Source organism: Papaver somniferum, chromosome 2 (genome assembly GCF_003573695.1).
Source record: "Papaver somniferum cultivar HN1 chromosome 2, ASM357369v1, whole genome shotgun sequence".
NCBI lineage: Eukaryota > Viridiplantae > Streptophyta > Magnoliopsida > Ranunculales > Papaveraceae > Papaver > Papaver somniferum.
This window is the reverse complement of record NC_039359.1, coordinates 17,477,161-17,549,249: the sequence shown is the minus strand read 5'-3', so window position 1 is coordinate 17,549,249 and position 72,089 is coordinate 17,477,161. Positions and strand designations below refer to the sequence as shown.

General features: G+C 34.8%; 3 protein-coding genes and 1 pseudogene across 8 annotated transcripts; 3 read left to right on the top strand and 1 right to left on the bottom strand.

The window, feature by feature from the left end:
- Positions 1 to 11,255: 11,255 nt before the first annotated feature.
- On the top strand, positions 11,256 to 14,518 carry LOC113347042 (protein TRIGALACTOSYLDIACYLGLYCEROL 4, chloroplastic-like). Of its 3 annotated transcripts, none has more exons than XM_026590620.1 (5): positions 11,256 to 11,708; positions 12,447 to 12,696; positions 12,916 to 13,270; positions 13,529 to 13,869; positions 13,993 to 14,518. In XM_026590620.1, the coding sequence occupies exons 1-5, from the start codon at positions 11,434 to 11,436 to the stop codon at positions 14,191 to 14,193; spliced, it is 1,422 nt and encodes a 473-aa protein (XP_026446405.1). In that variant the 5' UTR covers positions 11,256 to 11,433; the 3' UTR covers positions 14,194 to 14,518. The 3 variants fall into 3 exon arrangements, with proteins under 3 accessions (XP_026446405.1, XP_026446406.1, XP_026446407.1); XM_026590621.1 differs by having other exon boundaries at positions 11,258 to 11,708; positions 12,925 to 13,270; XM_026590622.1 differs by having other exon boundaries at positions 11,586 to 11,708; positions 12,439 to 12,696.
- Positions 14,519 to 47,026: 32,508 nt separating this feature from the next.
- Positions 47,027 to 49,992, top strand: LOC113347041 (two-pore potassium channel 5-like). Its single transcript, XM_026590619.1, has 2 exons — positions 47,027 to 48,544; positions 49,529 to 49,992. Exons 1-2 carry the CDS (start codon positions 47,496 to 47,498, stop codon positions 49,680 to 49,682), a joined length of 1,203 nt encoding a protein of 400 aa, XP_026446404.1. The 5' UTR covers positions 47,027 to 47,495; the 3' UTR covers positions 49,683 to 49,992.
- Positions 49,993 to 50,672: 680 nt separating this feature from the next.
- Positions 50,673 to 52,924, top strand: LOC113347039 (annotated as a pseudogene).
- A 67-nt stretch (positions 52,925 to 52,991) lies between these two features.
- Positions 52,992 to 55,673, bottom strand: LOC113347040 (tRNA pseudouridine synthase A 1-like). Of its 4 annotated transcripts, none has more exons than XM_026590615.1 (6): positions 55,524 to 55,673; positions 55,314 to 55,428; positions 54,201 to 54,340; positions 53,762 to 54,124; positions 53,573 to 53,635; positions 52,992 to 53,442 (listed from the first exon to the last, which is right to left on the bottom strand). In XM_026590615.1, exons 1-6 carry the CDS (start codon positions 55,569 to 55,571, stop codon positions 53,206 to 53,208), a joined length of 966 nt encoding a protein of 321 aa, XP_026446400.1. In that variant the 5' UTR covers positions 55,572 to 55,673; the 3' UTR covers positions 52,992 to 53,205. The 4 variants fall into 4 exon arrangements, with proteins under 4 accessions (XP_026446400.1, XP_026446401.1, XP_026446402.1 ...); XM_026590616.1 differs by having other exon boundaries at positions 55,314 to 55,425; positions 55,524 to 55,666; XM_026590617.1 differs by having other exon boundaries at positions 54,201 to 54,332; positions 55,524 to 55,654.
- Positions 55,674 to 72,089: the final 16,416 nt, after the last annotated feature.

The window sequence follows — 72,089 nt, the reverse complement described above, 5'->3', positions numbered from 1 at the left end:
TCTAAAATACTCCATCTGTTCCACTTTAAATGATGTTTTTAGACTTTTTCACGCAGCTTAAGAAACATCAAAGAAAGTAAATTTTTCCCAAATCTACCCATATTAATATCTTCCTAAAAATTTAGACCTCTAGTTTTTTGTTTCTAGATTCTAGTGTAAATTACGAATCTCGTTGTAATTCTACTTGGGATAAACCAAATATGACAAGATAGAGTATATATATTATCCATGGAATATATTTAAGTCTTAAATTGGATCAATTATCTCTAACTAATTACAAAGAAAATGAATTTTATGTTGTGATTCCAAAACAGGAGCAAATCAATGAGAATTTGTGGATAATAGTTAAGCCCTCTAGTATGGAACACACAAAAACCCGTAAAACATCATCTAAAATGGAATGGAGGGAGTAAGAAATAACAAAGTGTAAAAACTAAACACCATCACCATGTATCCAAAAACAAATTTTTTGAACGCATTCATTGGCAGGTTTATAAATATATCCCCAAGGTTAAATAAATAGACCATGTGTGCAGTTCATCCAATTTATGCCATTGTTGTTTTCACTGTGAAGACTGTTTCAGGCACTTCATAACCAACATCACCCGTAAACATAACGCCACTTCATGGCAAAGGGTTAGCATTTCAACAATATCATAAGCATCATATTCAAATTACAATCAATTTCGCAGTGTAACAAGTGCAAATTTCAGTCAGAAAAACAAATCACTAAAAACTACTCTTGGCGAAGTGGGGTTAACTCTGGGGCAGAAAGCATTTTCATTTCTTGGTTATGAGGGTGTCAATTAATACCATCACCTAACAATAAACGTAATATCCCTAGTGTGTAGGTAAGTTTTGTCTATTTGATGTACCTCATCCATTACTTGATACCATCCAAATAACCATCCAAAACAAGCTAATGAATGAAAATAGAGCTCATGAAAATATACCGCAGACTAAGCCGAATTTAATATACCGAATATAACAAATTTAAATGCACGAGCTAATGAATGCAATTAAATATATAAATTTAATTGTGAACCACAGGGGAAGTTAATTATTTTTTATTTTATACGCACATTTTTTTTGATGGAAAGAGATAATATGTTAACTAGTAAATATAATACATGAGATTTACGACATCATTTTTATCGAAAACATTAGAGTTTATGCTAGTTGATTGAATTTTTAGCTGCATATTATACGGCATATGTTGAAGGTTTTTAATCCTTGCCTCCTTCGCAATATAGTCCGCTGCTGAATTATTCTCCCTCTTAATATATTTCACTTTCGCTTGAGGGAGATCACTCAGAATTTTCCTAATTTCTTGCAAGGTATTTTCCACCGGCCATGAACCGTCTGTGCTTACCTTATTTATGTTTTCCGCCAAAGATTTACAGTCCGTGACTATGAAGACGCTGGATAATATGTTTTCCTTTAACCACATAACCGCCTTTAATAAAGATTTTGCTTTTGTATGGAGCGCTGGAGTCGCCCACTCCGAGCCCGCCGATAGGTGCATGAAGGTTTTCTCGTCAACTGAATATAGTATTAAAGTATATCCCATTGACAAGTCCTCTTCCTTAAAGGAGGCATCAATAAAGATTATCCAATCCGAATTTAGATTGGACCAAGAGCAGTTGGTGGAAATTTTCTGTTGAGCATTTACTTTACTTTGAGCGGTAATTACCGGGGAAGAATGAAGGAAATTATTGATTTGCCCTATCAGATTGATCGGGTCTGGGTTTATTTTCTCAAAAATTACCGAGCATCTATATTTCCAGAGGAACAAAAGAATGGTAGAAATTTTTACTTGAAATTGGCTCAGGTTAGCCTCCGAAATCCACCATTTAACTAGGAAATAATTGAACTGGGAGAAAAATTTGAGAGAATATTATTAAGGGATAGTCCGAACCAAACTGCTATGGCAAACGGGCACTCACAGAAAATATGGGATTTTGTTTCCTGCGCTTGATTATTGCATAACTGGCAAATCGGGTCTATGTCCTTGTTATGTGCACCTAGTCTAGCGGATGTTGGTAGAACTTTTTGAGACAGTTTCCATACGAAAATCCTTATTCTAGGAATTGCATGTATCTTCCAAATCTCCATGGGAAATCTTGGTTGATGATAGTGTCTTGATCCTGATTGGCTAGAAAGTTATAAATATTTTTGGCTGAGAATTTACCCGAGGTATGATGGCGCCATATGATGATATCTTATTCTTGATTCCTTGGATTTAGAGCTAATAATTTAATCCTATCATCTAGGAAAAAGAATTGATTTAGCTTTTCCTGATCCCACTTATTTTCTTCTGTTATCAACTCTTGAACTCTTGTTGGAGCCTTCTCTTGCACGTCCAAGACTTTTTGGATTAAATTTGAGTTCGGAACCCATTTGTCTTCCCAAATTTTCACCGAAGCTCCATTTTTGACTTGCCAAATGTAGTTACTTTTTATTAGCTCTAATCCTTTTTGTATACCGGTCCAAATCCAAGACAAATTCGAAGTTATGTAGTTTTCTATAGGGTGCGAATTTGGAAAGTATTTTGCTTTTAACAATCTGACCCATAATTGATCATGTTCGGTAACCAGTCTACTAGCTAGTTTAGTGAGGATAGCTAAGTTGAAATGATGAGGGTTTTTAATTCCTATACCACCTTGGAAGATGGGTTTGCAAATACCCTTCCAGGCTTTTATAAATCCTCCTTTTCTTTTTTGTCCATCTTTTTTCCACCAGAAATTTCTCTGAATTCTGTCGAGTTGATCAAGAGTTTCTTTTGGCAGAGGAAGAACTTGCATTTGATAGGTTGGATAAGATTGAAGGATAGATTTTATCAATACAGTCCAACCCGCTTGAGATAAGAGTTTAGATTTCTAACCTTGAAGAGTAGAATAATATCGTTGTAGGAGAGGTTCAAAATTGGCTTTTCTATTCTTATCGAAGAACAGTGGGGTTCCCAAGTATCTATAATTTTTGGTCATCATCGGAACTTTTAGGGTTTTAGCTAAAATCTTCCCATGTTTCAGACGAATTTTTGGGATGAAGTAGACACTTTATTTTCGAAGGTTAACCATTTGGCCGGTGATGTTCCCAAATAGTTGTAAGATTTCTAATAGACTTTTGGCTTCCCCAGATCAGCTTTTGTGAATAAGAAACAGTCGTCAGCGAGAAAAAGATGTGATATATTGGGAGCCTTATTGTTGATTTGAAATCCAGAGATTCTCTTGTCCTCAATGGCTTTTCCATGCATATCAGGAAAAGGTACGGAGATAAAGGATCCCCTTGTCTTAAACCTCTCAAAGTATTGAAAGTAGGACCTGGGGAACCATTTAGAAGAATGGAAAAGGAGATTGTGGATATACATTGCAGAATGAGTTTTCTCCAGTCTTCCGAGAACCCAAATGCTAGGAGGACTTTTTCAATAAAATTCCATTCAAACCCTATCAAAAGCTTTAGATAGATCTAATTTCAATGCCATAAACCCCTTTTTCTTCTTGGAAGTTTTCATCGTGTGGATGAGTTCATGAGCAATTATGATGTTATCAGTGATTTGTCAGCCAGGGAGAAAGGCCGATTGATTGGGGGAGATTAATTTGCCTAGAATGGGTTTTAGCCTATTTGCTAAAATTTTGGATATGATTTTATAAATAGTATTACTCATGCTAATAGGTCTGAAATCTCCCGGCATTTGAGGGGTAGAAATTTTTGGGATGAGGGTTATGAAAGAATGATTAAAATCTTTGTCAAGGATGCCCGAACGAAATAATTCTTGAACAGAGCAAATGATATCTTTACCCAGGATATTCCAGTTGGCTTTAAAGAAACCCGTCTGGAAGCCATCTGGCCCTGGGGATCCCCATTGATTCATGTTAGATACGGTGTGCCAGATTTCTTCTTTAGAGGGGATAAGAGTCATAGAATTATTCTCTTCAAAGGAGATGCAAGGATTTATGATAGTAGATAGATCAAAGTTGAAATTGCTATTATGGGACGAGCCTATTTGTTAAAAATGATTGACCAGAAGCGAGTTGATTTGATCTCTATCTGAAAGCCAAAGACCTGAAGGTTCTCTAAGGGAATTTATCTCATTAAACCTTTTTCTATCTGAGGCAGTGGCATGGAAATATTCAGTGCTCTGGTCATATTCCTTATCCCTAGAAAGTTGGTGAAAGTAATCGTTTTTTATTTTGTACCATTTTCCTACCTCTGCTTGGAGGCTTTTGAGAATATCTATTTTGGACGATATGTTTCCAGATTTATGAATGTTATCTATTTTGATATTTTTATGAATATTATCGAAGATGTCTGAATTCCACTGGCTAAATCCGAGGAAAGGGATTTTAGGTTTGCACAAAGGTTTTTGGAAGAAGAATTGGAGGAATGAAGGTTCCAAGATGCCTCCACAATATTTGATAGTGTGGGGTGAGAGATCCAAGACCTAAGGCATCTAAAGGGTTTATTTAATCTTTTTGTTTCCGGGTTGGAGTCGAAAAGTAAAGGAGTATGGTCAGATCCAACTCTTGTTAGGTGACTTACCTTAGTGTTATGGAAGATTTGAATCCATTGATATGAAATTAAAGCTCTGTCAATTCTCTTGCATATATTAGCCTCTCCACTTATGTTATTTGACCATGTGAATGGAGCGCCTTCGTATTCCGCATCTTGTAGTCTCAGAGAGTCTATTATCTGTGTTACGAATGTTTTGTTGCTTGAGTTTGTACTATTGCCACCTTGTTTTTCTCCTGTATCTGGATTTTTGACTTGCTTCGATAATTCCAAAATATGTGATCATTGGGCTATCTTTTCATCTGCTTCAACTGCACCAAATACACATGTAGTTTCTATATCTTTTTCACCAATTGTTGTTTCAAAATGGCAAACGTTTAAATGTGCCGATAGCAATTTCATCTCTACATTATTGTGCTAGGCTATTGCTATCCTCTTAGCAATAGCTACCGACGGGACTATGAACCAATCATGAAAATTAGATTTTTTGTTGAAAAGATTCATTCTTTCGAATGGGGCTTTTGTCTCGGATAAGAAAATAATATCTAGTTTGTAAAACTGACAAAGATGATTAAGATGATCTCTAGTAATAGGTGTCCCAATTCCTTGGACGTTCCAGGAAAGCAGTTTCATCATGAAAGAAGGGCAAAGATTGGCCAGGAAAAAAACCTTTATATGAATGAAAAGGGAAAAACTCTAAAGACCAAAAAAGAAAGCTTGATTTTTCACTTTGAGAGCCGAAAAAGATAGACAGATGACTCAATTTGTACGCACATAAAGAATCACAAAATATCCTACCCTAGATTGAGAATAATTTCCTACCCTAGCTTGAGAGTGTTTTACCTGGGCTTCCACTGGACTTGGGCTACTGCTAGTAACTAAGTACACAAATTTTTTTGATCTACCCCTGGCTTAAACCAGGTAAGTGATAGACGCATTTATGTGTCTATTTTGTTCTCAATGTTTTGTATTGTTAGACTCGATTAAATACTTATTTGTGTTATTTTATGTTTTTGTAGATGTTTTTGGAAAAATAAGCTCTTGCGGCGAAATTGGCTCGAAAAGTGGTGTTTTACACCCTAGGATACAATACTAAAGGCACCCCAAGGGACATGTGTTATTCGGACTCCAACAACGGATAAGGAGGCGACCACTGGATAAGGGGTGACCTTCTTCACAAATTCATAAAAATATTTTGGCGGGAAAATATTTGCTCTTCACTGGCAGATTTTCTCGATTGCATTTGGACGTGATTTTGTGCGATTCAATCGCTGAAACTTTGTGGAAAGATGTGATATATCATAATAAAGATGGTATGGGTGTTTGGTTCGACCATAATTGGCTTGAATTGGATAGGAAATCCACGAGCTGGAAAAAGGGGAATACGTGCAGGGAAGAGTTGTTCACGGGATTCAGCGTGTTTGTACGTGTTTGGATGGAGTTGGGATGCTGTAGAAACTTGTTTGGAGTGTGTTCCACATCAACAGAAGCGCGGAAGAGGAATTAAAGGAAAGAAAATCTCGTATTTCTTTGAAAAAGGAAAGAAAATATCCCGAGTAAAAGAAGATTATTTGGGATTAATGGAGGAGATTCAACGCGTGTTTTTGGTTTAAATAGGTTCCCTGGGAGTCCTAGAGGGGGTGCTGCTGATCAAACTCTGTTTCTGTTGCTGCTGCTGATGAAGAACACCAAGAACACGAAGAACAGACTGGCGTAGACAGTCGTTAATCAACAGTTTCTAGACGCACACTAGAGGGTTGCAGTGCAGTCTCAACATCAGCAGCACCTGTCTCTTATCGTTCTTTTTGTGACGCCTTCTGTGGGTCATACATTCACTGTTTTACTCATTTTTATCATTTTAATCAACTTTTGAGCAACAAACATGTATTTTGAGCAAGTGATTAATATGAGAAGCTAAATCCCAACACTGGGACGACGGATGGAGCCCTATTTCACGCATGTGGTAATTTTAATAATTCTTTTTATGACTTTTGCACTTGTTTTTAATTGATTTATGGTTCGAATTAATTAGTTATCATTTTATTTGATGGGTCATGCTTGCTTAAATGTTTGATGTTCCATGCTTACGATTTATAACTAATATTTTGAGAATCTATATTGGCAAAAAATAAGAGTCCATATTTTTAATATTTGAGCTATAATTGCATGGAATTATTATTTGAATCACATGAATGAAATTTGGTGAAATTCTTAGTCCCAGTACCTCTCACCATTGTTAATATTATTTTTTTGTATATAATTTTATTAAACCTTTAAATTTAATCTTCACAAATCTTTGAGTTCGAATCCTATTTACCACAACAACGACTCTCAAAAACTTTAATCAGTAAGTCCAGATGTACATTCGCCCCTGATCATGTCAAGGGTGAAGATCGGTAAATTTTTGGTTCACTCTGTACGAAGCTAAACTAATAACATCTTTAGTGTTTGTCAAGGGTGAAGATCGGTGAATTTTTGCTTCATTATGTGTTAAGCTAAATTAAGAACATTTTCCGGTACTTCATGTTTATTGTGACATAATATTTATTCCCCAGTGAGTTAAAGACTAATATGATGTTGTCCCTAATGTTTAATTTTATGTTTACATGAATATTTTTTTGTTGTCCCAAGCATGACCTTACACAACACCTATTTTTATACATGATAGAACCCATATATAAAATAAATGTGTGATGAGACCATAGAGGAATGTTACAAATATTTGCATTACTCCGTAGGCAACTCTTATAAACCTGTTTTGGTTGGAAGAAATCTAGAAATGTGAAAATGAAAATTGAAAATTACATGAAATTTCCATTTAATGACATTTGCCATTGAGAACAAGCGCCTAGAGAAAGAAAGAAACTTGAGAGCAGAAATTTGAGCAAGTGAACTTGCGTTCATTATTCAATACTTACCGAGACTGAAACTGGCTCGGCAGGTTTTGTTACGATAACTTATAGGGTATCAGATAATTTCCGATGGAATCTCAAAAATCCTAGCCAATTCTGTTTCGTTAAGGTTATCGGATATTTTCCGAAAGCTTTTGTTATGTGACAGAAATCATAATAACCTGTTTTTCAGTTCAAAACTAAAACTTTTCGGTTCAAACACAAAGAAAACACAAACAAATGTTCCAAATTTACATATTTTATGTTTTTGAAAAATAAAAAGAAATGCAAAAAAAAAAAAGATGTAGGATCCTTGGATTGACATGCGTGTATTGTAACCCGTATGCATCCAGAAGCATGTATTACTCTTTCCTTACTCCTTATGATTCAAAATTCAAAGTATGTCCACATTTCAAATAAACTGAGATGAGTTAGTTGGCAGTGCAAGAAACATGAAAGGAAAGGAAATGATTTAAATGAAAAATACTAACTGGTATTAGCATTGTCATTGAGATCTGACAACCATTCACTTGAGCAAAGTACTTGAATAGCATATGGAGCTAATGAACTTCTATGCGTTGTAAAAACCTTACCACCAGCACTAAAATATGGATTCTGATGCTACACTTGTCACGGGAACAAACAACACATCTCTTGCAATCTTTGCAAGAGTTTGGGTACTTAGGAGCATGATTTTTCCACCAACTCAATATATCAAACAAAAATTCCTCTTTGGGTATGCCTTTATTAAGTAGTGGTTTTTCTAAATAATTCACCAACTTTGACTTTTGAACCCCAATCTCATTGCTTTCCATCATAAACTCATCATACTCATGGTCACTTCTAGTTGTTCTAGTATTCTCAACACCAGTCGAACCTATTCCACTAGCTGAATTCCCATAATAATCTGGAGTTATAGAGTTACTTTCACATTCATAAGAAGAGAAAAGTGCATTTAGTGCCATTTGAAATTTGTTATAATGAGTAAAATAATTATGCACACCATATAATTTCATATAAACAAACTCAATCCATATAGCCTTATACCTAGGATCTAAATCCACTACAATGCTCATCAACAGATTAGACTCTTTCATATAGTTATCAAACTTTGACCTCATCTTCAATTTGGTATACACATGAGGACCAGATTCCCATTGCTTAATTCTCTTATTAATCTCATAGACCCCATTCTAATACATATTTGTTGTTGAATACTTAATCACTGCAAATTTAGTTGAAATACAGTTCAAACACCATTAATTAATACTCCATTACTTAATAATCTCTCTAAAATAATATAATATCCTAATCCTAATTAGGCTTAGAAAAGTTAACTTTTAACTCGTTAAATTAATAATCTCGCTTGATTAACAAATTTTGTTGGTCCCAAAGGCATTAATTTTTATAGTTTCAATTGTAACATCAAACACTTCCAAACACTCAGAAATATGTATTCCCTGTTGTCACTCTCCTGAACTTGGTTATATAATGAAATCATAATCTCAATCAGCTAAACTGACAAATCCTTGTCTCAATTCAATTGCATCTTAAAAGTGGAGTTGCATCTGGTCTCCACATATAGACTGACCAGTCATATTTCACGCAATCTTTAATACTTTTTATAAATGCAACAACTACTTTCATCCCACATAATACAACTAAATGTAATATATGACACCTCATTTGAAACAAATCCCCTTCAAGAACTAGACAATCCTTGCTGTCAAGCCAAGTCTTCAGATTTTCCATCATAACATTATCAGATCTAGCATTGTTGGCAACTAAAGCAAAAATCATATTATCTATATTCCAACATTGCTTTCACAAAATTTGCAAGAACTTCTCCAGTATGTGGTGATGGCACTAAACTTTATGCTAGTGTTCTCTTTATTTGTTTTCATTCATCATCTATGCAATAATATGTTACACAACAATAAACATCTTTTGTATGTTTACGAGTCCATATATCAGTTGTTAAACTATATTTATATGTCATTGAATCAAATTGTTCTTGTAATTGAAGTTTGAACTTAGCATACAGTTTCATAATGTCATCCCTAGTTATATTCCTACTGTAACACTTGGCAGAGACCTGATAAACTCTCTAAAATATGGATGCTCAACCGTATTGATTAGATAACCATGCTTAACAATCATCTTAGCAAAAAGTAATCAAGTAAAATCAGGATCATATTTCCAATTAGCTAACTTAGTTTGTGTTTTACCTGTTTTAATAACAGTTTGTTTCTTTGTCTAGGCTGATTCTCAGGCTTCTTTTGCAGGTGTTTAGACGTGCTCTCAAGTGTCTGGTTCCTTTTGCACGTGTTGCCTCAATTCTCTTGCTACAATGGTTGCATTCACCTATAATTTCAACTACCTTCCTCCCATATGCTCAAATCCTTATAACAACGATTCTTTTATATTCATCACATATATATGACCTTGTTGTACGTAGTTTCTTCTTTGCTTCAGCTACAAGTGGATCTTCCTCTTGCTCTCTTTCTTCTACGGGACGACTCACAGATATTGAGTTAATTTATGAACCTTGAATACTTGCTTCTAGTTCTTGTAAGTATGAGGCCACTGAACTTGATGGATTGTTGAAATTGAGGTATCAACATGATTGGATGCTCTTTGACTTTGTGACGTTATTAATTTCACAAATCAACTCTGAAATTCCTAATTTATGAAACCCCAAAATGAAAATTGAGTTTCAAAATCAAAATTGAACCCAAAATTGGATTCTAAAAGAAACCCTAGCTTCCAAAATTGAATTCGAAAACCCTAAATTGAACAGAATTACGAAAACTCTAATTTTCTAATATCCGATTCACTGATATAGTGATACAGAGTATAGACTATTAGAGAAAAGATGAGGAGACGAATTAAATCAGACGGAAAATATATGATTTGAGTCTGGAGGAAGAACAAGAAGAAGAAGATTCATAGGTGAATTTTTTTCTTTCTTTGTTTCTGTCAAAGAGAAGAAAATATGAAAAAGAATGACTAACGAGAGAAACACTATAGGTATGAAGGATATTCACCCTTATATACTACCGGTTCCGTTACAATAATCCAAAATATTTCGATAACTTTCCGATTCGAACCTTCGATAACCGTTATGTCGGAAAAATTCCTATCGGATTCCGGATTATCGGAAACGGCTATCGGATTTCGAAATCAAATTGAAAATCTTATTCTCTTGTAAGAACTCATCAGATAGGTTTCATATACCTTCAACAACTGCTATCTTTGTAACAATTTTATCCTCCCATTATTTTATCACTTGCATTGTAGATTTTACGATTATCCTTCCATCTTAATTTCCTGTATTTACCGTTGTCTTTTCAAGTTAGATGTTAAAGTTATTGACCCTTAAAGACATTCTTCACATTCTTATTCTTTACACAGGTTCCATAAATCTTGTATAAGTTGAATCACACATCCTAATATTTTCTTAATGTTGCAAATAGCAACGAAAATGATGGGTTAGAATGTCACTGTGAAAACGAAAATGATACGACAGTCACAACAACCTTAATCTATAGATCACCCAAAATACTTATAATTTACACGAAATCGAGAATATAAAAACCTAATATTCTCTCCGTGTCAAAAAAAATCGATACTTTCATTTATTTATTTTTTCATTTTTGTTATTTTTTTGTTTATGTGAAATAAATACTACTTCCTCCGTCTCACTATTAATTGATCTACTTTATAACTAAATAGTGGGACCGAGAGAGTATCATTTTTTCAATTTAGCCTCAAAAGGTGATCATATCTCTTTTGCGAAAGAGGAAACGTTGGGAGTATCAAAAATACGGATAAACCACCGCGAGCAAGAAGGACAAGTAGAGTGGCTCGTATCCATTCGGCAACATATATTCTTCATTATCAAGAAAAAATAAGATATTCCTTGTTCATTTCGCTGTTCATGTCAAGTGAGTGAAACTCAATTCTTCAAAAATAATTTCCCTTTAGGGTTTTAGGCGTCAAATCCAAAGACGCCAAAAACCCTAAGAAAATGAAGAAACTCAGATGGGCAATGGATGGAGCATTCTGGGATCTTGATATATCAACACCAATAACAGTCGATGGATTAGCTAGACCAATTCCTGGAGATACAACTATTCCATTAGGTTTATCAAGAGGAACTAAATTATCAAGACCTAAACAAATTGATTTTATGCAACGTTTCATGGCAATGCCTTTTGTTCCATCTTATTCTGGTGATTTGGATAAAGGGGGAAATGGGTTTACACTTCAACGCGTTCTTAATCTTCCTTTAGGAGAAAATTGGTAAACAACGAATCCCCATTTGCTGTTGAATATGTTGATGTTTCATTCATATTTAAAATTATCATCTAAAATTATCAGTGTGGTTAAGTATAATTGTGATTCTTTTGTTTATGAAGTTAGAATGTTATTGGTTAGTCAGAATTGGATAAGCAAAAGTGACTCTACAAGGAATACATTTAGGTTAGAAGCTTGTTAGTGATAACTGGTTTTGAAATACCTTTGATAGAGTAACTTTGCACTCGGGATATAGCATTTTTGTTTGTTAGGTTAGAGTGTTATTCACTGATTTGTTAGCTAGAACTCAGTAAGGAATCTCGTTCACTAAGTAAAGATATTGGCGCCGAACGTCTAGTTTGGAAATTGATTAGCAGTCATTCAGTTTGAAAGGTGAATTTTATGTCTTGAAATGTCCTTCTGTTGGCAAGAATGGTGCTATATGTGCCAAATTATGGGAGACCAAGAGGCATTTAAGGAATGAGATCTTAAATACATGTGAGTGTTGGGCTTCATGGTTGCACACCCTACAGTCAAGATCGAGGCTATCCAACAACCTGTCCACAAATCGTATTCCTTTAGAAATATATCAAGTCATTAGCGTTTGAAGTTTAATCAGTGCTCGAGATTTTTTGTTTCTTATCAAAACCCACCTTATTTTTGACCAGCTCAAAAATAAGGTGAAAAAATCTCCATCACACTAAAGTTGATTTTAAATGATAATCTTTGTTTAAAGCTATGCAGGTTTGCCACTATGTTAGGTCAGTTCAATGTACAAAAATTAGTAGCGTCTATGAAGGAGATTTCAAAACAGCAACCACAGGACTCCTCTTGGCGTAAGAACTTAGGGAAACATTTTTGTGACAAATCGTTATATGCTCTTGGGCTGTGCTCGGAGATCTCAATCGGACCAGATGATACGTTGCTTTTGAGTTCAGAATTAAGTGGTGGTGATAAGAAGTCTCGACGAAATAAGGCAGTTTTTCACCACAAGGTAAGTGTGTTCAGTTCTCCATGTCTAATATTTGCTGTTAAGCTCTATGCAATGTAGTATGTATGCATCTATGAGTATTATATGACATTCATTGGGCATCACTAAACTTATAGAGCCTGGTTGTTATTGGTTCATTCAATTTCTATCCATGTGTATGTTGTTCCCATCTCTTCCTTCAGACATCTTGTGGGTAGAGCTTAATTCTTTATGCTCTTTCTGTTTCTGCAGCATAATTTAACTGCAGAGGCAGTATGGCCTGGTCTTTTTGTTGATAAGCACGGTACCTACTGGGATGTGCCGTTTCTGATGGAAGTTGATTTTGCGTCTGTTGCTTCAAATTCTGGCACTAGTTGTCACTTATGTGTACACCATAATAGTGGATCTCCCAAGCAATTTGAAGGTAATCAAATTGATCAAATACCACAAGTTCTACTCCCTGGGTTATCTGTTAAGACTGCCTTGTCATTCAAGAAGAATGTTGATGTATGGAGAAGCAAAGCTGGCAAGCTGAAGATGGTGCAACCTTTTGATGTATTTCTCTCTGATCCTCATATCTCAGCATCAGGATGTATCGGTAAGCTGTAAAGATAACTTGGCCCATGAACTTTGAGTTTTGAATGATGTCAATTCTGGTGTCAAGCAGCTCTATAGACATCTTAGAGTGGTTCTTATTAGAATCTCCAGTGATACGGATGCTCTTACATAGTTAAATTTGGCTATTCATTTAGTTGAATTTATTTAACAAATGAACTTGTCACTAGTAACTTGAAGTTATGATAAATCTCTATCCAAATCTAACTTTTGTGAAAATTACTGATTATGCAACTGGTAGGTACGGTGATTACTGCATCTCATGGAGGTAACCCAGTGGGATCACAAGGAGAAGATGAGCCTCATAGCGTTGGTGGCATAAGTTTTCGTGGTGGTCCTGATAACAAATCAGCCATTTTAGCAGATCTATTTGCAACCATTTCTTGTACTGCTCAGCATGGGAACTTTCAAAGGCTTTGCTTGGACCTTACGCGACTACATGCTCGTCTGGATTTCCCCTCGGGTTCCAAATTTCTGACTGGGTCTGTGAATCTGGCACGCGATCTTTACAACTCAAAACCATTAGATATGCAAGCAGTGCAGGCAATTTGCCCTGATATCACAGTTTCTCTCCAGCAACAGGTATAAGCTTCCTTGAACCCTAGTTTCCTAATAGAAACTTGTAGAGAAAATGGATGTACTTATTAAAAGTTTCCTTGAACCCCCAGTTTTCTTACTTCTTTTTGGTTTTAATGTATTGTGCAGATATTTGGGGAGTTCAGCTTCCGGATGGATTCAAAAGTTGCATTGGACATAAAAAGTAGAGAGAGCTATGGTGCTCGTATAGATGATACTATATTTGCGTTTGAATATGCATTAAAAGTTCTTGGATCAGCGAAAGCTGTTGCGTGGTATTCCACAAAACAAAGAGAAGCCATGGTGGAACTTCGTTTCTTCGAGACCTAACCAGAAAAACCATTGCCCTCCCTTGTTATCTACATCCCAACCACCTCCAAGGAAACTTTGAGCATCTCTATTGTTCTTTTTTCTTTTCTTTTCTGTATAAACTTTTAGAAACCAATGGCCAACGGAAGGCATGAACTAAACTGTTCACTCTCCCTAATGATCTAGTTTCTGTACTGTAGTCTGTGATTTTTCACTTTTGATCGAAGGAAGCAATACAAGTGTATATAACAAGTAGAGAACAAAAAGAAAAAGAAGGCCTGGTTATGTCAAAAGAAAAAAGAAGGCTTGGAGTCAAAGAACGGTTTTTTGGGACCAGCCTTTTTTTGAGGACCATTGTTTTATTTTGGGTAAGGCATTAGAAGTAATTCTAGGTCGCCCCTTATCTAAATATTTATATTAATAACAAAATTATCCTCCTGAGTTTTTTTTATAATGATTAGTTAGTGTGATTAATCATTGATTAAGGTTAAATTAATAAATTGTTTTTTTTAAAAGAAGTAGAATTATTGAGTGACTAAAGTGATAGTAGAAGAAGAAGATGGAGAAAAAAATTATTTTGAGATGGGTGAATATGGAGAAAAAACATCCTTTGGGTACCGAAGTATGCTTGTAACTTAGTGAATGTTGCTATAAATGGCCTAAAATATCTTCAAAATCAAAATTGTAACAAAAAAATTTCAACCAGGTCAACAAAGTTCGGTTATATTATATGAAGAACATGTAACCGAACTTTCTGTAGATGCAGTTCGGTTAATAAATCCAAAATTACAGGCACTCGAACCAGAGCTTTAATGGAGTTTTTGTTTGTTCGGCTAGCTGATGAAAAATCAAATGTAACCGAACTACTATGCTTGAGTTTACAGAGTTTTGTTCGGTTCAGTCGACTCGACCACGTTGTAACCGAACTTTAAACAACAGAGTTCGGTAAGTTCACCAAATATTTTTTTTTGCGATTAAATCGAACTCAACATTTGGCTATATAGAGAAGAGTTCGGTTTTGAAATTATTTTTGCGAGTTAACCGAACATTATAGGTTTCGAGAGTAAAGTTCGGTTAGGATTTTTTTTCTGCGATTAAACCGAACTTAACATTTGGCTATATAGAGAAGAGTTCGGTTTTGAAATTATTTTTGCGACTTAACCGAACTCAGGTTTTCGGTTAGGCAAAAAAAAAAAAAAAAATCTTAGTCGAGGTGTTCTTCATTTTTAAAAGTTCGGTTGTAAAACTAGGGTCTTTTTCAAAATTATCCTAACCGAACTTACTATTGTAACCTCCAAATTCAACATATTTTGATGACTACGGCTCAAAATTTCAATCAAAAACGAATTAGAAGTAATGGGTTTGTGGGAAAATACTTATGGATAGGTTTGTTTATAAAAGATTGATTAATCGACGATGAAAATTTGATGATTTTGATTAGATTTGTATAAGATCAGGTTTAGATGATCATAAATTGATGACGAAGAGAAAAAGAAAAATTGTAGAACAGAGGAAGAAGAAGTTTTAGATTAGTTATAATTTTAGTTAGATAAAAAGCTAAACTAGTCATCTCCACCTTTTAGGATACCCCTTATAATTATAGGAAAGGTGGTCTAATCAAATCATGGTCCCCTCAAAAAAATCATGGTCCCAAAAAAAAAAAAAAAAAAAAAATGGTTCCTTCCAAAATGGAGACCGGAGAGTATAAGGCTACTGGGCCAAACCAAAAGTCTTCTGAAACATGTGCGTACACATGTCAAACATGTATCAGCTCTGACTGACTGGCGTTCCGATCCAAAGTTCTGCTTGCTAAAGTCAGATTTTCAAGATCTGTAGTACATTTGTAATGTAACGGTCATCCCCGCCTTGGATTCTTATAGGCATAGGTCTTCCTTTTTCATGGGGTGCTCATGTTACCTTCTCTGGTCTCGAAGTTTTCTTTAAGTAGTGGCCGTTGGGCATCTCCAATCAGCAAAATAACTGTCAGATTCTTGAAGTTCATATTTTTGGATTTTCTCGCATCAGCAATTCTGGTGTCTAATCTATGGGAAGCTTAAAATCCTTTCAATACTTGTATGTGCTTCAATTCTTTATGTGCAACGGAAGTGTCATTTTCTTTTCTTTTTGTACGCCTGACGGTGCTTAATATAAGGAAATGAAACGAGCTACTGACTCTACAGATTACCGTGTCATCATCTATACGAGTACCGGATAGTGATTTTGAATCTCAAATTTGATTGAATTTGGTGCCGAGAAGTTGTGAATAAGAAAAGAGTGGTAACTCCACGCGGAAGAAACCAGTATTCGTAGAAAATGAAGAATGATAGTATATGAACCTTGGATTAATAAACTGATCAATCGGATGGCTGTCACGAATTTTATTAATGAAGACGAGTCTACAAACTTTTCTTCCCAATTAGCTGTATATCTCTGATATCACTCCTTTGTATCACTCTTGGTGGATAGCACACTCTAAGAATAAGAATATTATTTATTATTTTCAAAAAAAAAACATTATTTATGGAGTAATAATTATTTGCGGCAACATTGGAGGAGTCCCACAAGCTAAAGAGAAAGCAGAGTCGAGTCAATTAGGAATGAGTCATTCTTAAGTTTTCGGATGCGGAAATCCACAAGATACGTTGGTTTGCCTTTTGACGTCCTTTCCCAAGAGCATAGGGACACCGGACACATGTCTTGTCCCTTTTTTTTGCATTAGGTATGCGATGCATTCGGAAAGTTGCGTACTTCTTAAATTTCATAGGAAAGTTGTGGATTGAATCACTATAAGATTATGAACCATGTATTTCTCCGATATATATGAATTTATGTATAGTTTAGATGGATAGCAATAGCATCACTTTCAAATAAGCTCATTTATTTGCCATCGCATTCAAACTCCAGATAAAACTGATTAAGATGATGCAATTTTTAGAATGTTTAGTTCTTTTTAGAGTGATTTTTCTAGGCATGAATACATGAACGATTGCAACTAGTTCAGGTCGAAATCATGCAGTTATAAGCTGGGCCGCTTATAATACGAAATATATTATATCCACAAAGTTCACTTTTTCAAATGTTAGGAATCTTCAACCCATTTTTGTCAATTGCTGCTTATTTTATTCTGAATTATTTGTGCGTATACTTGGAACTTGTAAGATTATTAAGTCAAAGATAGATTAAGATGTGGGGCTAATATCACTTTAGTTTTGAAAAAGAAAACAATTTTATACACCAAAGATTGACTTAAAATGCATCATAGTTCCGTCACACTTTTCGTAAGGAGTAATTGTTGAACAGAAAGAAATATATTATTATTTTCGTTTTCTGGAAAAAGAGCATTTTAGCTTAAAGATAGGTTGCACTTACAACAGGACTTAAAACAGTTAAATGCACATCGCGGAAAATATATGAAGAAGTAGGAAAGGAGGATAACTGGTGTGCACCACTCACTAAATTAAAGGTCTTACGCTTAACTGACACTTGGCATATAAATCACAATGAATGATTGAAAGTTTTTGTTTCTAAAAGAGTGATGATGAAGACTTGCATGTACCAACCAAAGTGCTCTGCCCAAAAAATAATGTACCGAAAACCCCAATAATACAATGGAATCTTGGTTTAAAGTTAAAAGGAGCCTTGTACCCGATAGATGTGTTTTTCACTATATAATTTCTTCGCAAAGTTCTAGAAGATAAAATGAAGAATCTCGATTTAGCTAATTTATTCTTTCTTTTTTTTTTGTCTAGAGCACTTTGATTTAAAGTTCAGTTTTCCTTTTTAACCATAAGGTTCTTATCTACATCCAATATCTACTGATAAAGAGATACTTCAAAGAAATTTGGCTGTGCAGGCAAATAATTCCATCGAATATCTACTGATAAAGAGATACTTCATAAAGAAATTTGGCTATGCAAGCAAAAAGAGATCCTCCGTGATGAAATTTTTAAATGAAAATGGATCAACCACCCAAAAATCCATAAAGTATGGTTCTAGTAGACAATTAAACATTATGAATAGGTCAAATCGACACCAAAAATCCTAAACAATGGTATCCTTCATCTTTGTGGCAAGCACTAACAAAAATAGTTCAACGGAGTGTACGAGAATCTGTTACATTTAAAGAATGAACACATATTATGCTTGATTTTGAGAGATTTAGATTATGATTTCCACAATTACGATAATTTAGTAGATTTTTTTGTGTATATTTTATTCGTCGTTTAACATTATGTTTAATACTCATAAAGAACGATTCGTCCACCAATTTTACTGAGATTACAATCTAAAAAACATATACTCTATTAAACTGAAATTACATTATTCGTGTCTGGTATGCAATAGTTAGGAACTAATGCAATTTGGAAGAGTGATATAGAAATTTCTCAGTCACAACTACTTTGGATAGAATATCGCTAATTGTATTTCTCTCTTTTGGCACATAATAGCTCTTCCAATATACATAATAGCTTTTCCAATACTTGAAATGCTGAAAAATAAAGATAAGTTTCTTCGTGAAATTATGCACCCTTTAAATATTTTATTTATTTGTTTTTAATCAGAAAAACCTCTAAGTAATGTTACATAGTCCTTTAGTAATATCTTTTACCATTAACTTTGGCTCTCTCTTAAATTTCACATCTTCTAGCTTTAAACATTTTCCTAATTTAACAACTTACCTTTAACTTGGTCAAAACTTACACCATTGATGTAGGAACATTTAGCTCATTGCAATTACCTGTAAAAATTTCGGATTGTTAGTCCATTACCACTTGTTTTATGAACACCCCGATAAAAATTATGCCATTCATAGTTTGAATTATTGGTTTATGAGGAACCTATTATAAACTTTCACGATTTTCCTACTCAGCGATCCCATGATTTTTAATGTTTACAATAGAACTTGTCTCCTTAATAAAAATATTGATTTTGCCAATTAAAGATTAAGGGTTAGCCTGACTATCTCGAAAGTATTTGAGCATTTTTTTAGACCAAACAACCCAAACAATAATAGTTTTTTCCCTTCCAACTTCATCTGCAATAGTGAGACCATTCTGAAAGTTCCTAAAGCAACTTACTATTCACTGGTGGAGAGAGAATTGTTGATTACCGAATCTTTCATGTGGAGCATACCATACTATTTTATAGGAATTGCAGTAAAAAAAATACCATGTGAGGCAGATTACAAAAAACTATTACAAAATGGACAGCCCAAGATCAATTGGGTGACTGCAAAGGCACTCTCTAATCGGTAATATACACTTCCAAACAAAATATTTTCTTGGTGAATTTTCTATATGTAAACTTGACAGCGAGGAGTCTAATCTTCTCCAGAGTCTAATTTAGGGTATCATGTTGATGAAGATGAATGTTGATCTGAGAAATGAGTTGTGCAACCTCAATAGTGAACAAATCGTGAATCATAGCCAGATTTCAACCATATATGTCGTTGTAGCTGACTAACATATACATAGTTGTAGGGATTGATGGTTGTTTGGTTAGGAGTTGAAGGAAAGTGAAGGTCTAGAATCCGCATGCCCTACCGAAATCTAATGACTTCTCTGTTTCCCAAATGCCAGCAATTGTTTACTTGAACGAAATTAATTTCAGAACCAATACTCTTTCAATCCCATGAAGAGACAAACTTTTGTATAACATTACACGCATCACCATAAGGAAACTATACGACAGCAAGTTATTACACATGTCATTAGACCTAGTACATAGTAGAATATTTGGCTTAAAGAGCTTTGTTAAAGCATTGAAGATATCCCTGAATTCCAAACCTCCATCCTATTTATGTTTACCAATATTTGTCCAAGCTATGAGGTGCATTCCTTTATTTAAGTCTTTATTTCTTTAGAACTTAGACGGAACTGAGTTGAGACTGTTTATAGTAGTGTTGGGTAATTTGAAGGACACCTCATGATAAATTGTGTTTAGTACATTCTTAACCATCACAGACCATCTTGAGATAGATTGGACTTCTTCCACTTAGAAAGGAACCTTCTTATTTATGCTTATACAAAAAAGAGGTAAGCCCAAATACTTCTCTTTGAGATCCATTTGCTTAGATTGGAAAACACATGATCAGCTCGAAATAAATATAGCTCAATATTTTTACTGACATATAAAAATTACTTGTTGAAGTTGATCACCTGGGCTGGGAAAATATCAAAGCCTGCAATTACTTTAAGAAGATTTCTTGTTTGAGTTAAATTAGCTTTTGAATTTGAAGTTAACCTAGAAATTTTGATATATCTCAGTTTTCTAATATTTTCAAAATAATAAATTTCCTTAGAAAGATTTCGTTGCAAAAAAAAATAACAGGTAGGGTGATAAGGGATCGTCTTGATACCCTGGATGTAGTTGAAAATCCTTACAAGGAAACCCATTCAACATCACTTTCACCTGAGTAGCATCGATCTACTGAAAAATCAATTGACATTACTTCCCATTGAAACCAAATTTCCTTAGGACATCAAGGATGAAGGACCACTCTTAAATATTTAAGCCTTTGATATGTCTATTTTCAAGGAAAGAAAACCACCCTTTTTTTCTTGTCATACTTAAGAAGGGGAGGGCACCTGGTACACCACCAACTTTTTAGTTCGTGAATTTGTATGGAATATTCCTTTTACAATCAATAAATATAGATCATCAGAAAACATCCTTGTACCTGATTGTAAAACAAGGTCAACCTAGTAAGTACCCGAACTGTACATGAACCAAAATTTCCAATAAGAGAAAGTCTTTTAATCTATATTTCAAGACACGAACTCAAAAGAACAAATCTTGTAGGTTCTTTACGATTAAGATAAAAATTGTCTAGGTTGATTAACGTACTACTTGTGATATTTCAATTATAGAGATAAACAATATAATGAGTAAAAGAAATAAAACAAGACACCAAAACTTTTGTTAAGAAGGAAACTACAATTTTGTAGAAAATCTCGGGACCTAGTCCAGTTTGAACTCCACATTGTATTAAAAAGTTGCAAATATTAGCTTACTATCAGACTTCAGACTTGAATTTTATTGAGACCAAATCGACCCCCCTATCAATTGATATGATTCAGTCGTGATCCTCACGTCTCTTGAATCTCGCAATACCCTGCGTACTTGATTCCCATGGATGACGTCCTTTACAAGCCTATGAGTTGCTTCATCCGCAATAGAGACTTTTAATATTCTGCCTTTAACAGATAGCCCATTGATTTCCTTCAGAAAGATATACAATCAAGATAATATAAATTTATTTGCTTATGAGGTATCTTTAAAGATAAAGAAGATATCAAGCACAATATAACAATTAGGATAGCTTACTCACTTCAAAATATATAGATATGCCTAAATGATTCTACCTCACAAGATTAATCTAATATGTTACATCATAGCTAGGTTGAACCCACTGAGCGTTAGTATGTCAAGTTTGGTTGTCATTTTTTAGCACCAAAAATCATATAGAGTCGCTTGATTAAATACTAGAGTCTGCTTTGTTTAGGTTAGACTAGAAAGTCTAGGAATGTTGAGACGTACAAGTATTAGTTCGAAGACCTGAAAAAGGAGAAGAAGTAACGACTGCAACGAGGACATCATCCTTCCACTCGAGGTTAGTAATACTGACTTGACTTTTTTCCATTTTTAACGTATCTTTCAAGTCGTATTGTATTGAAAACATAACACGCAAAGTTGTATATATATATATATAATATCTAGTGATTAGACTTGGTCATTTCATTATGATCAAAGTGTCAAGGAATCTACTAGTACGGAGTATAAACGCTTATCTTTTGGAACTACATCTACATAATCTTTCTATTTAGTTACTTGATTATGTGTAAGCTATAGGTGTTGATTTCATCCTAGGAAACATTGTTTTATAACATTTGTTTAAAGGAAGTGCATATACGAACTTGTTTCGTAATCGAATGAAAATCAAAGATAATAGAAGTTTTTTATGAGAGTTTTTGGAAAACATATGTGATTAAAATAGGAAAATATTTTCCAGTGATTAAAACTTCTATTATCAGTGTAACACATTGACTAATAATATCATTGAAAATCAAAGATAATAGAAGTTTTTTATGAGAGTTTTCGGAAATTTGGTTTGGCATTTAAGTGGAAATAGGAAAACCGAAATTAGGTACTTTAATGTTAATATCTTGAGAATATTTTCGATTTTGGAATTTCCTTGTTGTCCAAACAACCTTGGTTTATAAATACTTGAGTTTGCATTTCTTGCAAACTATTTTAAGAGCCAGGAAAACTTCATTCTTATTGTTTACGGAGGAGATATATATCCAGAGAGGAAAGTACCATAATTAAAAGAAATCTCTTACGACCGCTCGTTTAAAGACTTTTGTGGGATCAAGGAGCTCTACGAGTACCTTTGGTGGGAAACTAGATAATTTCAATGTTATTTTAGTTTTCGAATATTGATTTGATTGAATAACTATTATTGAAACTTTGATTGCACCTAGTTTGTTTATTCTTGAGAACCTTCTCTTTTGATATAAGGTTCACTCAAACTATATCAAAGTATCGACAAGATCTTTAGAACCATTTTAGGATCTAAAGATATCTTGTGATAATCCATTGTTAACAGACTTCGTTCTGTGTATGATTGATCATAAGAGGATTCAAGTTTTGTTGTGCAGGTTATTGAAGACAATGGAAGATTTGAAGACGAAGAAGATTTCTTATTAGTTTTCGTATCTTGTGAATTTAGTGCACAAACCTTGAATGGTTGGGATCCAACTAGAATCGTGTTTATATTTGATAGACTTGATCATCTAGTTGTGCAAGATCGGCATCACCTTATATTTTCTCTTTGAAATCTATATTGATAGATTGTGAATCTAAATATTGGTTATTTCGGTAATCAAAGTTTGGATTGATCTAACCAGACAAAGGAGTTTATTAGTTTAAATGGAAGAGCCTTTGTCAACAACTCACATACCTTTACAGCAATATTGATTAGAGTGGTTACCAAACAGATTCTTCCTTTGTTGTTATGAATAAGATACAAAGGACTTTCTATTCACGTGCATGACTCTAGAAATCGAAGGCGCGGGGATACTGAGGAAACTAAGTAGCTAGGGGTAATCTACTTGGTCTCAACTATACGGATTTGGTATTAGATTTTTTATAGCGTCTAAATTCTGAGAGTATTAAAAACTGGACTAGGCCCCAGAGTTTTTATGCATTTGCGGTTTCCACGTTAACAAAATCTTGTTGTGTCATTTACTTTATTTCCACATTATGATTGTTATTATACTTAAGTAAATTACACACATACGTTAATCCTAGTCACTTGATATTGATCCTATAGAGTTTCGGTTTAATACCGTACCTATTATCAAGTGATCACTTTGTTGTCGTATTGTCTCGATTTCATATCCATAGACGATCACACAAAGTGAATACCATAGTTGTCGTACTGTCTCGACCTTTTCCATAGATGATCACACTTAGTATATATCAGACTTATAGGTTGATATTCGAAAGATTCTGGTGTATTTGGGTACCCTCGTCTTTTCATAATGTATATAAAACTTATGGAATTAAAAAGTCTAAGACGAAGAATTTTTTTTAATTTTTATCAATCTTATTCCATGATAGATAGTTCTTGAATGGTCGTAGAACAGTTGATACGAGCCTTATAATATACAAGAACTACTACGATCCAGATAATATTCCATGTATCAAGAACTATCAGGTAAAAGATAGTCTTGCCGGGCTTCACGACTATCTTAGTGAAGACTTCAAAAGTCGTAACCTAATACTGAAAAGGACAAGGTACCAAGTACGCTACCAACTTGTTCGTTGGGCAACCTGTATGAAAAAAAACTTAATATAATTGCAAGTAGATCTAATTAAATATCCTTAAAAAATATGTATATAAAATTTATATCTCTTTCTCTTTACAATCAGAAAATCAAGACACTAAAGTCCGTGAACCTAATTGTATAGAAGAATCCTTGGACGATCTCAGAAATAAATATCCAAGATCAATCCAGTTGCATCCACATAGTCAAATCTGAATTCTGTCAAGTAAGAAACTTGTTATCTATCTTTCAAGATACAAAATCTACAAGAACGAGTCTCGTAATTAATTACAATTAGTATATACTTATAATACTAAGATTGTTTATGTACTACTTGTGTTAATCCTATTATAAAGATAAAACAATATAATGCAGAAAAGGAAAAACACAAGGCACCAGAAGTTTTGTTAACGAGGAAAACTACACATGCAGAAAAACTCCGAAACCTTGTCCAGATTTGAACGCCAAACTGTATTAAGCCGCTACATACACTAGCCTACTATCAGACTTCGAACTGGAATGTAGTTGACACTGAATTCACTCTCAAATAAATTCAGCTGCAATGTGCTCCTTACGTTTCTTGAACCTCAGAAGGCTCTATGGAATTGATTCCCTTAGCTGACGTCCTTTACAGCCTAAGAGCCGCTTTGGCCTAATTGAAAACTTTTGATACCAATATGCCTATGACAGATAAACCTATTTGATTTTTCTTTAGAATGAATCAAGGCTAGGAAATCTATTTGCAAACGACAAAGCTAGAAAACCTCACAAATACAGAATACTTACACTCAGTTAGCTGAGAATCCTGGATTATTAGCCACCTCTCAAGAAAAATCTTAAATCGATCATTAAAGAAGAGTTTTAGATATTTATCTTGAGGAATCACTAAGTCTGAGAAGAATAGAACTGTGTGATTTCTATCTATCTCGTTCCTGAAAGAGATAAATTAAAACCTCGATAACAAAAAAAAAACAAGATCAGGGTACACGAACTATCAAGTTAAGATAGTCGGACCTGGCTTCACGAATCCCTAAGTGAAGTATTTAAGTCATAAACCTAATTATATTTCTCATAGGGAAACTAGGTTCATAAAGAATGACTCTATCATATAACTAGGACACATAAGTGTCAAGGATTTAATTTCTCAGTTGTTTGAGTCTCTCTATTGGTAGACTCACAAGATTAGGGTTGCTTTAGATTCAAGCTAAGATAACTTGAGAGTCAAGCAAACACTTTATCTGTTTATACAAAACTATTCTTGTAAGTTCATGTAAGCTTGTGAGAAGTATGTCTGGACATTACATAGAAGAATATACACTATGGTCCAGAATACCAGAATCGTGTATAATGATAGTTCATGGCAAGCATGTCGTAAGAACTAATAAGCGATATTGTGTTTATTTAAACACTTAAGACTTGAATTATGGATTCATGATGCACATATATAAGGTGTTTTAGTGATCAAATATGTCTTAGTGGTGTTCATCAGAGTTGTAACAATTCTAAACATATTTGTGAAAGTAGTTCATCAGCATCTGTTTATTTCGTGTTGGGTAGGTACGCGAAAGGGTACGCGTACCTATAAATCAGTTCGTGAATTTAGATGGATAAGGAACACGTACTAGGTATGTGTAGCTAAAGTCTATTCACGAAATCATGCCCTTCAGATATGCCTAATGGGTATGCATACCTACCTGTGTTCTGGATCCTCAGATATCCATGGTATGCATACTGGATATGTGTACCTACCCTGAGTCCAGATTTCAGTAGTTCTGAAAAATCTCTTTTGATGTTTTGAAACATTCACAATCGCAATAGGTAAAAATATAACTGGTTGGGAAATTTTAAAATGATCCATAACATAGTTCTTGAACAATAAATTGTTTTGAATTAAGAATTCTAAGAACTGATGAACACCACGAGCTTGACTCGTAATTTTTTTTAAAATTATTAATTCTACTATAAGTCACATGACATAGTCTCATATATATAATGGTAATGCTTGTGAGTAAATAGAATGGTTCAGTATTCACATACCTCTTTGTTGATGAAGTTCTCCAAATGTCCTTGTTTTATCTTTAGTCTTCAATCTTCGAGGGTTACTCAATAATGTCTAATATTAAACTATCAAACTCTAATCCTAGTCCGAGACTTGACTTAAGCAGACTAGAAATCAAGATATAGTTTTGTGCATCTAACATTGACAACAAGCTTGGATAACAAAACTTGCGAGTTCGACCGAGCAGTGCTCTAACAGATACAGTTCCACAAGAAAACCTAGGTCGTTAGAGGAAGACTCTAGCCACAACTAGGGAACCAAAGTATCCGGATTGATATTCTAGTATGCATAGAGACCTCTATCTATAACGATGAACAAGGCTAGGTAGCTTACAATCAAAGATAAGTTTGTGAATTAGTTTCCATATTGACAAATTACTTTGACATCATGTAAGATCGAGTTCTCGATATAAATTAATCATGTAAGCATTGAGAAATTTGTATTAAATTGCAAAGAAGAATATGCACCCGCGTATTTATCGATATAAGATATATGCACCAAATGGTTAGATCAATAACAACGGTCAAGTTTTTTCTTGAATTATCAAGAAATATAGATTTTGATACCTCTCAAAGACTAAACCATTAGCTGAAATTTCCAAAACACTTTGTGAACAATTTATCGTCTCGGAGTTTAAGAACTTTTTATATTTGTAAGTGCGTTATTATCCAAATCAGTCAGTACAAAAAGTACCAAAAACCTCTTAACACCAACTTAGTTCGTCTCGAGAATTTAAAAGTATCCTAAAACATCTCAAAATCAACCAGTTCGTGAACTAAACAGATCAGTTCACGTACGCGAGTTAATAAGAGATTTATTCATCAAGTGAATTATCAATAAGCTTAAATCAGTTCGTGAACATGAATGTATATTTATTTCTCTTATGAACTTCTTACGCAATTATTACATGTTGAACAATAATTTGTTCTAAACCTATTATGCGATAAGTTCTTTTATAATAACTTCAATTACTTGAAATTTAATTCTGGATTTATCAATTACTAGCTTGAACTTGAAATTTCTTCTTTGCAATTTTCATCGTAATACTAAAGTCATACAACATTGTCTCAGTAGATAGAATGGTCAAAAAATATGAGATAGTCAGTCTTCATAAACCATTGTTGATGAAGTCCTCGTATGTTTCTATGTTTTTCTTCAGTCTTCAGTATTCAAGAGTTATTTAGTGATGTCTGATACTCAAATAGAATAATCTAATCCTAGTCTGAGACTTGACTTTAGTAGACTAGAAATCAAGATATAGTTTTATACATCTAGCATTGGCAACAATCTTGACATAGAAAAACTTGCAAGATCGACCGAACAATACTCTGACAACTTATATTACATTCTTCCAACCACGACTGAATATTGGATGTTATAATCTCACTCCCTTAAATTGGAGTCGTCCTCAGCTCGGAAATATGAAAAGCCCAGATTTCCGACGTTTTATGTTATTCATGAGATCAATAACTCGCCCAACCCATCCAGTATACTATGTCATCATGAAAAACTAACCCTTTATCGGATCTGATACCATCTTTGATGATCCGACCCTCCACCAATATTGTTCTCACTTTGCCACCGCAGTTATACGACATTATGAGGTTTTCCACGGGCACCATTACGATTATCCAACAACAACTTCCTAGGAGGTCACCCATCCCCTGGATTACTCCCGCCCAAACATGTTTAACTATAGAGTTTTTTTCCAACTCTTAATCCAATTTTACTATAAAGACTTATTTATATTCCATTTGGTCAACCACTGCTGAATATTGAGTGTCACATAAAATTTTCAAGTTTATGAAGAGTATTAGTATTTAGAACAAGAGAAACTCTATTTTTGTTCAGCCGCTTGAGGAGAAAACAATAATTGGAAATCTTTTATACCATTATATAAAAATCCTGCTTATCTAGAGCTCATTTAATTTGGAAAAATCGAGGGGGAAAGACATGTATACCTGGAGATGTCTAAGCTTTAATAGATTTGAGTAGTTCTTATTCAAGGATTTATAAGAGTTTCATCATTATTTGCATCATGGATTTGGCATCTACTCAATAAAATATGCATTGTCGCAAGAAAATAATGGTGTTGTTTTTTAGAAAATGACATATGAGAAATTTTTCTAAATACTTTTAATTCTAATACCAAGTTTCATATGGAGCCTGAAAGGAACTTGTTATGTTGTTAAACTGTCTTCTATTTCCTATTATGTGGAAATGAAAACGCGGGGGTACCAGAATACACCACCAACTTTTTCTTAGGCAATCAAACTCAAATATAATTCCGAAAGTTCAACTTAATGTCTCAATCAAGAAAGAATATTAAATGTTATATCTCTATCTCTCAAATCAGAATGTTTACAGACACGAGTCCATGAACCTGATCTCCGGGTGAGAGTACTTGGTGATTCCAAAGATCAATTTCCAAGTCTCAATCAAGTCATATCCAATAAACAAGGTCGGATGTATCTACTATGATTGATTAACGCACAACATGTGATATTTTAATTATAGATAAACAACATAATGCGGAAAAAGAAATAACACGAACACTAGAAGTTTTGTTAATGAGGAAACCGCAAATGCAGAAAAACCCCGGGACCTAGTCCAGATTGAACACCAAACTATATTAATCCATTACAGATACTAGCTTAATACCATTTAACTTCGGACTTGAATGTAGTTGAGGCCGAATTAAACCCTCCCAGCAATTCAGTTACAGTTACGTTCCTTACGCCTCTTGAATCACAACAGGACTCCACGCAACTGATTCTCTTAGTTGACATCACACCAACTAAGAGTTTCTTCAACTCAATTGAAGACTTTAAACCAATCTTCCTCCCACAGATAAGCCTATATGTGATTTCCTTTACGATCAAAAAGTTTGATCAAGGTGTTGTAAATCGATAGCAATAGACGAAGTCTAGATAACCTCAAAATCCGGACTTATACAACCCGAAGTGCAGCCTAGATTATTATTCACCTCACAAGTATGAAACTTGAAGAATCAACAAAGTCCAAGACGAAGAGAACTTAAATGATTTGTATTTATCTTGTTCAAGTGAGAAGCTCAACAATCGAACGAGATCAGGATACTCGAGCAATCAAGATAAACAATAGGTGGACCTGGCTTCACGAATCCCAATAAAGTCTTTGTGGTCGCTAAACCCTGAAAGGGTATTAGGAATAGGATGACTCTAGTAACAACTAGGACACACCAAGAAAAGTAGTGTCGGCATTCAAAGATCCCAGTTGCTTGAAGTTCCCCTTTTACAGATATTCAAAGCACGGATTGATTTAAGTTTAAGCTAAGAAAACTTTGAAACCAAATAATTAATATCCACCGTTAGATAAATCTTTGAATCTGATTTACATAAACAAGATATACATTCTGATTAAGAGAAACTGTAACCGAACCGTGTATAAAGACTATGTTCAAGGTGGTTAGCTGAAACTAGCCGATTTGAACTTATAAGCTTAATATTCATTTTCATGAACACTTAAGACTTTAACCTTGAGTCAAAATCATGTGATCAAATAAGTCTATAGTGTTTTTAGAGATTTGATCAAATGCTAATTATCTTGTAGAAATAATTTTATTGTATTTAAAAATAATCGACATGGTTAGTAGATGTACAAAGTACAAATACTATAGTCATTCGTGAGTCAGGTCAGTCATAGTATGTGTACCGGTTTGTATACTATTAAGAGCAACCAAGTTTGGGAGTTCACGAAACTATTTAGGTATGTGTACCCTAAGATATAACCGGTTCCGGAGTCCACAAAACTATTTTGGTATGCGTACCGGTATGGGCACATAAACCGAGTTTCGGAACACATAACTTTTATGGTACGTGTACCGACATGGATACCAAACCGGTTCCGTGACCATAGTTCTTTTCGGTTTGCATACGGGTATGCGTACCGATTCGGTTCACGAGTTAACATATTTTTACACGATGTGCATAAGGATATGTGTTAAAGCATACATCGGTTGAACCCACCAAGCGTTGGTATGTCAAGCTTGGTTGTCTATTTTAGTGCACCAAAACTCATTTAATGAGTCGCTTGATTATTTACTGGAATAAACTTCATATAGGTTAGCTAGAAAGTTATTAGGATATGAGACATACAAGTATTACTTGAAGACTTGAAGAATGTGAAGAAGTAAAGAGCTACAACGACGACATCATCCTTCCTCTTGAGGTTAGTAATATTTTGACTTGAACTGTTTCATTCCTAACGTTTTCAAGTCGTGATATATTGAAAACATAACTGCAAAGCTGTAAACGATTATACTCTAGTTAGATGTAGTATTAAGGAATTATAATACGAATTATAACGCTTATCTTTTGAACTTCGTATATAAGACATAGACATAATCGCATGAATGCTATTGTGATTATGTATGGGTATGGGTGGAGATTTTGTCATAGAAAACAATGTTTTACATTCGTTTAAAGGAAGTACACTCATAAACTTGTTTTGTGAATCGAAAGGGAAATCGCTAGACTTATTGGTATTGTTATTTATTGCAGATCTTTGGATTACCAGTATGTGTGTTTAGTATAACCGCTCGTAACTTATTTATGTATCTTGGTAAAACTATTCACAATTACTGACTTATGTATCGGTATGACTTTTATTAGTGAAACCAATCTTAAGTAATCACCTAAGATGGTATGATCGATATTTGTAATTGGTGTGAGCATTCCTAATCATTGGGTAACCGATGCTATAACTTGGTGGGACTAATCACAAGATGTGTAATCGATCCTTGTAGTAGGTTAACAAGTTTTAGTTATTGGTGTAACCGATCCTATAACTTGTGCAACCGATCACAAATAAGTACCATAAATAGTGGTAACCGATCCTGGTACTTAGTTATCCATTTTATGGAAACTAGTGTGATCGATCTCAGTAGCCACCTGGAGGTAGAACCGAAACTTGTTTTGGTATAACCATTAAACCCATGAATGGTGATGGAATGTTTTTAATCAATCATATAGTTCTTGGGAATCAGATGAACCAATTCTAAACTCGTTTGGAAGTGTGGCAAATCGGTTCCAATATTATAAATATGAAAGAGGATTTACAAAGTAAAGATGTCGACATACTTTGAACACGTGCAATAATTCTTATCTATTATTGTTCAAAGATATTCCTTAATAACTAAAGGAAAATCTCGGATCGAAATAAATTGAGAATCTTTTAATTAAGGTTTTTAGTTTTATATGCTTTTAATTTCCAGCAATTAATTGCATATCTTTAGAAAATAAAAATTGGTAATGTGCATTTACTAATTGGAGATTTTCTACTGAGATTTCGGTCAATATTTGGATAGAGCATTTCCAGGAATTATGAAAACCGATTTTGGCGTTTATTGCATATCTTTGAGAATATTCGGTTTTGGAAATTCCTTAGTGTCGGAACTTCCTTGGTCTATAAATATTGAAGTTTGCATTTCAAGCAAACTAATCCTCAGAGCCAGCAAAACTACCTTGTTGTGTTGTTACTGGTGGAGCCGTCTATTCGTAGAGGAAAGTACCCTAATTAGGCGAAATCTCTTACGACTGCTCGTTTTAAAGACTTCTTTGGGATTGGGAAGCTCTATGAGTACCGTTGGTGGGAAATTAGATAATTACAATTTATTATTAATTTTCAATTGATTTGATTGACTAACGGTTGTTGAACTTTGATTGCACCTAGTTTGTTTATGCTTGAGAATCTTCTCTTCCGATATAAGATTCACTCAAGCTAGATCGACGTTTCGACGGGGATCTTTAGAACTTTTTGTAGATCTAAAGACGTCGTGTGATAATCCATTATTAACAGACTCTGTTCTGTATGTGATTGATCACAAGAGATTCAAGTTGATTGTGTGCAGGTGTTTATTGAATATCTAAGAAGATTTGAAGACAAAGAAGATTTCTTATTTGAGTTCATAATCTTTGGTGTGCACAAAACTTGATCGTCTAGGGATCCGACTATAATCGGTTTATCTTTTGATAGATTGGATTGATTACTTGAGTAGATCAGCATCAACACATTTCTTTGTGATTCATAGTATTGATTGCATAGTCTAGACAATTACTTTGGTAGTTGTTAAATAGATTGATCTAAGAACCCGACAAAGAAGTTTATTGGGATAAACGGAAGAGCCTTTTGTCAAACTCATATCACGTTGTTTGAAAATAGTTGTTACCGAACAAATTTGTTGTTCCTTTACTATTTGGAATACGAACCAAAGAAATTGTTCCTAGTGCGTGACTTATTGCAAGTTGGAGGCGCAGGGATACAGACGGAACTAGGTGAACTACAGATTTAGTTGCTTGGTTGCAACTATACGAAGTTGGTTTAGATTTTGTATAGCGGCTTAATCCTGAGAGTATTCAATTCTGGACGAGGTCCCGGGTTTTTCTGCATTTGCGGTTTTCCTCGTTAACAAAATCTTGTTGTGCCATTTATATTATATTTTTGCATTATAATTGTTTTATTATAATAAAAATAAATTGCACTTTGTACGTTAACACACTTGATATTGATCCTATTAGTTTCGGTTACTACTGTACCTTTTATCAAGTGATCACTTTGTTGTTGTATTGTATCGATTCCATATCCATGGGCGATCACACAAAGTGTATTGGTTTTCTCCACTTGCCTTTGATATTTAATTCAGGAGTTAGCCCAGTTCGGACTAACCCTATATCAAGTGGACATTGTGTTGAAATATTCCTTGAGTGATTGTTGCTCCAAGAGGTTTATACATAGTGGGTCTTGTATAGGTTGTGATCAAAACAAAAGATTGTGGTATATTTGGGTACCCTCGTCTTTTCAATATGCGTACCCAAAATCTGCTTGTCGACATATAGCCATTCTTCTACGTGTACGAGTACATGTAATACGGCTTCAAACTTATAACATTTTTCCCAGTTTGTAAGACTGATAACACTGTCTTATATCCGAATCTATAATAGTTTTATATTTCTCTTAAATCGATTCGAAACATTCACGAAAAACATCAATGACGTATCACTGTTCCAGGCTATTTTCAAATGATAAAACTTGAATCATGATTTTGATTGCGAACAATAAATTTTCCTTAACCGAAATTCATCAAGTATGAACAAATGTTCATTAAGCTTAATCGAATTAGTTAGTCTAATTATTTATGCGACATCGTCTCATAGATAGAAAGATGAATATAACTTGAGAAATAGGTGGTTCAGTCTTCACTTACCTTTTGTTGAAGAAGTTCTCCAAAATCTTAGGTTGATCTTCGTCTTCAAACGGTAGAATGCAATGGTGACTGCCGCGATGTCCGTTTATCAACTACACTTCTATCCTAATCCAAGATTTAACTAGTTGTAGATTAAAAATCAAGATATAGTTTTGACAAAAAAAATTGACAACAAGCTTGAGATAACAACACTTGTGAGTTCAACTGAGTAATACTCTAACAATCTCCCCCTTTGTCAATTTTAGTGAAAATACTATCAATACACATGGATAAAAATATAAAGTTTTAAAAACTCCGCGAATACATCATACTTGATTTCTTTGGTTTCTTCAACTCCTTGAATTATTCATTACTTCAAGTTGCAATGATTTTGAAAGTACTCGACTCAGCATCGTTGTTGTTGAAGACTCGTAGTGATAACAACTTTGAAAACAAATATTCTCAATCGTCGTAATACAAAAACATAATATTATTATCTTCTCCAAAGTTCAATTGTATCCCAACTTTGAAGTAATACTACGATGATATTGTTTCTCTACTTTAATCAATACTTACATGTTTTGCGTAATTGGTGAAACCCCCTTACCTAATGATCTGTAAGGTACAAGTGGGATCGTAATGAATACAATCAAAAGATACTTCAAGATTCCAAGGTGTTTACATATCAACTTTATTCAGATGATATCACATAGTAAGACAATACTTAGCGCTCATCTAGGATATTTAAGATACAAGCACCCACTTTAATTTCCACAGCCACAGACCCCACAAATATATAGCAATTAAACACAAGTTCATTTAAGAACCCTCCCCCACTTGATATCATTCGCAAGAGAACAACATGTATCATCTTGCTTTATGAAAAATAAAGATTTTGTCGGACATTAACAAATCATATGGATTTGTATCCTTAATATCGACTTAAATTAATCTCAACGTCAGTCACGACAAAGAGATAATTTTAATCGGTATGACTCAACGTAAGAAAACTTACGGAGTGTATGTTGTAGTAATAACACAAAAGTGTGACCACGAGTAGATCGATACTGCGATAAAATTTCTCAAAGAGTTTGTTATATTTTTCAGTTTATAAAAACATAATAGATTTAACTTCTGAGCATATATGAAATATCATCTTGATTAACGAAAAACGTGAAAGCACATATATTTAAACCAACTGCAAGTTCATCTTCCAACAACTCTATAATTTAAATAAATAAATATAAAAATATGCAAGATGAAAAACGTTGGAAATAGCTTGTGTAATCACAATTTTTATATACCAAAACCTAGTTATCCTTCTCAAAAGTAAGAATAAATTCTCACGAGAAGTTTCCTATAAAATAAGAGAAAAAAAAAGAAAAACGATAATTCATATGTAGTCTATGACTTGTGTTTTGAGAGAACAAGATTATCAGAGGCTTTTACTAGTTTCAAATCGAGTAGCTTGAGATCTCTTTTAGCAGCAGACAATTGTTCGAACACCACTTTGGTACCACTCATAATGTTTCTAACCAAATCTCGAGACATCTGAACGGTGTTGATTATATATGTTCTTGAGAAAAGTAACAGGATATGGTGACAAGATTATCGTAAAACTCAACAATTTTTACGGAGTTATCATCCTCCATCTTCTTGTTTTCTTCCTTTGTGTTGTTTGAAAACTTAGAAGCATCCATGGTTTGTGAACGTTCACGAGTTATTCCACCATTGTGTATATATGATAAGGTAGGCATACCTTGAATATATATAGATATCACAGTTTCTAGGTTAAGGAAACTGAAGGAAGATAGATCCTTCTAGAATCTTCTGAAGAGATAGGTCCGGACCGGTTTGGGTACTCACACGTATATGGGTCCGTGAACACATGATTTGTGACCAGACTCACTTAAGTAGAAAAATATAATCAACCTTGTTTTTATCTTAGTAGATATAGATCTAGAGCATGAAAGGTAGTTGATACCAAGAAACTTGACTATTAAAGAGTAACATTATGAAGAATTAAACTACAAACAAAAATGTATTCAAAACAAGATACAATAAGCATCAAGAAGGAATGAGTTACCTTTCTTGAGAAGATTGTGCGTCCTCCAAGAAAATACACTACAAGACGAGGCACATACCATAATAAAGCTGTGTTGTGGTAGGCATCCGTCAAAGGCCCGTCATGAACAACAATATTCTTTGGTGGTCTTCCTTGTTTTGTACCTGTTATATCTTTAGCACAGTTTGTATCACTAAGGGAAAAGGAGGTAGAACTCTTACTTGTATTCATCTTTTTCCTTGTCTTCTTAATTCCCTATAATTGGTTAATCTATTTTCTGAGATCAGAAATCGTATGACCAACCCTTGTTTGAAAGTTCAAAACTGTGTGGTCATGTGTTTCTGAGACGGATTTCTTCGGCATCCTCTTCTTCCCATTATTTTCTTCAAGATTTCTTGAAGCGTAATCAGAATGACTATTTTGATAATATTTTTCCAATCGGGAGCATCGGATCTTATCTTTGTATTTACAAAGTTATCCTTTTTATAATCATACAATTGTGAAAAGGCTTTGTATGACATTTATAGGCAAATCTATATTTAATCACAACACTAATTCCTTTGCATAAAGGTCGGACGTCAACAACCCATAATGTCAAGAGTATTAGTCTTAACATATGATCTAGGTTTGGTAACTTCTTGTGGTTCCCAAATAATAACATCATGAAATTTTTCATCCCTTATGCGAAAACGACACCGTTTTTACCGCAATAATAACAAACACGAGAAGTGTTATTACTTGGATACGCGCGTGCTATTTTTAGAGGTTGATATAATTTTCTCTTTCGAACTTCAACTTCCGATATAGGCATTTCACTTTTGCCATTAGTGAAACCTTTGGTTGAGAGGAAGTACTAGCTTTGACAAATTTTGCCTATTTGCTAATACTTGGAGCATCTATTCCCTTATAGCCCAATCCTCGTGTATCACGATGATTTTTTACCTGCTCCAAGCAAAATGGATGATTTGTTTGAACTAGTAGTATTGAACTTTTTTAAGTTTTCTTCTGACAACTTGATATTGTCACGAGAAACAGTTAAATCAGCCTCTAGCTGTCCTTCTCGAGTGAGAAAAACACTTTCTCTGTCTTTGAAATTAATTTGCTGAGAGTTAAACCTTGCTTCCTTCCTTACAAGTTTTTCTTCCAACATAATGAGATTTCTACGAAGATTTTCACATTCATAATTTTTTGAACGCACATCTTCTTCGCGATCCTTAAGAAGGGATTGTAATAGATGATAATCACAATCATAACCTTTAAGGACCTTTCTCAATTTTTTGTTTTCTCGATAGAGAAGAGTCAGAAAACTAATCAGACATGATGTTGGCCTTGTGTTCCCTTTGAGAGATGGTAAAACACTTTGTTATATTGATACTTCCTCATCAACATATTTATTAATATCAGAATCACTTTCGTTTTGAAAGTTTATAAAAATGTTATTTAGGCGCGTAGCCTAATTATCCACAGTTTTAGATGATGTATCAGATGTGACAGTTTTCTCACGTGAACTGAAACCTTGAAACATTGTCTGAATGATTTTGAACTGGTGATACATTTTTTGAGATTTTACTCTTGTCCATATAGTCAAATTGGTTCAAACACATACTTGTTAGGTCTTAACGTGTTTGCCTGCTCTGATACCAACTGAAAACGCGAGGGTACCAAAATACACCACCAACTTTTTCTTAGGCAATCTTTATGGACAAACTCAAATATAATTCTGAGAGTTCAACTTAATGAATCTCTATCAAAAAAGAATATTCAGAGTGTTATCTCTATCTTTCAAATCAGAACGTTTACAGAAACAAGTCCGTGAACCTGATTTCCGGGTGAGAGTACTTGGTGATTCCAAAGATCAATTTCCAAGTATCAATCAAGTCGTATCGAACAAACAAGGTCGGATATATCTGCTATGACTGATTACTGCACAACTTGTGATATTTTAATTATGAAGATAAACAATATAATGCGGAAAATGAAATAACACATACACAGGAAGTTTTGCTAACGAGGAAACCACAAATGCAAAAAAAAACCCTGGAACCTAGTCCAGATTGAACACCAAACTGTATTAAGCCTGAAAAGGCGAGGGTACCCAAATATACCTCAAGCTAAAAGTTTTCCTACCTATAAGTCCTTTATTCAAAAGTGATTGTCTATGGACTGAGTCAAGACAATACAACTAATCGGTTCACACTTCGTGTGATCGTCTATGGATACAAGATTGAGACAATACAATAACGAAGTATGTTTACTTGATATAAGGTTCAGACTTAACTAAACACAATAGGATTGCTTATCAAGTAAATAGGAATTAACGTTTATGTAATTTACTTTAATTATAATAAAACAATTATAATACAGAAAATAAAAGTAAATGACACATCAAGATTTTGTTAACGAGGAAACCGCAAATGCAGAAAAAACCCTGGACCTAGTGCATAATTGAATACTCTTAGAATTAAGCCGCTACATAAAATTACACTTAACTTCGTATAGTTGAGACCAAGTAACTAAACCTATAGTTCACCTAGTTCCGTATGTATTCCCACGCCTCCGACTTATGAATAAGTCAAGTACTTGGAACAATCCCTTTGGTTCGTATTCCAAACAGTAAAGGAACAAGAAATATGTTAGGTATCAACTCTATTCAACCAAGTGATATGAGTCGGACAAAGGCTCTTCAGTTTATCTCAACATAAACTCCTTCGTCGGGTCTAGATCTATCTTATGTTCAATCACCCAAAGGTAATCGATTAAGATTAAGCCAACAACACCTTTAATCCAAAGAACCGTGTTGATGCCGATCTACTCAATTAATCAATCCAATCTACCACAAGGATAAACCGATTATTAATTGGATCCTCTTTTTCCCAAACAAGTATTGTGTACACCAAAGATTATAAAACCCAAGTCAGATCTTCAATATCTTCTTTGTCTTCAAATCTTCAATAAACACCTGCACACAATCACTTTAATCTCTTGTGATCAATCACGCACAGAACGAAGTCTGTTAACAATGGATTATCATAAGATCATATTTAGATGTCGAAACTCTGAACTAGTTTGAGTGAATCTTATATCAGAAGAGAATATTCTAAAGAATAAACAAACTAGGTGCAATCAGATTTCAACCACTGTTAGTCAATCAAATCAATCGAAAACAAAGATAAACCACAATTATCTAGTTTCTCACCAACGGGTCGCACTAGAGCTTCTCAATCCCAAAGAAGACTTTAAAATGAGCGGTCGTAATAGATTTCATCTAATTATATTACTCTTCTCTCCAATAGGAGGCTACACCAGTAACAAAGACAAAAGAGGAAGTCTATTGTTACGAAGGATTAGTTTGCTAGAAAGGCAAACTTCGTGTATTTATAGACAAGGAAGTTTGGGCACCAAGGAATTTCCAAAACTAAAAATATTCTCAAGATATTCATAAATGCACAGATTCGGTTTTCATAATTCCTGGAAATGCTCTGTCCAAAAATAACAATCGAGATCTCTCGGAAAATCTAATTAGTAAATGCACATTACTAATTCTGTAATTTCCCTACAAAGATAAATTAATAACCTTAATTAAAAGATTCTTAACTTACTTATGTTTCGATCATGGGATTCTCTTCCCTTATCCATTAAGGAATATCTTTGAACAATTATAGAAATAAACATTCATAGCACGTGTTCAAAGTTTGTCGACATCTTTACTTTGTAAGTTCTCTTTCACACTTACAACCTTGAAACCGATTTTCCACACTTCCAAACAAGTTTAGAATTGGTTCATATGACTTTCAAAAACTATGTGATTGATCAAACCAACATTCAATCACAATCATGGGTTTACGGTTCTACCAAAACAAGTTTCGGTTCTACCTCCATGTGAGTACTACGCATAGTCACACTAGCTTCCCAAAGATTCGGTTGACTAGGTACTAGGATCGGTTCCCCACATATATATGGTATCTAACTTATATGTGTTGCACATGTCCATAGGATCGGTTCCCCTTTCTTCTACAAACCTTGCTGCACCCCATACAAGGTTCGGTTCCCCTTGATGTACTGCACCCCTTACAAGGATCGGTTTCCTTTCCCTTACAAGGATCGGTTCCCTTTCCCTTACTAGGATCGATTCCCTTTCTCCAAGGCATACATAATCCGATCATACCACAAGTGATTACTTAAGATTGGTTTTACTAATAAAAGTTATACCAATACAAAAGTCAGGACTTTGTGAATAGTTCTACCAAGAACACAACAAGTTGTGAGCGGTTATACTCTATCACACATATTGGCTGTTCATAAGATATACAATGAATAACAAAACCAATAACTCCTGGAAATTTCCTTTTCGGTTCACAAACAAGTTTATGAACCTACTTCCTTAGAACACATGTAAACATTGTTCCCTAGGATGAAATCCTCACCTCATACACATACATAATCACAATAGCATTCAAATGATTATGGTGATGTCTTATCTACAAAGTTTAATGGTTAAGCAATAAACCTCGTATTGTATTCCTTAATAACATGCCTATCTAGAGTTCATATATGCTTCGCAGTTATGTTTTCAATATGCACGACTTGAAAGATACGTTAGGGAATGAAACAGTTCAAGTCAAATATCACTAACCTCAAGTGGAAGGATGATTGTTGTCGTTGTAGCTCCTTGTTTCTTCACATCTTCAGAACTTCGCAATACTTGTAATGTCTCATATCCCAATGCTTTCAATCTAACCTATACGAAGTTTAACTTTAGTACATAATCAAACGACTCTTAACATGAGTTTTGATTCACTAAAATATGACAACCAAACTTGACATACCAACGCTTGGTGGGTTCAACCGAGCAATGCTCTAACAAAGCCGTTACCGACACTAGCCTACTACCAATTAACTTCGGAGTTGAGACCGAATTAAACCCTCCCAGTAATTTTGTTACAGTCGCGTTCCTTACGCCTCTTGAATCGCAGCAGGACTACGCGCAACTGATTCACTTAGTTGACGTCACACCAACTAAGAGTTGCTTCAACTCAATTGAAGACTTAAAACCAATATGCCTCCTACAGATAAGCCTATATGTGATTTATTTTATGATCAAAAAGTTTGATCAAGGTGTTGTAAATCGATAGCAATGGTCAAAGTATAGCTAACCTCAAAATCCGGACTTATACAACCCGAAGTGCAGCCTAGATTATCATTTCACAAGTATAAAACTTACAGAATCAACAAAGTCTGAGACGAAGAGAACTTTGATGATTTCTATATATCTTTTTCAAGTGAGCAGCTCAACAATCGAACAAGATCAAGATACTTGAGCTATCAAGATAAACAATAGCTGGACCTGGATTCATGAATCCCAATAAAGTCTTTGTAGTCGCTAAAGCATAAAAAGGTTTTAGGAAGAGGATGACTCCAGTAACAACTAGAACACACCAAAAAAAGTAATGTCGGGATTCAAAGATCCCAGTTGCTTGAAGTTACCCTTTTATAGACACTCAAAGCATAGGTTGATTTAGGTTTAAGCTAAGATAACTCTGGAACCAAACAATCAATATCCATTGTTAGATGAATCTTTGAATCTGATTTACATAAACAAGATATACACCCTGGTTAGGTGAAACCGTAACTGAATCGTATATAAGACTATGTTCAAGGTGGTTAGTGAAACTAGACGATTTATAGTTGTAACCTTAATATTCATTTTCATGAACATTTAAGACTTTAACCTTGAGTCACAATCATGTGATCAAATAAGTCTATAGTGTTTTTAGAGATTTGATCAAATGCTATTTATTTCGTATAAATAGTTTTGTTGCATTTGAAAATAATCGGTTAGTAGATGTACAAAGTACAACTACCATAGTCGTTCGTGAGTCAGGTCAGTCACCGTACATGTACCATTTTGTATACTATTAAGCACAACCAATTTCCGGAGTGCACTGAACTATTTAGGTATGCGTACCGGTATGTGTGCCTTAAGACTATAACCGGTTCCGGAGTCCATAAAACTATTTTGGTATGCGTACCAGTATGAATACACAAACCGAGTTCCGGAACGCGGAACTTTTCTGGTACGTGTACCGGTATGAATACCAAACCGATTCTGTTACCACAGTTCCTTTTAGGTTTGCATGCAGGTATGCGTATCGATCTGGTTCATGAGATAACATATTTTTACAAGATGTGCATAAAGATATGCGTACCAAAAATCTGCTTGTCGACATATAGTTACTCCGCTACGCGTACGAGTACATGTAATACAGTTTCAGACTTATAACAGTTTTCCCAGTTTGTAAGACTGATAACACTGTCTTATATCCGAATCTATAGTAGTTCTATATTTCTCTCTAAATCGATTCGCAACATTCCCGAATAACATCAATGACACATATCACTGTTTCAGGCTATTTTCGAATGATAAAACTTGAGTCATGATTTTGATTGCGAACAACAAATTGTACTTAACCGAAATTCATCAAGTATGAACAAATGTTCATTAAGCTTGTTCATTATATTTCGAGAACTAATCACCAAGATAAACTTGACTCGAAATTCTTGTATATGCATGATAGTATAATTAGTTATGCGACACCGTCTCATAGATAAAAAGATGAATATAACTTGAGAAATATGTGGTCCAGTCTTCACTTACCTTTTTCTGAAGAAGTTCTCCAAAATCTTCGGTTGATCTTCGTCTTCAAACGGTAGAATGCAATGGTGACTGCCGCGATGTCCGTTTCTCAACTACACTTCTGTCTTAATCCTGGCCTTAACTAATTGTAGAATATAAATCAAGATATAGTTTTGACAACTAAGGTTGACAACAAGCTTGAGATAGCAACACTCGTGCATTCGACCGAGCAATGCTCTAACAGGAAGTACATCAAATTCTTGTTTATTTCATTGCAATATTCACCCTTGGATTTTTATCACCCATAATCCATCTCAATATCGTTCCACTTCTCAATTTCAAATTCAACCTGTTGGACGCCAGAGGTTTTATTACCATTTTTGTCGCTACTTTGTAGATTGGTTAAATCAAGTTTAAGACAACTTATGGTGTTATGGATATTCTCAAAAGTATTCATATTCCAATAAATTAACTGTTTTCTAATATTGATAAGCTTGTTTTCAAGAATAAAATCAGTAGATCCAATGAAGTTAATTAGTACACCAAGCATATTTTATTCAAAAGCACAAGAGGAGTTTTACCACTAATTTTCAATAATTTCAACTTCTACCATTGGTCACCCAGGAATTATAAAGATTTAGCACGGAAGGAGAATGATCCAATCTATTCAGAGCTAGATGAAACCCAATTACTATCAGTAAAAGACATATTTAATCTTGATTTAGATATGCCAATCCATGCAAATTACTAGTCCAAGCATAAGGATTTCCACCATATCCTAAATCATTTAAATCAGAATTTCTAAGCAAATGGGACAAAATAGAACTAGTAAAAAAAAGTAACATGATTATTTTTATCATAAGAAGACAAAGTAACATTACGGCCTCATATAACCACCCAGGGAATGTTAACACTAAAACTAAATTCTTTGCTACACCCTCATTGAGCAGGTTCCTCATTCCGATAGATAATACGATATATGACGATTAAAACCATTCACCCTTATAGGATCATTCGAGATTAGATCATGAATAATACTATTAGAGGTGATAATAATTTCATACTGCAAACTATCTTTCAACAATCAAATTAGTTGGTGTGATTTCAAGTTGTTGTAGTAGTAATAGGTTCGTTGAGACTTGTGAAAGCAAAAGATTTTAGATTTAATGAAATTTAAAAACAAACAAAATTTAATTCAAGATTATTAGGAATAACCAAGACACTGATTCCACTATCACACATGAATAAATTATGGCAAATAATCCAAAACTCTAATTATCTTTTAAGTCCCTTATTTATTAATTCACAAATAATCAAACATATTCTCAAATATTAATTGTATTCCCCAAGCATAGACTATCAATTGTTTAAACAAAGTATAATCTATCAAATTGAATCACAAGTAATTAAAAAAATTATGTAAACATTTAAAAACTCTGCAAAAGCAGTGATTGAGTGAATTATAATTAAAAATTAGAGAAAATGAAATAGTTACCCATTATTCATGTGTAAATAGCTTCATCCATTGCCTTGGTTAAGCAAGAATTTAGCCTCTCATCATGTTGGAAACACACTCAGAATTCTATTTCATTGCTCAAAAATGGTTTACAAATGATATAAAAGGAGAAATAATTCAAAACCGGGTTTATAACAATTATATTTGTTACAAACCAAAGAACGATACAGAGGATATGTCACTGTTACTGTAGCTCTAAGACTGTCACTGAACAGTCGCAAATACTATAGCAAAATAAGACTGCTTCTTGAGGTCTTACGTTCTTCAATGGCAGCAGCAGCAGCAGGTTTCTCTGGTGATCGTATTTCGCCTCTGTGATGTTCCAAATCCTTCCCAAACTCTCCGTAACCCCAATATGAGTCTGGAACACTCCTTATATGCAACAAAGCATCTCCGAATCTCCCCAAATCACTCGAGAATCATTCTCATTGAATATTTCTTATGTACGGGAATAATTTCCTTTTTCTTTCTCTGCATGCGCTAAAGTGCTGCTGGCATACTCCAAACATGCTGACACATCTAAGAATAAGTCATGCTGACACATCTAAGAATAAGTCACGAATGCTGAGAACAGACGCAAACCTTCCCAATACATCTCAACAAATCCCGTGATATCTCCAGCCTCTGTTTTGCATCAATTCCACGTAACTTGTTTTTTTCTCCCGAATCTGAAGAACTTACCATCCCTGTTTTAGTATAACAGGCTGGGATGAATTGATTGGAACGAGAAAATCTCCCCAAATCCCCTCGAGTTTAATGGAGAATATCTTCCATACACGTAATCCCCTGTTTCCTTCTCTCCAACGGTAAAGCCCAAGTGAATAGATTTTAGTGGACTTACCATCCCTATTTAAGTGTTACAGGACTAATCCAATTGATTGCAGCGATCTAATCCCCCTATAAATCTTCCAGCTTCAAAATAGCATATCTCGGTTTTTCAAAAATTGCTTCCCGCCAAATCTGGTCTTCACGAGGAAGAAGAAGGACAGCCCTTAACCAAGTACGTGGCTGCCGAATATCCTGTGGGTACCCCTTAGCAATTGAGGTGCCCCTTAACCAAAATGGAGGTCCGAATAACAGGTGTTCTTTGGGTGCCTTTATCAACTTTTTGAGCCGAATTTTCCAAAAATGTTTATTTCCCAAAAATACCTACAAAACATATAAAACACCATAATTAGTACAGAATCGAGCACTAACAATGCAGAACATTGAGAACAAAATAGACACATAAATGCGTCTATCATTAGCCCATCAGCAAGACCCTCTGAATGATCAAAAATATAATATGAAAACTGAAGAAAACTAGTGATTCTGGAATTTTATCATCATTGATTGTGGTTTCACAAGTGAAAATAATATCAGGAATATACTGAGAGTTCAAATAATTTAAACGATCTCTAGAAATTTAGAATTGAAACCATGACTATTTCAACTAACAAATTTTATGGTAATAAGAGAGGAACAATTCAGAAAGTAGTTATATTAGAGCAATACAATTAAATCGGAGGCAATATGATAAAGCTTGTGAATAATAATGATTATAGAGTGAGCGATGTGGTAAACGAAACTACGCAACAAATTACGAGTACTAGTTTTGAAAATTACCCGATCTCTGGTGTTATTTCATATACCAGCAAGATCTCGAACGATTATTTGTTCCACAACAATTGATTTTCTATTAGAACAAACTAATAGATTGAACGATCTTCTTTAGCTTGTAGATCGGTAACAAACTCTCCATAGACTACTCACTTACCAATATTAGGCTCACGCAAGCCAAGTTTAGCAATAGTTCTCATTTCAAATTATATGGACTAGGAATTAAGGAGAAATTGAATTTGGGATTTAGAGACTATAGAGTATCAAAAACAGTTGACTTGATAGTGTTCCATCCCCGAGGCCCACTGGAAGACTCTCCAAACATTTCTTTCTTTTTATTAGTAAGGTTTGAGACAACCTGTGCCATCTGAAAATTAGAAATTTGACTTTTTTCTAAAAAATTAAAAAAATTCACCAGACAAAATATCCATGACAACCCCAGAGCTAGTCACTTAATCTAAGTTGAAGCGGAATCCTTTAACAAATTGTTTATTTTCCGGAACATTCAGTAAACCCTTCGGTTGATGATTTAGGGGATAAGATCAAAATGGTCCCTCAGCAATTGATGGATATTTCTTAATTTATTGTTTCGCGAATACATAATATTCAGTTTCAATCAAGAAAATAAACACCAAAAAGAGCGAAAAAAGCTTTGAACATGTATATTTTTCATTAGTTAGTCAAGACTCAGCTACGATAAACTCATATACACATATTTACTGGCTTCAGCAAAAACAAGATAAAGAACATAAAAATGAAGATTAAAATGAAACTTTTTTAACCCATGAAACAACTTGAGGCTTAATCAAGCTGAAAAAGTGAAAGGAAAACGATGATCAGGATTTATAATAAGTTTAATTGATTCAAAGTCTAGTTACATGTCAGTCTTTTGATCCTTTAACTTTCATTCAAATACATAGTAATGATGATCAGTTTGATATCAAGGCGAAAAAAGTATATCTTCATCATAAAGTCAAATAGGTAGTAGTGAATATGATGATTTATGTGTACTCGAACCTTCAACTTCCATTCTTTCTCTGTAGACTTCTTTTTCTTATATAGTTCGGATGATTTTGCATAAATTCGAAGAAATCCATTATACCTCGAAAGATTGCTTAATTGCAGTCGTTCTTTTAAGGGCAGTTCTTACTTATAGACGTGCCTAATAGATAAATTAGTATATAATCTAACTTTAAGTTGGTCACTTCCGCATATAAATATATTTTGTAACTGTAGACGCGGTCAACTTGAGTTATGGGACCTAAACTCCCACTGGTCACAAAATTCGGACTCAAAAACTAAATATAGTAAAAACTTTATATATTAATACACTTAAGGTCTTACAACTTATTAAAATAAAAAGATTACTAAATGTAAGATTTTACGATATACATGGACGTTATCGACATATTGAGTATCAATATATGGAGTTTTTAATTATCGTAGCCCTATGTTTAAATTTGATTGATTGTGAACATTAAAAGGAAAATCGGTTGACCTAACAAGCACTATTTCTAAGAAGTCAAACTTTCTTATCAAGATTAACAATTTATCGTAGTCGTGATACATAAATGGTTATAATGTATTTATGATCACTTGTTTGTCGTGTAAATCAATTTTCTGCGGTTTAAAATCAGTAAATATAATTTTTACGAAATTATTTTTATGAAAAAATTAGATGAAGTGGATTTTTGATTCAAGTTATGTTTGATATTGGTTTCAGATTTTTGCTCAGATCATTTTATAAAACGAAAATCAAATTCAGGGTTTTGTGGGATTTTTTTGGTCCAAGATGTTGACTAAGTCTCTAAATGACCCATCCGGCTGAAGTTGTCCTGGTCGGGAAGAAAATTCCAAGTATCCAACTACCATTCTCGTTTATAAAAAAAAAACAAAAAGAAAAAACTACCATTCTCAGATGATAAAAAATGTTTTAAAGCCTGCAATAATGATATCGCATCAGCCATTTTCGCTCAATAAATATCGTGTCAGAGATATTTAGGTCTTTTAAGTAAATCACTCTTCGAGATCTCTAACCATATACAGTAGTACCTGTATATTTTAGGTCTTTTGAAGGAAACCACTGCAGAATCCAATCACCGGAAAAATAATCAAGATTCTACGTCGGAAACTGCCACACACTCAGACCCACCACCAACCTTAATAATACAAACTCAGTTTCAGTTTCCTTTGCTAATTAAAAGCCTCTCTGTTGGTTGGTGATTGTGTTTGTCTTTTTCTATCTAAAAACTAAAAACTCACACAGTGTTTATGTTTCTTCATAGACCCCTCTACACCCACAAATCCATCTCTCCCCTTTTCTTGTTGTTTCTTTGGACTCTATCCAAACCCCAAAACTCTCTGAAGAATAAAAATCTTTTCTTTTCTAGTCTTTTCCATGGAAAGGCAATCACTACTAGCCTCACAACCAAAAACCCAGGTAGAAAATCATCTCCTTGATGAAGAAATCCAGTTCAAACCACCTCAATCTATTATAAGCCAGGTTATTTTTGAAGATCTTGAAGCTCCATTTCTTTTACAATCATCTTCATCATCACATCATCTGGACCCATCAGCAGATGATGAATATACACCACCTGAGAGGGTAAAGCATGGTCTTACAAGATCAAGAACTGCTCCAGCTATGGCTATTATGAGAGATTTCAAAGGTCAAACCTTGGCAGAGAAACCAAAACTAGTTGAAAATTCAATGGTTAGACAAGCATTTTTTTTATTGGTTTTTTATTTGATTTTTGGTGTAACTATATATTCATTCAATCAAGAGAATTTCTCTGGTATTGAAACACACCCTGTTGTTGATGCACTTTATTTCTGTATTGTTACTATGTGTACTATTGGGTATGGTGATATTGCACCATTGACACCTGCAACAAAAATCTTTGCTTGTGTTTTTGTGTTAGTGGGGTTTGGATTTATAGATATATTGCTAAGTGGGGTGCTGAATTATGCATTAGATTTGCAAGAAACTTTGATTTTGGCAAATAGCCGTGTGGATATGGGTAGCAAGGCTAATGGTTCCCGTAAAAAGTTTTCTGCGAGGAATTACATTTTTGATGTGGAAAAAGGAAGAATGAGGATAAGAATGAAGGTTGGATTAGCACTTGTGGTTGTTATAATGTGTATTGGAATGGGTGCAATGGTTTTACATTTTGTTGAGAAGTTAGATGTGATTGATTCGATTTATTTGTCAGTCATGTCTGTTACAACTGTTGGGTATGGTGATAGAGCTTTTAAGACATTACAAGGAAGATTGTTTGCATCGTTTTGGCTTTTGTCATCGACTTTGGCGGTTGCTAGAGCATTTCTATATCTAGCTGAGTTAAGGATTGATAAAAGGCATAGAAGTATGACAAAGTGGGTTTTGCATAGACAGATTACAGTTGAAGATTTGCTTGCAGCTGATATCAATAACAATGGTTTTATCAGGTTCGGAATTTTTATGTTTTTTCTTTTGTGTTCTGATGCTTTACTCACTTTTTGGATTAAACCGATAATTTGTTATATGAAAAGCATGTTAGGAATCCTATAACCATGAAGCTAAATGCCGTAATCAATAAAAACTAGGATGAGTAGCACAGGTAGACACAAACTTGAGAGTAGTACTCTTAACTTGATTATATTAGAGCCTAAATTTTACAGCGGCAGTACAACCAAGTAATGACCTGATTTATCGAGTGAATAGTCAAACCCGTGATTGAGCTCAGCTTGTGTAGGGAGCCTACAAGGAACCCAAACCTTTGTGATTATACAAGTAGTTTAAGATGAATTTTTATCGAAATTGGAATCGTGTGCCATGTGGATTCTTACTATGTAAATATCCAGCATGTTTAAGCTGTTATTCATTATTGTAAACTTAGAGATTTCGATCATGAGGTTCTGTTATTAAACTCCGACGGAATGCTAATAGTTTTCGGTGTTGATAGCTTTTGCTCCAGCTCCAAAGTAGTGCATCTACATTGAATGTAAAACCTTCCTCTTTTTTCTGGTACATTGCTAACTTTCATCTCAATATAATCTTTTAGCAAGGTATAGTAGCTACTATAGTTTAACTTAGCAGAGATCACGCATATACTTCTTGGATCCGCTGGATTCTACATTGAACATGCTTTAGGTGAAAACATTAGTTCACAAGTAAAACCCGAAAACTTCGAAATAACCATGCATTGGGAACTGTCTTATGACATTATCACAAGGTTATCTTTTAGTTCACTCCATATGATTGATAACTGTACTAGATTCACATTTTCGAGAGTCGATCAGAAAAAAAAAGATAGTACTAGATTTAGTCATTTCGACAGTTTTTTGCTTTGTGTCCGTATCATTTGTACAATATTACATGTTACAATTTTGTCTTTGCAAATACAAGCATAATGTTTCCAAATACTAATTAGTCTAAAATTTTGGTTTCAGTAAATCCGAATATGTGATACTCAAACTCAAAGAGATGGGAAAGATCAATGAGAAAGATATATTGCTGATCTGCAACCAGTTTGATAAGATTGACCCAAACAACTCTGGGAGGATCACACTTCCTGAGTTACTGGATAGTCAAAGATCCATATAAAGAGGAATACAAACTGAACCAGTATTCTCTCAATGGTTGAAGCCGGATTATCTTTGTTCCACGGGCAGAGATGGGAGTACATGTGAAGAGAACGAATTAGCCAAGCCTGCATCATAGACCATCTGTATATTCGTTTAATGTTATACAATACTATAAATGTATAGAAAAATCTGTGATCCAATTTTGCAGAGATGGACTCTCATTTGTTGTATATATACATACATACAAAAACAGCTTAATATATCAGCTCAAAGGTCTTGTTTGACTGCAAATTGGTTGGGAAACTTGACCTGTTCCAGTTTCTATCCAACTTATTTGGTTCATTCTGTCATCAAAATTAGTTTGGATACACATATAATAAATACACAAGTGATTCACTGATTCATAGTAAGTTTGCTCTAAATGCAGTCTAAGAGGGTAGAAATTTCAGGGTTTTTTCTTTCCTTTTTAAAGTTCTCTCTCAAAAATCAGGAGACAGAATGGTAGAATTGCTCGCACCAATTACTAGCTTGAGTATAAATTTGATCACGCTACTGAGTTTCACGTGCATTTTATCTGCATCTACAATCAGGGTTCCAAAAAATGAAAGTTACATCAGTAAGTATTCGTATATTGATAGAAGATCAGCATCCAATCAGATAACTTCTATAGATTTTTTTTGTTTGTTTGAAGGAACCATAGATCTTCTCAATCTAAACATATATTAGGAAATGGAGAGTTGGTAAAGGAATCCAGTGGATGTTTCTTTCCTGTAAACTGCTAGAATGTGCATCTTTTTCAGTTTGTTACTTCTCATTTTCTCAGTGGTTGGTGCCTTGTCAAGTTTCAACTTAATATCGTTTTATGACCCCAAACCCACTAGTATACCCTACTCTATCAGGCTAAGATGACATCCACCAAGAACTTAAAAGGGATTCTGCCTTACAGTAAAAGTTAAACAACCAATCCAAATGGCTTTCTAAAAGATCAGATTCTTTGTTGCCAGTACATGAATTAGTGCACCAGAATGTGATGTACACATACTAGTTATAGAAAAAGCACGCAATGAAATTCATTTGAGCAAAAAGCCAAAAAGAAAATGATGTGTTCTAAATGAAACTGTTTCAATTATGTGAGCCGTGAAGCATTCGCTGTACTCAAATCCATGTGAATGAAATCATATTTCTCTGAACTTGTCGATCCTCTCTCAAACCTAGCCATGGAGAAGAAAACTATGGCATTGTTTTTCATGGTACTTGCACTTGTTTCTGAAACTTGCTTTGGTTCAGAACAACGTTATACATCAGCTTTGGGAGACCCAGGAATGAAAAGAGATGGATTGAGAGTAGCATTTGAAGCATGGAACTTCTGCAATGAAGTTGGCCAAGAAGCTCCTGAGATGGGAAGTCCAAGAGCCGCTGACTGTTTTGATTTCTCTAGGAAGCATTTCGTAACAAGCAACAAAAAAGATGATTATGGTCTATTTCTTTTCTGTTTAATCTTGGCCTGCATTTCATTTATCACCCAGCTTTTAGTTAATCCAAAACCAGCAAAGTAAAATCACTATTAGTTTGATATTTTGATATATGATGTGTAGAGCAACAGCACTTAATGTATTGTGTCTCTTTTGCATCAGATTCATTTTACAGAACTGCATCAAGCAACTGTATTCTTCTTTTTTGTCTTCTGATCGCATCTGATAGATATGCTACGATTGTTGTTGTGTTTTTGGCCAGGCTCATCATTAAAGCATAAAGTGACTGAAGCTGATAACAAACTAGGGGTTGGACATCAATTCCTAGGTTTGAGCCCAGAAGCTCTAAACAACACAGACCTTTATGCAGTGGAGAAGGAATTGTATCTGGCTTCATTATGTGAAGTTAAAGATACCTCAAATCCATGGCAGTTTTGGATGGTGATGCTGAAAAAATGGAAACTATGATACTATGTCTGGTTTATGCCCTGAAAATGGGAAAAAAGCAGCCCCTTTCAAGCCAGGGAGGTTCCCTTGCTTTGGAGATGGATGCATGAACCAACCTCTCTTGTATCATCAACCAACAGGTTTCATTGGAAAGAATATAATGAGAGGAAGTTTTAATGGGACTTACGATCTTGGTTCTGATATAGGAAAAGGGATCGATGGGATCTCATTCTTCGAAGTAGTGTGGGAGAAGAATGTTGGAGGGAAATGGATTTTCAAGCATAAACTCAAGACAACAAAGAAATATCCATGGTTGATGTTGTATCTAAGAGCTGATGCAACGAAAGGATTCTCCGGCGGTTATCACTATGACACAAGAGGAATGATGAAGCAGGTATGGATGTTAACTCATATTCTTAATGTTTTTCTTATAACTAATAGTATACAATTAATCACTATCTTCTCAATATATCCATCAATATGAAAAAAGTAGAATGTTATAACTAAGAAAATACCTTCATTTACAGCTCCCAGAATCGCCGAATTTTAAAGTCAGAGTGACCCTGGATGTGAAGAAAGGGGGAGGACCCCAGAGCCAGTTTTACCTGATAGACATTGGAAGCTGCTGGAAGAACAACGGAGCTCCTTGTGATGGAGATGTTCTTACTGATGTAACTAGATACAGCGAGATGATCATCAACCCTGAAACAGCAGCATGGTGCAGTCCTAAAAATCTAATAAATTGCCCGCCATTTCATATCGATCCAAATGATAAAAAGATCTACAGAAATGACACTGCAAATTTCCCATATTCAGCTTACCATTATTACTGTGCTCCTGGGAATGCTAAATACCTAGAGAAGCCGGTTAGTCTCTGTGATCCTTACAGCAACCCTCATGCACAAGAACTGGTTCAACTACTACCACACCCAATTTGGGCTAAATATGGTTATCCTACAAAACAAGGACAAGGATGGGTTGGAGACCCGAAAACTTGGGAACTCGATGTTGGCGGCCTTTCTAGCAGACTATATTTTTATCAGGTCAGTTTCTACATTCTGCACTTCAAAAAAACTGAACAACTCAATAATAATAATAATAATTAATTTCCTTCTCCTTTTGCAGGATCCTGGAACTACTCCTGCTAAAAGAATATGGACTTCCATTGATATGGGAACAGAAATTTATGTCAGCAACAAAGATGAGATGGCTGAGTGGACTCTTAGTGACTTTGATGTACTTCTTACCTCCCCACCTACTGATCAAAGTTCAGATCATGTCCACAATGTAACCCCTTCTCTGTAACCATGACTTAATAAGAAGACGCAATCTTCCTAGATAGCAGCTATAAAGTAATACATAGATAGGTTTATAAGGTTATAAACCCAAGCTCAAGGCGCTCAGTACTATTGCTTCGTCATACCTGAGGATCGTTCCAGTTTTTAAGTTAAAGTATCAACAATTTCATAAGAAACTTTGCAACTCTCGCACATGGTTTGTTATATAAGAAACAATAAAAGTTATTGCTCTTTTTTCTCCAAAATTTGAACTTCATATACTATTATTACTTCCTCTAAGTGTTGGCGATGATACATGGGCTAGCAAAATTACATGTATGTCTCTTCAATAGAAAGGAAGCTTACAGTGGGTTATTGTATGATATCTTCCAAAACTAGTTGGTGGAGAATCTGGGGGAGGCTTTAGCAACTCTTCATTATACAAAACAGACATAAGACTCAGTCCATGAGGTGGAGTAGACAAAGCGTATTTTGCAAGTTCCCTTCGGTCTCGAGTAGCCATAATCTTGAGAACAATTTCAGGGGGAATTGCTTCCCTACCTACATGAAGCAATAACGCTACCTGCAAGATATATGGTAAACAAATAAAGGATAATACTTGAACAGCTTTTTATCCTATAAATAAATATTAGAGCAGCACAACTTTTTTGAAGAACAAAATAAATAAAAATAGCTCAACGTTTTATGTTTACCATGTTTCGCACTTGTCTGTATAAGAAACCCGAGCCTTCAACCTCAAGCTGCAAAAGGGGTCCCTGAACAAAACTGTATGTCAGTTCAAAGACACCTACAGCCTTTGATGAGATTGGAAAATGAAAAATTAAACTGGCGCGAGAGAACATAGTGTGGGTTTTACAAGTATTATTAGTTATGTGAATTACCATTTCAATGACATCAAAACGGAAAATATGCTTTACAGGATTTGCCACACCATCTCTATTTGATGCATTAGCAAATGCAGAGAAATCATGTGTTCCAACAAAGTGATTTGCAGCTTCCCTCATAGCAACAGCATTAAGTTTGTAAGTGTAATGGTATGCAAAGTGCCGCTGGAGTGGGTCCATGACAGCATCATTATATATCTTGTAGTGATAAATTTTGCTCTTTGGGAAAAAACGAGCATGAAATTCAGGCAGAGCAGGACTAATCTCTCTCACACGAATATCAGATGGAAGAAGACCATTGACTGCCGCATGAATGCTATCCAAGCTTTCATAGTTGAAAGGAGTAAGAAATTGTGCCACCTGAAAAGTGTATATATTACAGGCTTCTTCGTTATTGAAATGCTTTCCATTCTTCAAAAAGGTCAGAAAAACATACCTGACCCCATGCATGAACACCAGCGTCTGTCCTACTCGCACCAACCAAGCAAAGGTCCTTGCGCTCTAGCTTTGTTGCTCGCATTAAAGCTTTTTCTATGTTACACTGAACAGTTGGCACTGTCTCCTGATACTGCCATCCTAAAACATAACTAGCAACTGTGTCAGAGACCTGTCTCGACATATATATATATACATATGTATGTATGTGATAATGTAAACATCGGGCTGGCATCAAGATAACATCAATCAGCAATAGATGTTTTCACTCCTCAGGTAATATGAGATGTTAATAATTCGATGAAACCGATTCTTTTACTTGCTTGAACCACAACTATTTACAACTTGAAAAAACAAACCACTGATTCTAACTACTGCAAAGTTTAGGAAACTATCCGCACAGCTCTTATCATCAGTTACTTGGTAGACTTAGTCTCCAGTTACAACATTCAAACTTAATCACAACACACTACTGCGTAACTTCAATGTTCTCCTCTAATCAGATTTCTTCTGGATAACAATTTAGGAATTTTTCTTCAATCAAAATAATCCTCTTCATATCTATGACGACATGATCGCGATAAGTTATCTTCCTCAACAGTCGAGCAAGCTATGAATGATACTCCCTCAGTTTCTAGAAAAGAGTTACTATCACTTTTTCATTTTAGCCTAGACTTTTTGATTTTAGCCTAGAAAAAGTGATAGTAACTCGTTTCTAGAAACGGAAGGAGTATTTGGTAATTAGTAAAGAACCCTAATTGTTTCTCAGCAAAAAATCAGTTTATGAGAGAGTCTGAGAGTGTAAGTAGCTATGCAATAGTGTGATGTTCATAAGTCCTGACATGGTTAATTGAGACCAATTTTATTGGTAGTTTCCCCAATACTGTTTTGCTTAGATGTGTCTTTTTTAAGTTGTAAGTTTGTGTTGTTTAAAGCAAGTAAGACCTCCAGTTTCACTGGATTATCAAATACAACATCATAAATCATAAAAATGCCTGCCAGCCTAATCCCTAAGACTAAGTATTCACAGTTCTTAAGCATTCAACATAGTTGAAAATGTCATACAGACTACTCTACAAACACGAGTTGTACCATTCTACAGAAAAACCCAAACCTGAGAATTTAGTGCCATCATATGAGATAACTAAGCGCCATTTATAAGAAGGAATTGTTGGTTTTATCAAGATGTTTGGCTCCTCTCCAGCGCCGCCACCACCCCCATGGTTCTGCTAAAATACCCAGTGGAACCAAAAAAAAAATAAAAAAAAATGAAACTAAGACTCGAGAAAAAGACGAAACAGAACATATAGAGGGGCAGACTTACAGAGATGTGAAGAAGAGGTAACGAAAGAGTTATATTAGAACAACCCATCTCGAATATTTGTTCTCAAAACATCCCTTCTTCTCCAATCGATGGATAGAGGAGCTGATGATGATGCGAAGATGAGTTCTCAGTTTTAAAAATGCGTACATACTTTGGTTCATCCAAATGATTTTTACACCCCACTGAAGTGAAAGCAAGAAAGCCCGCAGCCTGTTCTCCTTTTGTATGAAGTACCTACATTGCCTTGTCCAAATTGGTCCGTTGACACCCAGCTGCGCTCCGGTCTCCACTGCCTACCTTTTTCTTTATCGTGTGGGAGTGTGATTTTTATCGGTAAAGAAAGGAGATTTTAATGATCAAAAAAGAGCACTGACCGGCCATGAGTGCAACTCTCTCTCGAGTTTCCTAACTTGAAACGGCGTTTTCTCTCATATACGACTTTATCTCTCTCTTTTTATCGGAATTTCTCATATTCTGATTATTTTTCTTATCGTTACTCCCTGTTCCGGTAAATAATGGCTAGTTCATGCCGGAAACTCATCTGATTATTCTTTTTTGCATCTCTAGTTCATGCTAATTTATAACTAGAATGATGCCTCTCGCTTATGGAATCACTAATCAAAGCTACGCAATTATCACATCTACTACTTTCAATTCTGAAATCACTAATGGAGAAATCCCTGAAGTCACCAACAACATTTATTCAATCACCGGCGGTCTATTTTCAATCACTAATGGAGGAAACTCTAGATCCACAAGTCTCAACACAAATACAAATCATATCAGAAACAAGCATCAAGGTAAGATACTTCGCTTTTTACACGAACAACCTCTTTTAGCACTACCTATTGCTCTCAATGGTGTCGGTCAGTCCTACAACTACAATTCTCCCTCAAGAAACAAATTGATTCAACATCTCAATCTTCACATCCTAAATACACAGACATCCCTCAATACTTTCACCCCCAAACCCATCCCTACCCTCACAAAAATCATCCAAATGCTATCAAATCCCATTTTCCCCCTACAAACATTATACCCACAACTATGTTACCAAAGATCATAAAAACAACCTAATTCATAATTATCATAATACCATTAAGCATTATGAAAAGGAGTTATTTGAAACAGGTCTTGAACTTAATCCCACACATTCACATTGTTATCCATTAAAACCCAAAATCAGATAATTTTTAAACATTCGCCATATTCAAATTCAAAAACAAAAGTTTATACTAAAACCACCTGTTAGAGCACTGCTCGGCCGAACTCGCAAGCGTTGCTATCTCAAGCTTGTTGTCAAGTTTAGTTGTCAAAGTTATAAGTCTTGATTTCTAATCTACTTATAGCTATGTCTCGGACTAGGATAGAATGTGTAGTTGAGCATTAGACTTCACGGCGTTCATCGATTGAAGACGGAGAACTACTAAGGAGAGCTTGTGGAGCTTCATCAACAAAAGGTATGTGGAGACTGGAACTCGTATATCACTCAGAAGTCTATTTCTATTCTATCTCCTACTGAGACAAAAGTCGTGTAGCTATATAGACTTTATAGTATACACATTTGATATATCGAGCTGAGTTTAACTCGCTTACATATTTCTCGAAATATGTGTTGGTAAGCTTTCGCTTTAACCAAGTTCATCTTTATTCTTGACGAAAGTCAAAAGATGATCATGTAAAAATCGCCTGGTAGCATCTTACATGATTTGTGTGAGACAGTCATTTGATGTAGACTCAGAATGTTTCGTATTGATCAACTGATCACTTGAAAATTGCTTCGAAGCTAATAGTTTGTGTGAGACAACTATTCCCGTCTTCCAAGAATGTTTCAATGATTAAGATAGAGTTTAGAACGATTAACCATTGATTGAATATAGCACAGTATACGTACTTGTATGCTAACAGTTGCAAGTTATTCAAAGTCTGGGAACCATAATATGCATACCCGTATGCGTACTGGTTGGTTTAATGAAAGTCCGGGAACTTAGTATGCGTACTGGCGTAAGTTCATGTCAGGATATTCAACTGAGTTTGTAAGGTATGCGTACCCGTTCGCATACTGGCGAACCCGGACTAAGTCCGGCCACTTAGGTATGCGTACCCGTTTGCACACTTGAGTGGGTTAAGTTCTAAAATCGGTTTGTTCATGAACTAATACATTTTTATATTAAGGAATGCAATCTTTTGCAAACCATGGATATAATGTTCATGAATTGATACAAGTGAATCAAAATCGATTTTACTTCAATTGTGTGTTGTATACTTCTATGATAATATAAACAATTGAACAACTTCATAACTAGTTCATTTGAGTCATTTGAACTAGTTCTGATTAAGATGAACAAGGTTGATATGAAAGTGTTCATATAGCTAACTTCGTTAACTATTGTTGAGCTAACTATGTGCACACGTTTGGGTACAATTACTCATACCTAAATGAAGTCACATTTCATTTGTGCATAACAAGCTAAGTTCGATCTAACGGTTGAAAGATATCAGCTTGACTCTAATCAGGTTTTCATCTAACAGTGAATATTGAATGCTTTGTTACCAAAGTAATAACATTGATTGCAAACCCTGATTTGAAGACTATATAAGGGAGAACTCTAGCAACTGGGAAACCTAATCCCCACACCTCCTGTGTGATACTAGTTGCGACTAGAGTCGATTCTCCTTTAACCTAGGTTTTTCCTTAAACCATTATAGGTTAACAACTAGAAGACTTCATTGGGATTTTGAAGCCAATTACAACTATTTTTTTTGTAGTTGCGTGTTCTGATCTTACTTTGTTCTATCGTGTTGAGTAATATCTTCTCTAAGATTTGCTCGAGATTTAATCTCCGTTAGGTAAGATAAAAAGTAGTCACAAACATCTTCGTCTCATCGTTTGTGATTCCACAATATCTTGTTTCGCTTCCATACGATTAATATTATTGTGAAGTGATTGATATTACTAGGATGTTCTTCAGGAATATAAGTATGGTGTATCAATTGGTTCCTATTCACCTTGATTTATCAAAATATAAAATAAAAACTCGTAGGTTTTTCTGTGGGAGACAGATTTATCTATTCAATAGACTTTTCTGTGTGAGACAGGTTTGTTTATCAAGTCTTGAACTTTGGGTCGTAGCAACTCTTAGTTGTGGGTGAGATCAGCTAAGGGAATCAAGTGCGCAGAATCCGACGTGGTTCAAGAGGCGTAAGGAATGCGACTGTACCTTAATAGGTGTGAGATTGGTTAAGGCTCAACTACATTTCAGTCTGAATTTAATTGGTAGTAGGCTAGAGTTTGTAGCGGCTTAATACAGTGTGGTATTCAAATATGTACTAGGTCTTGGGGTTTTTCTGCATTTGCGGTTCCCCGTTAACAAACTTTCTGGTGTCTGTGTTATTTCTTTTTAGCATTATGTTTTTATATAATTGAAATATCACAGGTTGTGCGTGGTTCAATCAATTAGATAATCCAACCTTTGGTTGTTGATATAAATTGATTGACACTTGGATATTGGTCTTTGGTACCATCCAAGTTATTTCTCATATTAATCGGGCTCACAGATTTCTATCTGTCTGATTGCAGATTGATTTGACAAATTGAGATATAACTCTTGGGTGTATTTTCCTTGATTGTGTCTGATTTTCTAGTTGATTCTCTTGGAAATGTATTGGAGTTAGTCCGTACAGATTGCCTAAAGAAAATATTGGGTGTGGTTATTAGACCCTCGGTTTTTCAATTGGTATCAGAACAGGCAAACACGTTTAAGACATCATAAGTCTGTGTTTTTAGCAATCTGACTCTATGGACAGTAATGTTATCTCTGACAAACGCATCACCAGAAATAAAAGTTATGTTCTATGAAGTCTATGAAAGAGAAAGACTTGTCGATCTTACATATAGATGAACATGCAGTTCACACGAATCAGACAAGTATTGATATGTGTTACCCTGATTATCTTACTGACGAGTCTGACTCAGAAGTAGAATGGGAACCAGCCCAAGAAAGTGCAATGACTATAAAACTTGTTAGAATCCAGGCAGTTGAAATCAATAGGCTTAAACACAAGGTCAATACTATGGTTGGTATGATAAAAGATCGTGATTCCCAATTAAAGGTTCTTCGTGAGGAAAATGTTGTTGTTTGTTCTTCCAAAACCTTACTCGAGGCTAAACTCTAAGAAGATGCCCTTGAAATAGAATGACTATTGAGTAATATCTCTATTCAAGACAAAGGTCATTCTGTGGAGTCCGTCACACCAATCACTTCTGATTCTGCCGTGAAATTAGAAAACGTGGCTAGTTCTAATCATGTTTCTCTAATGAAAACAGATTCATAAGCTAAACTGCAAATGATCGAATTTTATATAGTGGTAAGAAGGTTGTCGTTCTCTCGGACTTGTGAAGATTGATTTAAGATTTAAGATTATGGAAAGAACTGAGAATATGGATTCCACCATTGACCAATTTTTAAGTGATTCAGTTAACAACAATATTTATGCAATTCATACGTTCAATTTGATTCTAAGATATTGCCAATATTAGATTTCCAAAATATTAATTGTTAATCGCAAGTATGGAACATCAAGAGCTCTAAGCTAAGCATGCACCATCAAGAGAGAACACAACTAATTAATCAAAATATTATAATCAATTATAGTTCAGTGCAAATAATCATAAAGAAATTGCAATAATAAATTAATAAGAAAATACCACTTTATTATTTGAACAATGCTTCCTCCATAATCCCAGCATGTGATTCTAGTTCCTCATTATTATAAAGAAAACTAAAGAGAAGAAATAAAAAAAAATTGTGAAACTAGCTACCGGCTCACCGGCTCTCCAATAACTCCCCTGGTTTCCTGCTCTCAACATCAATATATAGATTTCAACAAAATCTAACCTTCCTCTTTTAATTCTCTTCCACATGTCATGTCCAATGGGAGTGTGCCACTTTTCTAAGAATACACAATATCACCTAATAAAGACTCGCCACATGTCCGACCACTTGCTTTTCTTTTCATGGGAAATAAAATATTATACGAGCACATACTGATCTTATGTACGATGTAAGTACTCATTTTGTCATTATCTCAATTCCAAAACAGATGTCATGATTAATGTGGTGAAGTATATATTATGCTCAAAATCAATCTTCTTTAGTTGCAAAAGATATTTAGTTTCCTTTCTTCCTCCACCATGTCGACATACCTCGTACATTAGTTATTGAGTATGATTTTTCATTTTACGTGATACCTCCTAAATCCTTAGAGAACTAATCACCAAGTCCTTCATCCTAAAATCCATGAGACCAAAATGCCCTAGCATGTTAATTTCTTAAACCAACTTCAGCCTATCATCTCCTTCACTAACTTAAATTGGGCCTATCCCATTTAGATCCAAAAGTATCCACGACCCCTGTACTCCGTAGTCCATATTTTCTTCTTAGAATCCTAGGTTTAGCCGATTTTCTTGGAATAGCCCATTTTATTCATTTACCTACAAAAACACAATAAATACCAAAATAAGCACCAACAATATATATTTTGGGTAGTAAATATGTAAGAATTAATCGCTCATCAGCAAACCCTTCCTATAGCTAAAGAAGATCTTGGTTCTTCCACTGATCATGGATTTACCACGTCTCATGGAAGGAAGAAATCTTATAACGATGTGTCTAAAGCTGCACACTCTAATCACTCTGGTGATTAGAAAGTATGTCTTTTTTGTGATTCAAAAGGAAATGTTCTACAAAGGAGCAAACTGAAGAATGACAATTATTTTGGTCGACTTCAGCACACCTTAGACTTAATACTCAAAGGTGTAACTGACATACGGATTTCTAAACCTATTGGCTTTAGTACTGTCCATGTGAATTCTTCTAGGAAGGTCAGTTCAATATGCTCATCGAACGTTCGAACTAATTGTGGCAATAATAGAAATCGTTTAAGAAGATTTGAGAGAGGTTCTTTTCAACCTAATATGAAGAATGATGTTCAAGATATGAAAAAGGTACCAGTTTGTGGAAGCAACAGTGGAGATATGAAGAACAACATTAATCTGATAATTGAGGGATACAAGGATCTTATCAACAGGCTTTCAAAATCCTCCATACAAACTTCTTCTGGTAAGGATTCAAACTTAGTCTCATACTTTGATGATAGTAAGTTTTATCATACATTCTCACATAAAAAAGGGTTTCCTCCAAACATTAGAAGGGAAAAGAGGATCAACCATGGACAATATTCATTCGACGAGCGTAAAGATCATACCCGTGTTAATTAATCACAAGGGTTGAATCCTTAAATCCTGTTGAGTAAGTTCTAATAATAATGAGGTATAATTTTTGGCTAAATGCTTTCTGATTAGTTGAGCGATATTCTTATCGTCCATAGCTAAACTATTGTGTTCGGATAAGTGTTTCCTAAGTATTGTTTGTGTCTCGAGAATCTTTTCAATTGTCATTTTTTATTTTTGAATTTTTTTTGTTGTAACTTAGTTTCCTGCTACTCTTGTGCTCTAAATTTTTTTCTCTCTGTAGAAATATAAAATTTACTGAGCCAAAATAATTGTGAAAGAGAATCTTGACGTAGCAAAATTATACTGTTTTGTTTTACCTTGTAAAAGGGTATGTTACCATTTTAGTTTTTTTTTTCTTTTGGGTACGGGTTGTGTGTTGCAACTGTAACAATAAAACGCTCAAAGAAATATGTTAGAAGTAAAATTTCTGAAAGCTAAATAAACACTCAAATGGACAGCAAACAGAGGACAGAGTCACGTGTTCAACACGCTGTTCTTAACACAATAATTGACCGGTATGCCTCAAGAATGAGTGATGCATATACCCTGTGGTCAGGTTGTATCCAGGATAAAACCGCCCGTTGCAAGTATTGTTAGCACTATAATACTTGCCCACTCATACGAACTCAACAACAAAGCACGAAAGAAAACAAAAAGATCACACAGAGGGAGAGAGACGAAAAGAAGAGGATAGTAGCTCTTCTGGACACAAATGAAAATGAAAGTTTCGAATTCTTTTTATAGGCAAACAGAAAGGGTGAAATCAATGCTCATTAATGTGCGAATCAATACTGCATGCGAAATAATGCTGCCATGATGTCGACATAATTCTGTCATCAACATTCAAAAGCCGGTAAGAAAATGTCGACATCCATGCAAATAATCCTGATACCCCATGCTACTATGCCTATTCTCATCAAGATGTTGAGAATAAGTAGATGGTTTCGACCGAAGTGGTTCATAATTTTCTTAAATACTTTGAGGAAGCAAAACTGTAGCTCGTTGATACTATGAAGGGTCTCGATGTGTTAAGAGCTGCGTTGAAAAAGGTTAACTCCGACCTTGTTCTCATGAAGACACATGTTAAAGATCTTCTCAATGAGGATATCTTCTCTGAAGAAGCAGTGAATGTTGTCAATCACAAGCTCAGAGGTCTCAAGACTCGTGAGGGTTCTTGAAAAGCTCTCGGATTCAATTCATGATCAGTGTTGATGGTTTAGGAGTCTCTTTGTTTTTAGCTTGTTGATTTTTATTATGTATAGGAAACTTATTATGAGAATATATTCTTGTGTTTTAAGAAGGATAACTAGGGTTTGGAATATCCTATATTATGATTACACATTGCTATTACCAACGATTTTCATCTTGCAATGTTTTTAGATTTATGTATTTAAATTCTAAAGTTTATTTGGAAGATGATTTTGCAGTATTAATCTTTATTGGTTTTATATATTGCAAAAATTGTTATGGGATATGTGTGTTTGCGTCCGCGAACTATGACTGTCCCATATATGTAAAAATTTAAGCCTATTATGTCATTATGCAAATATTGATGTAAGATAGGATGAACTTTTGATTTGCAAAGATCAAGTTTATGATATCATTATGTGAATATTATTGAAAAATAGAATGAATCTTTTAATATTTCGCAGTATTGATCTTTCCCTAATCCACTTTTATGTGAAAGTATTTTGTGGCTCCGTAAGTTCTCTTATGTTGAGCATTTACGATCAAATTAGTCATAGGGTATCTTATGGTTAATTTAATTAGGTTTTCTGGATACAAATTCACGTTTCGTGTAATTTGTTAATGTCTAAAGAAATTCTTCTTTTCTTGTGAAAGTAAGGTCGCTCTTGTTGTTCCTTTCGGGAATGACATTTTATGGGGGAGATTTCTTATTTGAACTTGTGCTTAATTGCCAAATATTTGTGGGGAGTGCGGCTGTGGAATATTGTAGGAGTTTTATTGTATCTTTATGAACTCTTTGATGAATAACTAAGTTTCGACTATGTGAAATCATCGAAACAAAGTTGGTATGTTCTCTTTTAGTCATGAAGTATCTCTATGAGAATTTCATTATGGTCCCACTAGTTTTCGTACCATTGCCAATTTTTATTGACAAAAGGGGAGAGAATTAATGTGTAGTTCACACTACAAATACATATGGTTTAAGGAGAATTATGTAGGGGGGTTCATTGTGAGATGAAGTATTAGCTAAGGGGGAGTGATACATATCACCGTAGTATTATTGTCAAAGTTGTGATACAACTGGACTTTGATGCTGTGTAATAATACTATGACACTGTATAACAATAATTGAGAATAATTGTTTTCTTATTGTTATGGCTACGGATCTTCAACAACTATGATGCTGAGTTGAACACGTTCAGAATCACTGGAGTACTTGGAAGTGACGAAGATTTCGACTAATGTTAAAGAACCAAGGAAATCAAGCATTTGGATGAGAGCTACAAAGTTTATTTATTTTGTAATCCATATATATTGATAGTTTTGTCACTAAAATTGACAAACAGGGAGATTGTTAGAGCACTGCTCGGTTGAACTCGCAAGCGTTGCTATCTCAAGCTTGTTGTCAAGTTTAGTTGCCAAAACTATAAGTTTTGATTTCTAGTCTACTTGTAGCTATATCTCGGACTAGGATAGAATGTGTAGTTGAGCATTAGACTTCACGTCGTTCATCGATTGATGACGAAGAACTACTAAGGAGAGCTTGTGAAAATTCATCAACAAAAGGTATGTAGAGACTTGAACTCATCTATCACTCAAAAGTCTATTTATATTCTATCTCCTATTGAGACAAAAGTCGTGTAGCTATATAGAATTTGTAGTATACACATTTGATATTTCTAGCTGAGTTTAACTCGCTTACATATTTTTCGAAATATCTGTTGGTAAGCTTTTGCTTTAACCAAGTTCATATTTATTCTTGACAAAAGTCAAAAGATGATCATGTGAAAATCGCCTAGTAACATCTTACATGATTTGTGTGAGACAGTCATTTGACGTAGACTCAAAATGTTTCGTATTGATCTATTGATCACTTGAAAATTGCTTTGAAGCTAATAGTTTGTATGAGACAACTATTCCGTCTTCTAAGAATGTTTCAATGATTAAGATGGGATTTAGAACGATTGATTGCATATAACACAGTACGCGTACTTGTATGCTAACTGTTGCAAGTTATTCAAAGTCCGAGAACCATAGTATGCATACCCGTACACGTACTGGTTGGTTTAAGGAAAGTCCGGGAACTTAGTATGCACACCCGTATGCGTACTGGCGTAAGTTCATGTCCGGAAATTCAACTGAGTTTGGAAGGTATGCGTACTTGTTCGCATACTAGCGAACCCAAACTAAGTCCGACCACTTAGGTATGCGTACCCGTTTGCATACTTGAGTGGGTTAAGTTCTAAAATCGGTTTTTTCATGAAATAATACATTTATATATTAAGGAATGCAATCTTTTGCAAACTGTGGCTATAACGTTCATGAATTGATTCAAGTGAATCAAAATCGATTTTGCTTCAATTGTGTCTTGTATACTTCTATGTGAATATAAACAATTGAACAACTCCATAATTAGTTTCATTTGAGTGATTTGAACTAGTTGTGATTAAGATGAACAAGGTTGATATGAAAGTGTTCATATGGATAACTTCGTTAACTATTATTGAGCCAACTATGTGCACACGTTTGGGTACGGTTACTCATACCTAAATGAAGACATTTCATTTGTCTATAACAAGCTAAGTTCGATCTAACGGTTGAAAGATATTAGCTTGAATCTAATCAGGTTTTCATCTAACGGTGAACATTGAATGCTTTGTTACCAAGGTAACATTGATTGCGAACCCTGATTTGAAGACTATATAAGGGAGAACTCTAGCAACTGAGAAACCTAATCCCCACATCTCATGTGTGATACTAGTTGCTACTAGAGTCGATTCTCCTTTAACTTAAGTTTTTCCTAAAACCATTATAGGTTAACAACTTGAAGACTTCATTAGGATTCTGAAGCCAGACCCAACTATTTTTTCTGTAGTTGGCATGTTATGATCTTACTTTGTTCTATCGTGTTGACTACTATCTTTTCTAAGATTTACTCGAGATTTAATCTTCGATATGTAATATAAAAAGTAGTCACAAACATCTTCGTCTCATCGTTTGTGATTCCACAATATCATGTTTCGCTTCCATACGATTAAGGATATTGTGAGGTGATTGATATTACTAGGCTGTTTTTCGGGAATATAAGTCCGGTGTATCAATTGGTTAATGTTCACATTGATTTATCAAAAGACGGAACAAAAAGTCGTAGGTATTTTTTTGGAGACAGATTTATCTATTCAATAGACTTTTCTATGTGAGATATATTTGTTTATTAAGTCTTCGACTTTGAGTCCTAGAAACTCTTAGTTGTGGGTGAGATCAGCTAAGGGAATCAAGTGCACAGAATCCGGCGTGGTTCAAGAGGCGCAAGGAACGCGATTGTACCTTAATCAGCGTGAGATTGGTTAGGGCTCAACTACATTCCAGTCTGAAGTTAATTGGTAGTAGGCTAGAGTTTGTAGGCTGGACTAGGTCCCGGGGGTTTTCTGCATTTGCGGTTTCCTCGTTAACAAAATTTCTGGTGTCTGTGTTATTTCTTTTTGCATCATATTTTTATATAATTTAAATATCACAGGTTGTGTGTAGCTCAATCAATTAGATGATCCAGTGTTTGGTTGTTGATATAAATTGATTGACACTTGGATATTGGTCTTTGGTACCATCCAAGTTATTTCTCATATTAATCCGGCTGACATATTTCTATCTGTTCGGTTGTAGATTGATTTGAGAAATTGAGATATAACTCTTGGATGTATTTTCCTTGATTGAGTCTGAATGTCTAGTTGATTCTCTTGGAAATACATTGGAGTTAGTCCTTACGGATTTCATAAACGAAATATTGGGTGTGGTTGTTAGATCCCCGGGTTTTCACCTCCAATAAAGTTACAGCTATACGAAACCAAAAAATATCCTTACCTCCTGCTGCAATCCAATCTTCCCACCATGTCACCGTTTACTCTGATCTCTACCGTTCAGGCAATTCTGGTATTTCTCCAACGAGTCTGACTTCAAGTTCCCTGTAGGGTTCTGACTGCTAGTATTTCGGGATGAAGTATGACGTACCTCGACTGGAGCTCAGGCTGCTGTGGGAAGGGCTCTTGTACTGGTACAGGTTCTTCCACGCCAACTGGATCGGCTGGATCGACCTCCTCAGCTGGATCGGCGGGCTCATCGGGAACATTAATCGGATCACCACCATCAGCTTCTGGTCCTCCTCCATAGACTTCTTGTCCAAGACCGACAATAGTAGAACGGGAAAATACATGGGAGCTTCATAATTCCACGGCTACATGGACAAAATCGAATGAAGTGGCTAACATCTGCTGGCATGGTAAGAGACATAAACTCAATCTTACCGACTTCGTCCACTAGAAAACGATCAACAACAATGGAAACACCCTCATTAACCTCAAAAGGACCATAGTGGGGGTAGTAAGCATACATATTCCTATGACCATCATCAGAACCATGCTTAGTCTGACACAATTTAGGTTTCTGATCAATAGACTTTTCATCTTCCTGCATTGGCTTTTTCCCCTTATTTGCTCCATCACCATTAGCATCAACATTAGCATCTTCCCCTGTTTCTGGCTTCACATCGCAGTCCATTTCACCATCACCATTAGCATCAAATTATTTAACATCACTGTCATCTTTGCTAGTACCGTTGCCACTTCCAACCTCATAAAATATACGTTTTATGGTAAAAGGATTGCTAGTATCATAATAAGGAACATTTTGCTGATTGATTAATTTATCTAACTCTTCAACCGGATCATGTCTAGGAAGAGGCTGCGCCAATCCAGGAGGACCCCTTTGCAGATCAATCATCTCCATTTTAACTGCGTAGTTGTGACGCTGATTTTCCAGATACCAATTAATATTATATTCATAGTCCAGAGATTCACATCCTTGAGGAAAAATAATTCCGTATGGCAATCTTTCCACCACATGTCCATGAGGATACCTGTGAATCTGTAGCTATACTGCAAAATTAGGATCAACTGCAACATCAATCTTCTCATCCTTGTTAGACATTTCAGAAAAGGTAAGATTTTCTCAATTTGGCACTCAAAAATTTCTAATAATTTTACAGAGAATACGTAAGTTTGGAAGGATAAAAGTTTACGAAAATGGAAATTAGGAAAACCTGTAAATCCTTCTGCAGTTACTCCCTCCCTTAATGTGAGTAGTTCCTGTAAAGACCCTCAAGCCCGTCAACGCTATTAGACTAGTCAAGAGACGTATTAGCCGATAATAACTCGATTAGTTTAACACGAATGTTAATTAATTGAAATTAATCTAACAACGATCTAGATACGAAACTAGTATCGTAAGATAGAACTCGAGAAATTATGCGAAATCGACTATTTGTACGTGTTATTCGGACACCGGATGAATAAGATATCACCGGAGGAGTATGAAGGGAAGATTAGTCATTTTATAGACAAACCGACTTGGCAGACCTTATATTCACCAAATATAAAGAGAATTGCATTTTCTCTTCTTCTTTCTCTTTCTTCTTATTTTCTCTTCTCTTCTCTGCTCTTTCTGTTCTTGTTCTTCAGCGAACAATTTAAGAATGAAATCAGAAACTTTGAGGTCGAGAATAGAGTAGACTTATTAAGGATCGGGTGATGATGGTGATGCTATTTCAAGTATTCGATTCAGAATCTAAAGCAAGAGTAAATCAGTATGAATCAATTTTGGGTTCGTCTGTTGTTGTTATGGAATCGAAAGGTTTATTAGGTTGTTATTAGATAAAGATTAAAAGGGTGTTGTTCAATTGAAGCTCTGGTGATGATTCGATTAATAATTGAAGAGCTAAGGTTTCTTTTTGGAATAAGTAGATGAATCGAAGAAAATATGAGATGGGTATTATCAATTTAAGGTTGTCGTGAACTCAAACAAAGAGGAAGATGATTTAATAGATGAATTCTGAGAATCGAGAACTAGGGTTCTGTTCTTAAGGATTTTTGGATAAAGAGGAATTGGAAGATGAAATTGATATCTTATGAAGGGGATTTGAGATGGGTTTTATGCTAATTGAATCGTAAAGAAGAATCAAAAGTCGAATTACAATTTCAGTGAAGGATTGGTGAATTAGGGTTTGTCATGTTCTTCGTCAAATCGTGAAATTAGGGTTCTTGAGTCTTAATCACTGATAAAGAAGATGCATTGAAGGTTAAGAAGAAATTTAAAGGATGGGTTTGTTATATTTAAAGTTTTGGTTGATGAGAGAAAATATGATTTGAGATTGAGAACTGATGATGATGGATGGACTGAGTTGAACGGTTGATGTTAGTCTTGAGATGAGTTTCTGAACCAAGTCAAGTGAATAAGAGATCAAGATTCAATTGTTTGAGTAACAAAAATTGGAGGTAATTATTGTTTTAATTTAATTTGCTATTCATTTTGATTATTGTGTGTATGATGTTAATGGAGCTGAGATTGAAACAAATATGTGAATCTGTGATGGAATTGCAGATTTAGTTTAGGTATATCTAATGAATTTCAGGTGAGGGTTATATGTTTAAGATAGTTGATGTTCTGTGTTAGAATGACTGAGTAGTTGAAGATCTTGAGATATGAATGAACGGATTACAATGTTGTTTTGTTGGTAGTAATGTTCATAGGGTGACAATGGATAATGGTGCTGTAATGAACTGAGTTGGAGATTGTTGGTGATGGTAATTAGTGGAGTATGTGATTTTGGTGATAGTGTTACAGTTCATGGAGTTTGCAGTGTCACTGAAATGGGTATGAACTGTTGTAGGTGCAAGGAGAATGGAATTGGCAGGGTAATGAGGTTAGTGGTATTGGAGTTGAACTTGGTGGTGTCAATGTGACAGTAAAGTCAAAATTGCTGTGACTCATAGAGGTTGAACTGAATGGGTTGTGGTGGTTCTGGTATGATGGGTTACTAGTGGTTGAAGTAATTGGATCTGAGACAGTCTGTGACATGGATGGGATAAGTTTTGCCTGTGAAGATGTAACTGGTGGTGTAGAGTATTGTTGTATCTTGAGTTGGTAGAGTAAAGATTATATAAGAATAAAGATTGTAGAATCACAGTGGGATAGTCTCTTTGAAAGCCTGCAGCTACTGCAATTGCAGGTAATCTTAGTTTGTATTTGTAAGTGAAATTCAAAGTTTTTTTAAGAATAAATGTATAATTTTAGTTTAGTAGATTTGAAGTGTTAATGAAGTAGAGTTAGAAATGAAGCTATGGTAGGGAGGAATGTTGCTCAGTTTGAGTTTAGTTAGTATGTTAAGTCTGGTGATGCATTATTATGGTGCAGTTCAGCTTTTGACCTTGAGTTAGTTTAGCTGACTAGGTTTTCTAACTGAGTTGAATCAGTTAACTCAGTTGACCTGACTTGACTCGGTGGATTTTGACTCGTTGACCGTTTAACCCTGGACTTGACCTTGGACGGACGTGGACTGTTAGTTGAACCCGTTGACCGTTAGATTAACCTGAATGCATTGGGCCTTAGGTTAATGGGATGGTTTAATGGACTTGGACATATGGCTACTTTTCCTAGTTTGATGGATTGGACTCATAAGGAGTCCGAATTAGTCTTTGGTTCCTTTTATGAAAGTGTAGATGTTTGTAAGACTTAGTTATTGGATTATAGAACCAATCTAATAGAATTAGTAAACCTTATATAGAATTGTATGATTGTTGTGTGAGCCATTTTGGCTAGTTTTTAGACTTCTTGTGTGATTAACAGTTAGACTATATTAACAACGATCGATTCAAAGGATGAACCAGTGGATCGCGGATTTCGAGGTAGGCGTGGCTTGTCATCAAAAGAGGTGGGAATACATTTAACTCTTTTGAAACCATTGTTGTTTCTTTTACAAAGATTTATGTTTATAAACTCATGCATCGTATATTCGTGCACTTCATACATTGTTCAACTTGTAATATGAGCGTTCTGTTGGTTCTTTGTAATCTTTCCATGGTTTGGAAAGGACTTGTAATGTTTTGTTGTTGTCATGAATTGTTATGGGAAATAAGAATTTCCACATGTGGTATATAGGATACACTCCTTCACACTTATACCTAGAGCTTTTATGATATATTGGTCGGCAGTTTGCAAGTTCAGAATTGTCGACATCAACACATATGATTAGGTGTGGATTTGCGAGTTCGGAATTGCACAACCATAATATACATTGTTTGAGGAAGGAGTTTGTCCATATACATATTTTGAGTATTACCAGTGACTTAGTCACTTTATTGTTTGGTAAAATATGTATTGTTTTCCAATTCTTGTTCTTGATTTCTTTAAAGTTGAATGTTATTCATGATGGCACCCCTTCTAGGGATGATGTGCTCACCCATTCCCACTTTCAGCTTCAGAGACAAATCAGAGTTGCGCAGCGAAAACTTCAAGGGTTGATTTCGTTAGTTGGTTAACTTCTGTTATGTTATTAAGTTGTATATTCTATTTGTAAACCAAATGACTATTTTATAAGTATCGTTTGAGAGGAGTATTTTTGTATATATATATATATATATTTCAGAGCGGGGCTAGTTTCTGGGTTAAGTTTTGTTACAGATTTGTTAATTAAATGTTTAAGTAAATGTTTTAGATCTTCAGTGCCTCTTTATTCGTTAATCTCTTAGATTAGTCAGCTGCTAGTTTTGGGGGCGCTACAGCTCCCAAAGTTGCATCGTTTCATTTCCCATTAATCCCCCCCTAACTGCCACTCTACCCATGTAATCACTAATTTCAAACACACTTATTGCCTATCCCATAGCCTAAATCCTACACTCATAAAATCTATTCGAAAGATTTTCTGCTCTTTTGGAAACTGGCACTTGACACTTGGTGAACATGTCCAATCGGCAAACCCTGACATAACCACTCTTAATATTAATCATACTATTTCCACCTAATTCCTGCTACTGGCACATGTGGGAGTCAATGAAAGTCGGAAGGAACAAAGTTATGGTCAAGATGACAAATCCCGGGTAATTTATTCTATTCTATTTGGTTACTCAAATTTAGACGCTATATATATGTATATATTTTTGTAGAGTGCCTCATGGTTCAAACATCCAATTACCATTATCCAGCAGACAACTCTTCATCAACTGGTCAAGACTTCGGTATGTGACTTTTTACTTTCT

Excerpts from the sequence above, each read along its gene's own strand:
- LOC113347042 (XM_026590620.1), top strand. The coding sequence starts at position 11,434 with ATGAAGAAACTCAGATGGGCAATGGATGGAGCATTCTGGGATCTTGAT. Across the intron at positions 11,709-12,446 it reads CTTCCTTTAGGAGAAAATTG|GTTTGCCACTATGTTAGGTC; the intron begins GTAAACAACGAA and ends AAAGCTATGCAG. Across the intron at positions 13,271-13,528 it reads CTCAGCATCAGGATGTATCG|GTACGGTGATTACTGCATCT; the intron begins GTAAGCTGTAAA and ends TGCAACTGGTAG.
- LOC113347041 (XM_026590619.1), top strand. The coding sequence starts at position 47,496 with ATGGAAAGGCAATCACTACTAGCCTCACAACCAAAAACCCAGGTAGAA. Across the intron at positions 48,545-49,528 it reads AATAACAATGGTTTTATCAG|TAAATCCGAATATGTGATAC; the intron begins GTTCGGAATTTT and ends TTTTGGTTTCAG.
- LOC113347040 (XM_026590615.1), bottom strand. The coding sequence starts at position 55,571 with ATGGGTTGTTCTAATATAACTCTTTCGTTACCTCTTCTTCACATCTCT. Across the intron at positions 54,125-54,200 it reads GTGTTCATGCATGGGGTCAG|GTGGCACAATTTCTTACTCC; the intron begins GTATGTTTTTCT and ends TACACTTTTCAG. Across the intron at positions 53,636-53,761 it reads GTTTTGATGTCATTGAAATG|GGACCCCTTTTGCAGCTTGA; the intron begins GTAATTCACATA and ends AGTTTTGTTCAG.